Source organism: Microcebus murinus, chromosome 10 (assembly GCF_040939455.1).
Source record: "Microcebus murinus isolate Inina chromosome 10, M.murinus_Inina_mat1.0, whole genome shotgun sequence".
NCBI lineage: Eukaryota > Metazoa > Chordata > Mammalia > Primates > Cheirogaleidae > Microcebus > Microcebus murinus.
In genome coordinates, this window is record NC_134113.1 from 56,993,566 (window position 1) to 57,063,343 (window position 69,778).

The window sequence follows — 69,778 nt, forward strand, 5'->3', positions numbered from 1 at the left end:
ACAAACACTATCCCCACAGGAGCCCTGAGAACAAGGGAGTCAAGATGTTTTCAATCCCTTTTATGAAACAGAAATCTGAGGCTCAGAGAGATGAAGTGACTTGTTCTAGATACTCCAGCTAGGAAAAGACATGTCTGGGACTAGAACCTGAGTTTTCTGATTTCAGTTCAAGTGATCTTTCTCCTGAAGTGGAGAAGAGGCTCTAAGACAGGCAAGTGGAACTGGTTCCTACAAACGAGTGCACAGAAAATCACATACCATACGCATCCACAGAGACTCAGACACACCATCGAACCTGCCTAGGAGAGAAGTGGGAACACAGACCCAAAGAAGTAAAAAAAAAAAAAAAAATCATCCAAGTCATACAATTAATTCCTGGGAATCTTCCCATTTCTGAATCAAATCCTCATTCTTTTTCCACTGCTCACTTCTGAGGCAACCCACAAGGTGGAACTGCAGTGCTGCCACCAACCAAGTTCACCATCTCCTGTGATGTCCCCAGATTGCGGTGGTGCAGGGGTGTCAAAGAACAAATGTGGGACAAAGGTGTGCACCACACACCCTCACTCTTGGCTTATTTATGTATGCTGTATTTGTAATATAAAAACCAAATGAGAGGGAAAACAGGCACTAACATCTACAGGTACCAATTATGCATTAGGAGCTATTAGTACATCCCACTTGAACATCACAGAAAGTCTATGTGGTGGTAGTTATTAGCCCCATTTTAAAGAAAAGACAATTTAGGTTCATAGAGGCTAAAATATGTCCCTGAGGTCACCCATCTGGTAACTGCCCAGCTGTGCTTGCCACAGTCTGGAGTCCAAGGCTCCGTCCATGGCGTTGCCTGCATCTTCCCTGCTCACACTCTCGCCCAGCGACGCCTCAACCCCTCCCCTCCCATACTTTGCTCAGACTGTTCAACCCTCTTCTTCCCTCCCCTCTCTGCTCCTCTCTGCCTTCCAAGCCCACTTCTACTCTTCTCTGAAAGGCCTTTCAGTTGCCCCAGCAACTCATTACAAATCCCTACCACCGTCAAGCTCTGGGCCACCGAAGATCTCACTTCCTGAGCATTTGGCCCTGAATCCGGTTTGGATCCATCAGGACTTGAAGGTAAATGCCGTCATCTCCTTTGCTGTATAGGCAGTGGATGGGCCCAGATCTCACCTCCTCCGGGGAGTTTTCCTTGATTAATACCATGCTGTTACTCTCCTGGTTTCTTTTCTTAAGCTCAGTTGCTACCAGATTCAAGTGCATATTGAGGCAATATCTGGCTTATTTTCATACACTGTGTGTGTTGGTGTTAGCTGGCCCCCAATTGTTCTGTAAGCCTTGTTTTTTTTAACCAAATGGGTCTTTGGAATCTGTAAGCCTTTTGAAAGCAAGACTGAGTCCCCAGTGTTTTGGAGTGCCCTCCCGACCTCTCCCATGGCCCCTTGCACTGGAGGGGTAGCCCCAGCAGTGCCAGATGACAGAGTACCAGTGCACCTGCAACACAGAGACTCACACACACGCCCCAGAACTGACTGCTGGGAGGAGGCTGCCACGGGCTAGCTGTGGGGCATGGGCAGAGGCAGGCGTGGTGATGTTTTGAGAACTTTGAGAGGGATGGGACTGAGCAAAGAGTTGAAGAAAGACATGCCATGACAAGCCACCCACCCCTGCGGGACTCTACCAGGGATGTGGGAGAAGGAAATCCCAGGCAAGCAGGGAAAGCTGATGCGGGGGAGGGGCAAAGGGGAGCCGCAAACAATGGGGAGGCGGGGTGGATGTTGAAAGCCACCAGGCTGCAGAGGAGGGGCCGAGGCTTCTTATGCAGGAGGCAGAGGTGCAGACCGAGGGGCAGCCCTGTTTAGGACAGACAGCAAAGAAGGAGATCCCTAGGCATCACTCACTAGCAATGTTGGAGCAGAGCAGGGGCCAGGAAGGAGGGAGCCAAAGATGAGTGTGGAGGAGAGAGGCACTGGGGTTCCTCTTACTCTGCCGGGGAGTCAGCCAGACCCGGGTTCCACTCCTGACTGCATATTTCCTCCTAGCTATGTGACCCTAGGCAAGTCACTGACGCTCTCTGAGCCTAAATTTTCTCTTCTGTAAAATGGGGGCTCTATCTACCTTCCAGGGAAACCGCAATGTAGTAGATGATAGACGGACAAAGCAAGGGGGAAAGATTTTCTCTCACCTTTGCATTTGAAAGGACCCAGAAGCTATAATCAGGAAAAACATTGGCATAAGTTCCTGCTTTATTAGAAACAGTGAAAAGGCTGGATAGGGAAGTTTAAGTTCTTGAAATGGGACCCGCTTGTGAGACAAAGCCTTAAGGCACCTGTAAACCTGTCATAGGGAAGCTAGGGCCCATCGCATAGAAGAATAGGTGCAGGGCACACCCAAAGGTGCAGAGAGCTAGGACCAGACGTGAGGAGCCTTTACTCTCACTGCAGGATGCCTGCTCAGCAGGGTGGGGACAAACCCCGGTCTGAGCACACTGGGGCGGTCATGGAAGCCAGGCTGCACACTTGGAGTCCCCTGGAAGCCCTTCTAGGTTTGGGATCAGGCCATTTGGAACTGATCCTCCATGCTGGAGAACCTCCCAGCACCCCAAGTTCCCAGCTCAGCCCTGCAACAGAGCATAGATCAACCTGAAGACATCCCGTTTCCTGGCCTGATCGGAAAGCTGATAAAACAGGGCAGCAAGTCCAACAAAATGATGGGAGTTTCACTGAGCTTGCAGAGGGACTGGAACAAATGGCTCATTAACGTGAAGATACCTCCTGGGCCAAAAGGCTGGGTAATTGAGGGTGAGGCGACATTCTCAAAGGACTCTTCCTCAGACCAAGAACTTTCCCAGCCCAGAAACACACACCTAGTCCAAGGTCAGACAGAGTTAGAATTTTATTGAGCCAATGGTTGCTCCTCCTGTTCACCATGTCCTGAGATCAAAATCTCTGTAGGTGAGAAGCTGGTGGAATTGGATTTATATTTCCAGACCGCCCCAACCCGCTGTGGCCTCTCAGAGGAGGAGCAGCTGGCAAACTTTCCCTGGGACTCCCTGCCCTGAGTGCTGTGCCCCCTCTTGCCGGCAACTCCTGTCTGGTTTTGGATGGGCCCGCTTGCTCTCCCTCTGAGGATCCGCCTCGTGGGGGAACAGCACCGACCACGCCAGGGATGGATGCCCCAAGCCCCTGGAAGGACCACAGAGCCCCGCATGTGGTCTCCCCCGCCCACTCCCAGGGACAGTGAGACTCATATGAGACAACGCATTTTGTGCATGGTTTATAGAATGGCTTCTTGTTTTCACTGAGATGAGCTGAAGGTGAGAGGCATTTGCTCCTGTTGGGGTCTCTCATTGTCTCCAATTATAACATTGTCTATACCACAAAATCTCCTCCAGGGTCTCATCGCTCAGGTCCCTAGAGTAACTTCCTCTTGCCCAGAACATCAAGTTGAGGCTTCTCATCTAGACTCCAAGATCCTCCTTTCACTAACTCCTCTCCTCTCTGGCCCTTGTTTCTCATATGGAATCTCTGTTCCAATGTTCCTGGGATTCAGGCACTGGTTCCCTCCCTCTGCCCACTGGTACTCCATGGCTGAGCAGGTATAGTCTTCTGATGAGAAAAGGCAGGGCCATGTCTTCTGGGACAGTCCCAATTCATTCCCAGGAGAAGGACGGGAAAGGTGGCCTCTGGTTGGCCTTGCCCTTGTGCTTTTCCCTGGAGCCAACCTGGATGCCCTTAGAATATCTGACACATGGCATGAGCCAGGGAGAATCGAATCTGCACCATGGTGGTGCCAGGAAACTCGGATTCACTTTGTGATCCTGGCTAGAGCACCTGGCTCTCCAGCACTCTTTCCTTCACTGGCATCTGACCTTATTCTTCCCACGCAACGTAGAGAGTAGAATTTTTTTCTCAGGCTCCACCACGTGAACCCTTAGGACAGCAAGGATGCAAAATGCCTCCCCACACGTATCCCCACCCACCGTCTGCTCCCTCCCTCAATCTTCTGCCAAACGATTAGCCAACCTCTGCTTGAAACTTGATAACTCCCCAGGTGGCCTCTCCCATCTCAGGATCAATAGAAAGGTGCCTTCCATATTGATCCAAATCTGCTGTAGCTCCCACATGTCTATCTGGGTCATCGGCTGGGGACAGCCCCCTTCCCGCGGTCCTATGGAAGCCCTTCAAATCATTGTGGTTAGCTGTCACATTTCCCCCAAAGACTTCTCTCCAGGGCCTTCAGCCATGCCTCATGTGGCCAGGTTTCTGATTTCCCACCATCACTGGCCTCTCTCCTCTGAGTAGGCTGTTTACTAACTTCCTTGGAGCTCAAAGCCCCCAGAGTGGTCTGACTCCAGAAGAGCCTAAACAAGCTCTGCACACCACTCTCTTCCTGGTTCCCATGCTGTCTCCTGCAGCCACCACACCCTCCCTGCTGACTCACGTCTCCCCACTGTCAGCTGAACACTCTAAATCATTTTTATGCCCACTGCTCCCTGTCCGTGTCTTCCCTTCCTTGTCCTGGCACTCTTGGTTTTTGTCTGCAAATATAGGACATTGCAACTGCCTGCTCCCTCTCTCTTTCCCTTCGGGCAGCCCCTCTGCCCACCTTCCCCATTCCCAGCCTGTCCTTCAACAGGTGCCAAGACAGGTGAGACAGGGAGAAATTTCTCAGAGATTGTAGGCGTGTGTATGGGAACACAATGTCTTATCAATGTGGGTTACAATCATTTTCGAATGAATCTCCTATCCAAATTCCATCTGTATTCCTTCAGGGAATGAGAAAGTAGGTCACATCTCTTATGCGACTCCTTTACACAGACTCAGAAATACCACATAGGATAAGGTGATGGCTTGACTTGCTTCATTCTTGAATTTATGCATCATGCACTCATTGAAGATGCCTCTGCCCTGGGCCCCCTTCCCAACTCAGCTTCTCCTGCCTGCCCACTCCCTCCCACTCACACATGGCCACCCTCTCTTGTCTTTCAGTCTCTGAGCAGACTACTCCCCTGTCCAGAGGGCCCTGCCCTGCCCCCCTGCCCACATCTGTCTTCCGCAGCCCTGTCCCACATCCCAGTCTTCCAGAAGCCTGCTGGAATCACACTTCCCTTCCCCAGCACTGGCACCTGCTACAGGACCTACTGCTCCTGGTTTGGGGGGTCTGCCTGTGTCCTCAGGATGGGCCTTGCTTCCACTTTCAGGCTAGGAGGTCCAAAGGCACATACTCTCATTCCTCCTCTCTCTGAACCTTCCCTCCCTGTAATGTGTCATTTGAGTTGTGAGCACCTTAAAATTCAGACACATGTTCATTCAACATTGCTTTCCAGTATGTAGGCCACTGCCTGCCACACAGTAGGAGCTTAATATTGGCCCACTGAACAAATATGTAATTAACTTTTGAATGATTGATCACTTTAAGGATTAATTAAAGATTATGTCTGCAAGGTTCTTCAAGATTGTGTATTATTTGTGCAATTCAAATAAATAAAAATAAATAAACTTTAACTTTCCAAATATGAATAATGTCAGAGGCCTACAGAAATTCAAGAAGAAATAACTCACATCCTGACCAAATAGAAAAATTTATTACAGAAACACCAGAAATGCCAAACCCTTCAAGCTACAACTTTGAACCAGGAAATAAATGATGAAGTCACAAGGGACCCACACTCTGCCCATCGGGTGCCCCAAGAGAATCACGGACTTGGAGGCTATGTGAGGACACAGCAAGCAAGTGAAGGTGACTCCAGATCTTGGAAGCAAAGTCACATTCCCTCTCTCAAGGTCTGGTATTAGCTGATACATTCCCCTTCCTGCCCCCTCCAGCACATCTCAAGCATCTTACATCAAACCCAAAATTAGGAGTGGAAGTTCTCACAAAGTGCTCAGAGACACGGAGGCACAAGGTAGAAGGGGCTTGTGAGGTCTGGGAAAGAGCATTAAACTGCCTTGCAAAAAACAGGCAGCTTCCAGACTGACTCGGGGTTGGAACCCCCTCAAGACCCGAGCCTGATCTTCAGACTCCTTAGGCCCTGGACACGTGGATGGGGCAGAGCTGGGCTGCATGTGCAGCACGTGGGCAGCCCTTAGTAGGGTGGTTCTGGAGCAGCACTCGGGAAGGGTCAGGCTTCCAGAGGATGGAGCTATCAGGGGGACAGGACAGAAGCAGAACTTGCTTGTTTGTTCATCAACTCCTTCATCCGCTGCTAAGAACAGGCTTCCCCTTGGGTAAGGGTGTCCAGTGCCCTCTGAAATAATCTCACCATGGGCTGTTCAAAAAAGGGATAATGCTTCCTGAGACAGATTCAGAATTAGGACAGACATGACTCACAGAAATCTGATGGAGGCAGCAAATCTACACTCTCCCTTAAGGTGAAAGTACGAGGCTGTGGCCCAAGAGGCAGGAGGCGGCCCCTGTGCAGAGGTTCCCCTTACCAGGCTAGCTTGCCTTGCAATCAGCTCCGTGCCCAAATGCTCCCCTGGGCTCCCCTGGGGAATGGGCTGTTGCTGACGGAGCAGCCCAGGTGCAGGAAATGGAGCCTGGGGTTGAGACACCAACTCTCCATTGTGCACCTTGTAGATGCTCCACGGGCTCTTTTTCTAATTCACTAAACCCAGGCTCTCAGGGTGTACCCAGGGACAGACACCCCTGCAGAATCTGAGTGAGAACGTGTCTTAACTTTTTTTGACTGCAAGCCAGTGCCCTCCAAAGAGAGATCTGTTTGGGCTTATCCAGCCCGCTTCCCCACCTAGAGTGGAATTGATTGGCAAACTGCTGAGAGCCATCAGGAAAAGGTACAGGAGAGGGGACAGGGAGGGCGCGTGGGGAAGGGGGCAGGAGAGAGCCGTGGCGCAGGCGGGGCCTCTACTCCCGGATTAGCCTGTGCGACGTGTTGGTAGACGTCTGGACGATCTGCACGCGCGACGACCCGCCGCTTCTGCCGCCGCCGCCGCCGTACTTGCTGCGGCTTCCACCGTAGCTCCCACCGCTGCCGCCCCCGTAACCGCCTCCACTGCCCCCTCGGGAGCCCCCTCCTCCGTAAGCTCCCCCGCCGCCGTAGCCCCCGCTGTAGCCGCCGCCGCCGCCGCTGCCACCGTAACCTCCGGAGCCTCGGCCGCCGCCTGCAGCGCCGCTGACAGTCACCTGGCTGTTCTGCACCGCTGTCGGGGAGAGGGCAGCGGGGTGGGGTCAGGACTGGGCAGCAGCACCCACTTGCCCCCGCCCCGCACCTGCAGCCTCCTACACCCTTGATCATGGGCAGCACCCGGCCTGCCAGCGGTTACATTGGAAATTGTAGTATGTAGTATTCTTCATACTATGAAGACATGCCGGGGTCCTTTAAGCAACACATGTTCATTGTTTATTGAATACACACCCTAAAGAGTTCTAGCCACTGATTATTAGGCACCATAGAAATTAAGATAAGCAGACCTGAAATCATACAAATTTATTTCAATGAATTCTTCCAGGCTTTGTTGCCCCGGACGGGAAGCTGAGATGCCAGGCTTTCAGCTCCCTGCTGGTCACCCCCAAGCGTCCCCACCCCTCTCTCTGCCCAGCACCAACCAGCCCCAGTCCCTGGCCTCTGCTACTTACAGATGCTCACGTGGTTCTGCAGCTCTCCTGACATCCTGTAAAACCAAAGCACCATGTCAGCCAGACCCACAGGAGCCGAAGGAAAGCAGGCAGCAGCCTGAAGACATTGGGAGCAGTGTCCATGTGAAGGGAGACCAGTCCCCGAGCCTTAGGGAAATGTGTGCCCATGGGCAGAGATCAGGGAGCCAGTGATGCCAGAGGGGATTTTTCATGAAGCCTTTTAGCATTGGGGTGACACTTGGCTGGGATGGCTTGGGTTGGGGTTTGGGGACATTCTGCTTGGAGGCAGGAAAATGATAACAATGACTTCTCCCTACCTCACCCACTCACACATCCTTTGCTACTACCTTGAATGTTTCTGCTCACCCTGGGCTACCAATCTGCCCAGAAAAGCTGGGATCATCTTCTCTCCAAATAGCCCCACTGTTCCCTGGCTGCATCCTGGCTGCGCCCCAGAAACACAGCTGCCAGACAGACCCACCTGCACTCCTCGCCCTCCAGCAGCTTGCGGTAGGTGGCGATCTCCACGTCCAGGGACAGCTTGGCTCCCAGCATTGCCTGGTAGTCGCGCAGCAGCCGGGCCAGCTCCTCCTTGGACTGCTGCAGGGCGTCCTCCATGTCCTGCAGCTTCTGCCGCGCGTCCTGGAGGGCCCGCTCTCCTCGCTCCTCTGCATCCGAAATGGCCGAGCGCATCTGGTCGTTCTGCCCCAGACAGAGTCAGAGACCGTGTTGGAGTTGAGTTTCGGGAGCCCAATCGGGCAGGACATGGTGGGAGGCAGGGTGTCTGGTGAGCCCTCTCTGAGCACCCATCCCACCTGCTTCTTCACGTTGCCAATCTCTGCCTGCAGCCTCTGGATTTGGCGGTTGAGCTCAGCAATCTCCATCTTACTGTTCTTCAGGTCGTCTCCATGTCTCCCTGCCGTGATCTGCAGTTCCTGGTACTAAGGGCCAAAGGCAGCATCATGGTCAGCACCTGCTGCCCACCATGAGCCCCTCCAGGAGGGAGCAGGTCTGGGCTGCTCTCCCCTGGAAGGTTCCCAGAGTAAGCCCACCATTTTTATCCCGGTGCCCCCCCCCAGCATACACACTCACACCTATACCAAACCTCCCTCACCTGAGCTGCACACACACGCACACACCCCACACCAAGCCTCCCTCATTCCCACCAGTCTCTGGGCAGGCCCACCCCCCAGCCAGAGAAACCTGCTTCTTGATGCCCTCTTTTCCTCTAAGCCTTCACACTGTCCTTACCCACACTGCGACCCTCTCATTTTTTCCACCCCACCATATTCCCTCCTACCCTTTTCCAGGATGGTTTCCCTAGCAGTCAGGCAGGACCTCATGTCCTCATGTCCTCGTCTTCTTTTCCCTCTCTCTCTCTGTGTCTGCATTGCCCCATCAGTCAGAACTCTACCCACAGGACATGGTTCTGAAGGGCGTGGGGGGAGTGCTAACTCAGGGAACCTCTGCATCCTGACGTTCTCACTGTGACATCTGCCTCGCCCGTCTCACGGCGAAACCCATTCCCTCCCAGGACACCCATGTGCAGGACAGTGGGACAGAGGTCAGCCAGGATTGGAGTTGGCCACAGGTCATCTACAAAGCAGATTATCAAGTGCCAGTTGTCCAGAATTTAGTGACTGAGCTGTGGTCAGCCTTGGTCCCTTCAACCAGAGTCTTCACCATCCAAAAAGGCCCAGGTCAATTTATGGTGAAGAAGTAACCAAAGAGATGCCCAAAGACTTAGCTACAAAGATATGTATCTAATAAGGGAGGGAATAGCCTTACAATGGAGTACCATGCTGTTCAAAATTAGGTAGACTATTTAGAGTCACAGAAAAGCATTCATAAATGATCTGTAAAAAAGTTAAAAAACCATTTTTTAACAAATACCATTATGGGAAAAAAAAAGAATAAAAAACATTCTAATGGTTAGAAGCATGGTTTTGTAGATAGATACCTGAGTTTAGTTAAGTTCCGGCTCTGCCATTTACTAGCTACAAGACCTTAGGGAAATTAGGTGATCTCACACTCTATTATCTATAAACTGACAATAATGAAATTCTTACCATGTTTGGTTGTTATAAGGATTGGATGAAATAATATATATGGCAGTTTGTGCAGTGCCAGGCATGTGTGAATTCTCAATAAATGTTAGCACAAAGAACTGATAGAAAAGACACTAACGTACTAATAGTGATAATGAGATATGGGTAATCGTTACCTGTAATTTCCGGAATTTTTATAACAAATGTGTTTTACTTCAGAAATAAAAGAAAGACAATCCGCTCCAGAAGGATCTGCTTGCTTCCCTGGCACCAAGTCTTGGGGCAGCACGCACCTTGGTCTGGTACAGCGCCTCCGCCTCGTCCTTGCTCTTCTGCGCAATCAGCTCGTACTGGCTGCGCACCGCGTCGATGATGCTGTCCAGGTCCAGAAAGCGGTTGTTGTCCATGGACAGGATGACGTTGGTGTCGCTGATGTGGGTCTGCATCTGGGACAGCTCCTGCGGGGTGTGGAGCACAGGCTGCCTCCTTCCACTCTCCCCTGGGGCCTCAGTCTCCCTCTGCTGCTCCCTCAAGGCTTTCTGAGGAAGCCAGAAGCCTGGGCCAGGTGGGAGTCTTGGAGAAAACGTTCTCTGAACTGTTGTGTGCAGGGAGAGGTGATGGGGAGAGTCTTAACTGCCTCAACTCAAGAGAGCAGCGACCCAGGCTCAGCCTCCAGAGAGAAGGAGGAGCCTGGGCTCAGAGCCCGCGCAGACACCACCTCCCCGCCATGCCTCTTCTGCCCCACTCCTGCCTTGCCTGGCTGGCTGCCGTCTCCAGCTGAGCCCCTGGCAGGCGTGCTTGCTTCTTGAAACCTCATGGGCTCTCAGAGGCAGGAGAAAGGACTCCAGATGTGGAGCCACTCAGGCCACTCAGACTCGCTTTTGAGTCCTGGCTCTACCACTGACTGGCTGGGTAAACCAGCAAGTAATTTAATCTCTCAGTGCCTCAGTTTTCCTATCTGTGGAATGGAGATGTCCATACCATAAGTAAAGCTTCTAACACAGCACCTGGCCAAGAGCAGTTACCCCAAGTTAGACATGAGCCATAGAAGACCCAGGTGGAGGAGTGTGTTATCCCTCACCCCTACAGTCTGTCTCCACTTCTTTTAAGATTCCACACTGTCATCTCCTGCAGAGTTCTCTAATAGTACTGCAACTCCCCAGAATTAATGAAGGTTTCTGGTGGTTTTGTCCCTATCTGTCTTGGTATTAACCTCATTCCCCAGACAGACTGGGAGCCACGCAGCTGTGATGACCTCATCTTCTCCTAACTTGGGGTTCTCCCTCACTCCCATCTCCACTGCCCATACTCGCAAATTCCGAGGACTCAGGCCTCTTAAAGCAGCAGCAGTTCCCAACTTTTTGGCATCAGGGACCGGTTTCATGGTAGACACTTTTTCCACCAATGGGGGTTGTCGGGGTGGCGAGCTCTCCAGCCCGGTCCCTAACAGACCACAGACCAGTATTGGGGGTTGGGGACTGCAGCTCTCGAGGGTGGCTGACTCCAGGCCCACAGAGTCGGAGTGACGGGGGAGATGACTAGTGGGTAACACTAGGTTTCAGACCTCCGCTCTCACAGCCCATGCTGATATGAGATATGAGAAAAGAAAGGGGCTTCACATCAGGGCTGAACTCACTGTCATGTATAAATATTTCAGGAAGTCGATCTCCCCAGCCAGGGTGTCCATCCTGGACTGCAGGTCCACTTTGCTCATGTAAGCAGCATCCACGTCCTGGACAGCAAGCAAAAGCAGTTTGACCTCATTGTCCCGGCGTTGCCTGCCACCAGCTCGATAGGCAGCCCAGGCAAGTGGCAAAGCCTCTCTGGGTTTACTTCCTTGCCTGGGAATGTCATCACCTCACTCAAACAAGGGAGCAGGCCGTTGCTTTCCTGGCGAGGAGGAGGTGTGGCGCCGACCTCCACACCCCAGTCAGTCACACACAGCACCCCGGGTCCTTCCCCAGGTCCCAAGGCCACACATAACTGACACCCTAAAAGCTGTCAGCTAATTTAATTTCACTTCCAGGACCCTGGAGAGGTAAGAACTCAAGGATTCCTAGACAGTGTACCAGTGTCAGTTTCAGACTTACCCTTCAGCACAAGGGCCCTGCATTTGGGCAACGCACCCAGCAAGCTGGCCCCACAGGTGTCTCTGCCCTTGTCACAGAGCGTCCCACAGGGATCGCTCACTCCACCAGCCCCGCTCCACTCCCAGCCCCGCAGCCCCCCTAGGAAACCCTCTTTCTGTCACCTTCTTCAGAACGACAAAGTCATTCTCACTGCTTGTCCTCTTGTTGATTTCATCCTCGTACCTGTGGGGGAGGTAAGGAGCATGAACAGGCTGCAGGGGCTGACCATGGCTCCCTGAGGTTTCTCCCACAGCAGGAAGCTGGACTTCCCCAGACCTTCCCCATCCTGCACTTGCAGAGCCCTGCTCCCGGTGCCGACTGTCCATGCCAGGGCCTGGCGTGCGCACATGAGAGCCACAGCCAGCTTGTGGCTCTTTAGGCAACGGCAGAGACTATAGTCTGGCATGGAAAACTCAGCCACGCAGAATGTCCATCTTTGTTTTGATCTTTTGCCTTTGTAAATGTGTCACACTCCATCATTTTTTTTCAACTGAGAACATAAAGTAACAACCACTTTTACTTTTGCTTTTTTATTTTTTTAGAGTCTTGCTGTGTCACCCCAGCTACAGTGCAATGGTGTCATCGTAGCTCACTGCCATCTCAAACTCCTGGGCTTAGTGATCCTCCTGCCTCAGTCTCCCTCATAGCTGGGACTACAGGTGCACGCCACCACACCTGGCTAATTTCTTTTCTATTTTTTGTAGAGATGGGTTCTTACTCTTGCTCGGTCTGGTCTCAAACTCCTGATCTCGAGCAATCCCCCTGCCTCAGCCTCCCAGAGGGCTAGGAATATAGGTTTGAGCCACTGAACCTGGCCCTAAATGTTTTTAAAGAAAAAAAAAATATCACCTACAATTCTGCCCCCCAGCACCTTCTATGTGGATTTCATTTTCCCTCGTCGACTCACAGACACTTGGCCCTCCACTGACAATACAGCAAGCACATCAAGGTGACATTGACAGTGGCACCTTGTGGGGAAGAAGAGGGAGGGAGAGGTCCCCTGGTGGCCTGCACCACTCGGGAGCAGCTGATGGGCAGTTGCCCACCATCGGGAGTATCAATAGCTAATGCTCATGGAGTGCTCCGTGTATGCAGGCACAGTACTGAGAACTTATGAAGCATCATTTCATCCAAACCAGCAGTTCTCAAAGTGTGGTCCCCAATCCACCAGCATCAGCACCACTTGGAAATGCGTTAGAACTGCAAACACCCTCGCCCCATCCCAGACCTATTGACTCAGAAACTCCAGGGATGGAGCCCAACAATCTGATTTCAACAAGCTGATGAGTGCTAAAGTTTGAGAACCACAGATCTATTCATCACAACAATCCAGCAAGGAAGGTACTTGCAACTTCCACTCTACTCGTGGAAACTAAAGACTTCAAAAGATGGATTTGTAGGCCACATTCAACATGGAGCCCCCTGAAGTTGTGCAGTGCAGAGCCCACAGGGTTCCACACTTTGTGCATAAACACTGAAGCAGAATGTCTCACCCACGTGAGCCACTTCCCTGCCATGCTTCTCCCCACTCTGCCCTGCCTGGAGCCTCACTTGTTCTTGTAGTCTTCCACGACATCCTGCATGCTCCTGACCTCCGTGTTCTGGCGCATCTGCTCCGCGTTGAGAAAATCCACCTGCCTCTGAAGCTCGCTGATGTAATTCTCCAAGATGGGCTCCAGGTTGTTGGACCGAGTTGAGGTGTTCACCTGCTGCAGCAGCTCCCATTTCGTCTGTAGCACCTGATTCTGCTGCTCCAGGAATCGCACCTGAGAGCAAAACACCCCAGTCCACCCCAGGCCATGAGTCAGAGCAGCGCCCCCTTTGAGTTGGGGGATCGGCAGCCCCACAGCACACCCGGACCTCAGGGAGTCAGGATGGTTTCTCCAAGGGTCAGAGGGCTTCCCCTTCTCTGGGACCAGGACACGCAGGACGCAATGTGGTTTCTGATGTTGACCAATAGTTGTAAGGTCAACTTGCCCAAAACTGACAGTAAGCTCACTCTGGTTTTGAAGGTAACTTGCCTCCAACTGAGTGCCTTGTTTCCTTTGGCTACAAAACTCACACCATACAGCTCTCACCCTCCATGCTCAGTTTATTCATGCCAACAGAAGGATGGTGTTTCGGAGCATGTGAAACACTAACAAATCCAAGGCTCCTTTCTCTTTGCAGTTGGAATGAGTCGTGTGATAGAGGAGTGGAGGAAGTGAGAGAAAGGAAGGAACGATTTGGCTAAGAATAGCAAAACGATTCCTCAGCAAGCCTGCCTGGGTGCCCCCAACCTGCAGCCACCACCACCTCTGCTGCCCGCCAGTATGTTTCTCAGGAAAGTGGCCTCATTTGCATGTTTTTATAACACTGAATTTTCAAAGTAAATGTTCTCATTTTCTTGGTAATGCATTCACAACGCCCCAAAGAAAGGACTTTGGTTGTCAGGTGTTTGGGAGATACCCATGTTGCTATTATTAGTCCAGGAAATGGAGGGTGAACATCATCCTGCATTTTCACTGTCTCTTCCCCCAAAACTGTGGATAGAAAGGTTAAATACAGGGTCCAGACCAAGTGCACAGACTGTGACTACCAACTTTCATCTTTCCTCTGCCCGTGTGCACCGTGGCACCTCTGCTCCATGCCCTGATGGAGACGCAGTGCTGCCTCTGTGCTTTGCTCGGGCACATGCTGTGCACACACCCCCCTCCAAACCTGCCTCCCTCCTCCAGGGGCAAGCCCACTGCTTGTTTGGGTAGAACAGAACCTGAAGACACTTCCTACCATGCAGCACTAGAGAGGGCGCCCAGAACCCCCCGGTCCTCAAGACTGTCCATATGAGAGGCCAGCCCTTGTTAACTCCCTGTTAATCTAGGCTGGAAGATGTTCGAGGAGAACACTCTTTCCCATGGTGCATTTTTGCTAGCCTTATCAAAGCAAGATTAAGCAACCACTCTCCCGGCTTGTCGACACAGCTTGTAACACCCCCATGAGAAATTCCTGCCACGTCTATTTTTACTCCGCAGTGGCACTCCCAGGGAGTGGAGAAATCAATCCAGCATTCATTCACAGCCCTGCGCTCAGTGGCAGTGGTGTTGTGGGGACCAAAGAAAAGCATCTTGTGGTCCCACGGGGAGTCTCCACATGAAACAGTGTGGGAACAGCTCCAGGTGCTCGGGGCTCGGCCCGAGTACCCCACCCACAGCACCTCAGGAGCTCAGTGAAGACACTGCGGTTCTCATCAGGCTGGCCCGGCAGCCCAGGCGGAGGCTGGCTTCAGGGAGTGACTTCACCACCCAACAGTCACTGAAAGCCACTGTGTTTCCCCCAAGCTCCTCCTGGGCTGTGTCCCGCCAGCAACATTCAGGGGAAGCTCAGCTAGCACAGACAGAATACGGCATCGTGCCGAGCTAACCTCGCCCACCCTCTGCCTTGGTGCCCCTCCCTCTTGCACAGTGACCTCCCAGTGCCCCCAGCACCCCAGAGCTCCCCAACCCTTTGCCTGGCAAACTCCTCCTCACCCTTTAGACCTCAACTGCATCCCACTGCAGCTCCCCTCTGCAGCCACCCCCGTGCTCTGCCTGTGCAGCAGCTGTGGAGGTTTGCAGCCATTTGGTGGTGGTGTTTGAGCCACGTCCCTCCCGGGCTGCTCTGTGGCCCCAGTGAAGGCAGGCTCACATCTGCTTTCTTCTCTGGGGACACAAGGGGCCCACAGATACACAGTGCCCAGCACAGAGAAGACAATGAATGTCATGGACTCATGAAATGCAAAGGGCTTCAGAATTGCCTGCTAGTGTGGCCTGCCCAGGCCACTCGCTACCCCCGGCTAAGAGGGTTAAAGGTAAGCTGAGCCAGGCCAGGCCAGTGTGTTAGTAAGAAAAGCAGAGCCCTCCTTTCCTTCCTAAGTTCCTGCTCTCTTGTCAGGGCTCTAAAAAAGCTTTTTTTCTCCATTCCCACTCCCTGAGGGTCCAAGTCTGAGACCTGAAGGGTCTCGGTCCAGGTCCAAGTCTGAAGGGCTGTCATTCAAAACATATTCACTGGATAATTATTATGTGCCAAGTGCTATTCTGGGTGTCAGGGATAAACAAAATAGGCAAAATCCCTGCTTTCCAGGAGTCCTGTGCAGAGAGACAACTATAAAAACACGATCGTGTCCAATATGCAGAGCGTGGAATGGCTGTGGGTTGGGGCGTAGTGAAGCTGGCCTGGCAGGTGCTGCTTTAAATAAGATCAGGGAAGGCCTCGCTGACATGGTGGCATCTGAGCAGAAACCTAAAGAAGGGACGGAAGCTGGGCCTCAGTCTGGGGAAGGAGTCCCAAGCAGAGGCGATGGCGAGTGCTGGAGGTGGGCGTGGGTGCTAGAGGCCGGCGAGACACAGTAGTGCGCTGCCGAGCACAGGGAGAGGAGGCAGAGGGGCGCAGGTCACTGCAGACAGTGACAGCTGACACCCTGGGAGCTACTCCGCAGCCTCACTCTGCTCATTGGCCCCTGCGGTTTGAGCTGTTGCACCTAGCGAGGGCAATGTTGCTGGTTCTCACAGATGCAAGCTGGGATTGGCAGCAGCTGTGGGTTGGAGGGCTGGATTACATAGGACCCTATAGGTTTTTCATTTTTATTCCAAATGAGACAAGAAGCCACTGGAGGATGCAAATGAAGGAGTGGCATGACATGTTTTAAAGGATGGCTCTGCTGTGCTGTTGAGAATAGGCTGCCCAGGGTTCAGGGGGAAAGCGGGGAGACCAGTTTGGAAAGCAGGGCCAGAAGGCTCTGCCATAGAAGCCTCTCCCTTCCAGCCAGCAGAGTCCACCCAGCTGAGGAGCTTCTTGTAGTCACCCTGCCCTTGGGAGGACAGGAAGCCAAGGACTCTTGCACCATGGCCTCTGCTTGCTGCCCCATGCCATAAAACTGGACAGTTGCCATGCTCACAGCAGGAGCCATCATCAGATGAGAGTCTCAGCAGCCTGTGGTCCCTTCACGGACCCCCAGTCCTCTCTCCTCCCTGCTCCTGCCTTGGCCTAGCCTTGACTTCCCAGTGGGGACCCCTCACTCCAGTTAACCCTCCCACTGCTGCCTGTTCCTGAGCCATGATGATCTCCAGCCAAATTCCCACCTAGAGTGGTCAGAAGTAGCCCAAGACACTCTGCTCTGTCCAGCTCCGTTTTGGCTGTCCCTGGGCCGCATCACTCTCGCCCCTCCTCCTCCCACCCACACACTTCCCTGTCTGCAGCATTTGCCCACACAGCAGGGGCCAGCCCAGCAGCCTGGCGTGGCCCCTGGCCATAGTGACCCTGCAGCCAGACCACAAGTCAGCTCTGGCCTCAACACTGCACCCCCGCGGGGTCTGAGGGAAAGTCACCAAGTGTGCAGGGGCCTGGGTGCTCCAAAGTGCTTCCCACCTCATCCCTGAAGACAAAGTGCTTTCTGGGGAGCTCCCTGTGGCCACTGTGCCTCCACCTTGGGGTGAAAGGAATGCTGGAGGAAGGTCTTTATTGTGGCTGTTCCACTGGCCGCTGCCTGGTGATTTAGACCCGGTCTGGGGCTTAATCGGGGAGCTGGGGAGAGGGGCTTCCCCGTCTCCATCTGGCCCATTCTTGGCCCTGGATGAGCCAAAAGGAGGAACTCAGATAGAAGCCTACCTGTACGCCACTGCCTGTAGCCCCCAGAGAGACCCACCCAGCAGGACATTCTCCTGGGCTGTGCCACGGCAGCCTCACCTGCTCCTCCGCACCACCTCTGCGTTGTGTCTCCACCTCTCTCCTCTGTTATACCATCTTCTCTGGACATTTGAACCTTTTGAAATTCCCTGAAGCTGTCACACTTCCATGCCTCCTGGTCCTTCTACCTGAAAAGCTTCATTGCCCTGAGAGCGTGTTTGATTCTTCTTCCACCTTCAAAACTGAAGTCAGAGCTGGGGTCCCCAGAGAAGCCCTCCCAGAACCCAGCAAGCAGAGCTTGTGGCGCCCTCCTTTGAGCTCCCACAGCCCAGAGAGCACTACCCCTATGAACACGCTTCCTATATGCTGTTGTAATTCTCTCCCCTACAGGTATGGGGCTCCATGACAGCAGGACCTATGTCCTGGTTACCCCTGTAGCACCTGGCACAGTGTCTGGCATGTAGTAGATGCTTAGTGAATATTTGTGGGCTGGATGGGTGGACTGATGAGTGGGTGGATGGTTGGGTGGGTTGATGGGTGTGTTGGGTGGGTTGATGGGTGGGTGAGTGGATGGGTGGATGTGTGAGTGTGGGGGGGGCGAATGTGGGTGTATGATTGGATGAATGGGCGAGTATGCATGGGAGGGTGGATGGATGAGTACAGGGGTGCAGGGATGCACAGGTTGATAGAAATAATGATGAATGACAATGTGGGTACTATGCCAATGTCTGTTGAGTGTTTTCCTACCCCTTATCTGCTTTCCTGCCACAAAAAAGAAATAAATCCCCCCAAGAAGACAAATTAAAGCCTAAATGAGGTGAATGCTTTCCTAGGGTCCCAGGACATACACCTCTGGAAGTGACTGTCACCACCAGACTGAAACAACACAATGTGATGAGAGGTGGCAGGGGTACAAGGGCCCTCTCAGTCATTTGGTCAGTGACCGAAGACTCTACGTGCCCCTAAGGTACTCACCTTGTCAATGAAGGAGGCAAACTTGTTGTTGAGAACCATGATCTGCTCTCGCTCCTGGGCCTTGATCCTCTGGATTTCAGGGTCCACCTCCAGGTGAAGTGGCTCCAGCAGGCTCTCATTGATAGTCACCTCTTGGATGCCTCCCATAGGACAAGAAGGACCAAAGCCCCCAAGCCCAAAGTTGCTAGCCCCAAATCCAGAACCCCCAAAGCTGCCTCCTCCATAGGCACCACCCCCAAAGCTGCCACCCCCAAAGCCTCTACCCCCTCCAAATCCTCCTCCTGCCCCTCTTCCCTGTTGGAAACCACTGGAACTTCTCCCCACTAGGCTAATGGAGATGCTCTTACTGCCACCCAGATTGTAGAGGCTCCTAGAACCAAACGCCCTTCCATGGCTCCCATATCCACCACCGCCACACCTCCCTCGGGCCTGACACACAGACCCCACAATCCGACTCCCGCCACCAGAGCCTGCAGAGGAGCTAGCGCTACAAACCCGCCTGCTCCTTGAGCTAAATGCAGACCGAGAGCTGAATTGGCGGCTCATGGTTGCTGGAGCATCCAGAGAAGCTGACAAAAGAAAAGGCCCAGCTAGAAGGAGGCAGAGACCAGGCAGGGAAGCAGCTCTGACTCTCTGGAAGAGATCTGGCTCAGTCCCTATATATACACACACTAGCTGGGCTGGGCACCTTCAGAACCCTGGGAGGGGAGTATTAATGTTTAGTTTGCCTGCCAGTAATATCTGTTTAAAACCTCACACCTATGCGTTGCAGAAATTCCATTGCAGACAAACTTCCCCAACTTGATCATTTATCATTCATCTCTTGCATTTAGAGACCAGAGTGCAATCATCTCTCAGAATCTAGTTGCTAGAAACTCCTATACAGTTTCCCCCAAAATCATTAATTGATCTCTTCCTAAGAAATTACACTATCGGGTTGTTTGTTTTGAGGGTGTGCCTGAGAGATCTGGGGCAAATCTAGGGGGTGTCCAGTGACCTCAGGACCACAGCGAGGATGAGGGTGGAGACACCTACCATCGTAGCATTGTCCCGGTGGGGCAAAAGTTTTGTTCTGCCCTTCCCACACCCTGCTTCTGCTCCCTACTGTTATCACCACCATGCACACCCCAAATTTTATCACATGGAAACATCGTGTTGTGGTTACTGAAAGCTAGTGGCACTCAGGGACTGTGCCCAAGGTCACTCATATTGTGAGCTGCTCGATGAGCCTCAGGCTCCTCAACACAGGACAGGAGGCTCTTCTGCACCAAAGGCCTGTGGCTGCAGATTTGCTGAGCATCTCCAGGTACCTAATCCTGTCTTCCAGACCAGGAGACAAACCATCCCAAAATAGCTCTTTTTCTGTTTTATCATTTCCAATATGTCACAGACAACTCTTTTGTAAAATAGAAAAAAATGAATTGCCCATTAAAGGGGATTTTCAAAACAAAGATATATAAAAAAAAAAAAGCCCTAATTTTTTTTATTTTTAGATTCAACAAACACAAAGTTGTTCCACTACTAAAAATAACAATAATAAGTTCCTAAATGGTTACTGTCAAATTCTGTACTTACCATGAACCAGTGACAAAGCGCCGTGGACCAGTGCTGGTCTGTGCCCACACTCTGAGGAGCAGGTCCCAGACAACACACCTGGGGCAAGGCTCAGTCAGTGAGCACCAGTGTCTGCCAACAAAAACAGGTGTTTGCCCTCCAGACCCAAATACCTGTGGCTTTCATTCAAAATGTAATAATAATTCTTTTTAAACTGGAAAAAAAAACACCTAAATGTCCAGTTTCAGAAAAATAGCTAAGTGATGTCTTGCCCACTTGGATAGAATTATTTAGAATCACAGTCATGGAGACCATGTAGCAGAACTGGAAGGCCCTGTGGCACCGTGTTAAAGGAAGGGAGCAGACTTCACCATGCTGTGAACTTATAAAAATTAAGAATGCAGATAGGGCAGGCTTAAAAAGTAACAAAGTGAATTGCTTTATTAGGGGCTGTGGGAGGTTTTTGCCTGTATTTTAAATGTCCTTTCCCTTTGTGTTCATCCAGTAAATATTTTTTCCAAAAATTGGGGCAGAAATCCCAATAGAGGTGGGAAAGGGCAGGTGGTAGGAAGAAACTAGAGAGGTGTCGAGCACAGCTGTGAGCAGGAAGCACCCAGGTCTGCCAGAAGAGGCTCTGAGAGCAGCTTCCACACCTTCTTATCTCAGCCTCTGCTATCTGTGCTTGGGAACTGTTTAGTGGGTTGTCCCGGAGACACTGTGGAACAGAAGAGCCTGAAGTTTATAGCGAGTAGAGCTGGTTTCAGGTACCAGCCCTACCGCCTACTGGCTGTGTGATCTCAGGCAAACCGCCTACCCTAGAGCACCAGATACTTAAGGAATCGTAGTGTCTATTTCTCAAGGAGTCGATGCTATAAGGCATGTGAAAAAAAAAAAATGCTCAGAGCTCTGTAATCACTAAACAAGCAGAAAGATAGCTGTTCACAGATCCTGGTAGGATGGCAAATGCCTTACTTGGCCTGGGATTTTCAGCGCTTAAGCCAGAAGAATCCTGCACAAGTGGGAACATTGGCCACCCTGGTACAAGGCATCTAACCCTAACAGCTGGGGGAACTCTTGCTTGGAGAGGGAAGCCAAGGCTCAGCCCCCAGTGCAAACAGAAGGAGGAACCCGGCAGGGGCAGAGGAAGGAAAGGGACGTGGAGCTGGAGAGTGTGATAAATTTGCCTACATGCAAGGATTCTGGGTCACGTGGAGGTAGAGAAGAGGCAGCAAGAGCGAGGCCGAGGGAAGAGGCAGATGTCCTGCAGAGGAAGTGGGGTGTTACAGAGGGACAGGAGACACAAGCAGGAAGTGGAGTGCTGAAAAGACCTTGGGCTGGGCATCCTGAAACCCAGCCTTGACTCCTGGCTCTGCCCCTTCCCAGCCCAGTGGCTTGGACACAACTCCTTGAGCCTCAGTTTCCTCGCCTCTAAAATAAGGATCATAATGCCAGCTTCACAGGGGAACTATGATGGGTATCAGAGATGAAATATGGGAGAGCACTTCATAAGCTCCAAGGAGCCAGACAAGTGGCCTTCCTCCCCACGCCCCTTCACATGCACCCACCTCTCTCCCACCTGCTGGAATGCACAGAGTTAACCCCTTCGACTCTGCCTCTTCCACCGACTAAACAAATAGGAAGCTCCTTGGTGCTGGGATGAAATATCATGGACCAGGAGCCCCTTCCCTCCCCCAAAGGTACCCATGGAATTGGTGGGCAGAGAGGGCCGATAACAAAAACCTATACAACTGAGTTAAAGTGAAGACTAACACACCGATGTCCTGGAAAACCAAGAGCTTGAGCCCCAGAACGAAGCAGTCCTGGAGTTGAAGCCGAGCTCCACCATGTACCAGTTTTCTGACTGAGCTAATTACTGAGCTCTCTGAATCCTACTCAACTGAGGCTGAAAGTATACAGCACAGCACTTGAAGACAAAAATTTTTTAAATGATCGCTATTGTGATTGGCATCATTTTATGGCTATGGATACAGCATTGAGACCCGTGAGTCCTATGAGAGTGTTTAGAAAGAAAAGCAACTGTAAAAGTCTTCACATAAGCAAAGGCCAGACTCAGGCCAACCTTGAAGGATGTGCCCTGTGCAGGCAGGTGGGTGCTCTGGGGTAGGGGAAGGACCAGGGGACAGCTTGTGTCAAGGCCAAGAGGAAGAAATGGGCGTGGTGAAGGGGCAGAAGAGGGGGGCAACTGTGCAGAGGCCCCCTGCCTGGAGGAAGGAACTGGGAACCAGTGGGAATAGAGCTTGGCTGGATCACTGAGGGTACCAATGAGGCCTTCGAGTGGAGTTTGTTTAGCACTCACTCAAGTTTATATTTACCCTCATGATAAATATGGGAAAGTATTAAATTGTAATAAAATAAAATAAAAGCGAATTCCCAGGCAGCATAGTTTAGAAAGCCTCTGATCTCTGGCCGTGACCAGCTGCCAGCATTCAATGCCAACACCCCAGTCCATCTCCTACCAGCTGGTGGCCCTGGGCAAGCTGCTGTCACCCCCTGGCAGAGCATGGATGGGAGAAAGGATGCCAAGCAAACACTATTAATGAAGCCTTTGATGCAAGAGGACAGCTATTCTCTACTTCCTCAAAACAAGAAAAATGTTGACTTAAAGTGAAGCATGAGAGATTTTCCTTATCCCAAAGGAGATATTTAACCTCAGGTCAATATTAAAGGGTGAATAAGCTTTCTAGGACAAATTGCTATCCCTAAAGGAAACCTCATAACTGGTTGGACAGCATCCAACAGTAGTTTCTAACTGTGCTACACATTGGAACCACCGGGAGAACTTCAAAACCCCTTGTGCCTGGGCCCACCCTTAAGGACTCGGGTTTAATTGGTCTGGTGATGTGGTCTGGACTTTGGAATTTTTAAAAGGTCCCAGGTGGTTTAATGCACAGACACGCTTAAGGACCTGACCTGGAGGAAACAGAAGGACACAAGAAATGGCCTCTTGAGATTCCATTCAGTCCAAGGACAAAATAATAATAATGATCATCACAGTAATAGTTCATCTCTTATCAAATGCTTTCATTGGGCCATGCACTGTGCTAAGTCTACAATGCGGAGGTCTCATTACTTCTAAATACCAGCATCATAATGAAGGTATTCTTATTGCTATCCTCATTTCACACATGGGGAAAACAACACTTGGAGAGAGAAAGTAACTTATCCATTCATCATTTCATCACAAGTGAAAGTGGTGCAATGGGGATTTAAACCCAGGCATTCCCACTCCAGAACCTGCATGTATTGCAGAGGGGATGGGGTGCGTGGAGAGAGATGTGCCCCATTCTCCCTCTCCCCATCTCTCCCCTCCTGCCACCAGTGAGGCTCTCCTTAACAGGAAAATGAGAAGGCCGCTGAAGCCTCTGGCTTGCCCAACCTGTCTCCCAGCTACTGAAACCCAGGGCTGCCAAGAGGGTGACATGGGAGCAACTATCAGCCACGGGGATCACGGTCTTACGCAGAGCAGGAAACAGGGCTCAGAGGACCTGCTGGTGGGACCAGCCCAGGCAGCTGCCGCAAATCTATTCCCCACCTCACCTGCATCTCCCAGGCCCTGGAGGTGGCTATCACAGAGGTGTGGCAGGGTGTGGGGACAAAGCAAGAGAGAGAGGGAGACTCTCACTCTCCTGCCCCCACCCAGGAGGGAGTGGAGGGCTGCAGCCCTGGAGTAGGTATGGGGGATTTGATCTCCCTGAAACTGGGGCTTCTTGACCTGGAGCCAGCAGATAAGAGGTGGTGACAGACACAGACCAGGGAGCGCAGCCTCCTGGGACAGAACAGAAGCTCCAGGCCTTGTCTTCCCTCACTCCCAGACACTCTTCTCCTTGCATCAGAGTGTCGGAGCAGACACGAGAGGGAGAGATCAGCCCCATACCTTCATTTTCCGAGGAGGAAATGGGTACAAGAGAGGGACTTGGTACAGAAGAAGTCAGTGGCACAGCCAGAGCCTAGGCACCCTCCCTCTCAGTCCAAAAAGGAACAGGGAGGCCCGTGAGAAATCCCCAGGTGCCTCCGTGGCCCTGCAGCCTGGGAGAGATGGAGACCCAGGGGCGCTTCGCCTCCAGTCTCCAGCAGCCCTGCACACGGGGTGGGAAGGTGCCCCTGGCACACAGGAACGTCCTCAGGGGTCCTTCTTCTGACTCTAGGGTAGGGCTAGGGCTTGGGGGCAACACCTAAGGCCCTTATACTCCTCCTCAGACCCCAAACCAGCCAGGACCGCACCTTTGCTATCCCTTTGACTAGAATCTCAGGGCCAGTCTGGAAACTAAGGATCGGGCCGTCTCTTTCCTTCTCCGCAAACCTAGCAGGTCCTGTCCGGCCTGGGTATTGTCTGGAAGCCCTTGCAAGGGCAGCTTGTGAGTTCCCATGGCAAAGGTCCACAGATAATATTGTTCCAGGCGTGTTAAGACTCTTCCATCAAACATGCTGGAAGTCACAGCTATTTATACAACCATTTATTTAGAAAGCTGGCAACTTTCTCTCATCTCTGCGGCAAAGGGAGCAGCTGGGCAGGTACGGCCCACAGGAAAACACAGTTGCAGGTTAGACTGGATGGAATTCCAAAGGAAACAGTGTGGTGCCCACAGAGGAATGGGGTTGTCTAAGTAAAGGATGCTTCTGCATGTTGCATCAAAAAGGACAGGACAGACAGAAGGTTCTGGGCTGGTTAGTGGTGGGTGGGGACCAGAATACAAGGGGAATATGAACCCTGTGGCCAATTCCTCATTGATGTCTCATCTTAGCCATGGTGAGAAAGATTAGAGTGCTATACAAACATAGGAATTAGCAACTTTTTATTATTCCCTCCATTTAAAGAATAGGCAGATTTCCGAATCCTTGGCTATATAAATAGTAAGGACCCTTTATTGAGCGTCTACAGTGTGCCAGGAGTTAAACAGATGGCATGATCCCATCTGTACAACTGCATGTTACTGATGCTATTTGGGTGGGGGTGGGGAGGGTGGTCACACCCCTGCACGCAGTCACACAGCACACTTGGGCAGCCTGGTTCCAAAGCCTGAAACTTTCCCATTGTGCTGTATCACTTTTGCTTTATGGGGCAATTCAGGGACGCTTTGGACTTAGCTCCACCCCTTACTAGTTATATGACCGTGGATAAATTCATTAATTTCTCTGTGTCTCAGTTTCCTCATCTGTAAAGTGGAGGTAATAATACTGCCTGCCTTGCAGGGTTGTGAAGATTAGAGAAGTTAATTCATAAAAAGCTCTTAGCAGAGTGCCAGGCAACTAACAAGGGATCATCAATTTTGGTGATTATTGTATTACTCCACAAAGCAAATTTCTATTAACCAAACTGTATTTTCCATCCAGCTTCCCTTAACAAATTAGAAAGTCATTGTGAGCAGCAAAACATAGCCTTGTGATACATTGTAAATCACATGAAAGATGCAGAAAAGCATTTCTTTAATCATCTATTTAAAGGAACATGGTAATTTCTTGACAGGTTTGAGACAGATCAAAATTATTTCTTCTGTCATTAAGTGAAAAGCAAATCACTCTGAGCTGCATTCACCACCTAGGAGTATGTGGGCTTGCTTTTTTCTTCTTCTTTATTTAGAGAACTTATGCATCTTATAACTGAAATTTTACACCCTTTGGCCAACATCTCCCCATTTCTCCTACTCCCCAGCCCCTGGAAAACACCCTTCTCTCTGTTTCTATGAGTCTGACTGTTCCAGATTCCACATGTAAGTGAGATCCTATAGTATTACTTTTTCTGTGTCTGGCTTCTTTCACTTAGCATAATGTCTTCTAGGTTCATCCATGATGTTGAAAATGACAGGATTTCCTTCATTGTATGGCTGAATAATACTCCATTGTGAGTGTATATGTGTGTGTGTGTATATATATATATACATATATATATATATATATATATGCCACATTTTCCATTCATCCATTGATCAATCAGGTCAATTGTGGATAAAGTTATGAGTTCTATCCAAGTACTCCTTGCTGCAACGAACATGGGAATGCAGATATCTGTTTGAGATACTAACTTAATTTCCTTTGGATATATACTCAGAAGTGGAATTGCTGGATCGTAGAATAGTTCTGTTGTTGATTTTCTGAGGAAACTCCATACTGTTTTGCGCAAGGGCTGTACTGTACCAGTTTACATTTCCACCAACAGTGTGCCAGGTGCTCGACATCACTAGTCAGCAGAGAAATGCAATGAGAACCGCAGTGAGATACCACCTCACACCTGCAGGATGGCTATTATCAAAAAGTTAAAAGACAAAAAGTATTGGCAGGGGTGTGGAGAAAAGGGAACCGTGGTAGAGTGGATTTGTTTTTTCCAGGTGAGGCCACGGCCCCTCTGAGTGCAGGCTGCAGTGGACAGAGCCTGGGTTCCCTTTCTCTGAATTATTCCAGGCAAGCTTTTCACTCTAGAGCTAGAACATTCTGTGTTGAAGCTGCAGTTGTATGTTCTAGTTTTTATATAGCACGGAGCACTTGGTGATCTTGAAGCTGTACATCTACTTAGCTGAAAGTTTCTGTGATTACCATAAGGTGTGTTCTCTCTCTCTCTCTTTATCTGACATCTTTTGTCCGTCCTTTATGCTAGTGAGGACAACACTTCATAAGGAAGGTTCTCCTGCATGTACTCCCTTGCATGTTTGTCCACCTTTTATCTTGCTGCCCCCACTTGCATGCTGGTAGTTAGCCGGGGCTCCCTGCCCTGCACTGAACCTGAGTTCTATCCAAGTACTCCTGGATCTGCCTGGAGTCTGTGCTCGAGTCCAGGTAGGAAAAGGGGTGGGGGCCATTTGAAATTCTTTGTAGACTCTCATGACTCTTAATAATTGAAGGCTCTGCCCCACATCATATCAAACATGTTAACAGCACCCTCAATATATATAATTTTTTGACTATAAAATATTTGAATTTTTATAATTGCTTTTGGAAATATTTAACTACCAGCAACTCATCTGATTATAATTAGCTGTGCTCCCTGGACCATTTCAGACATATTTGAAATTACTAGAAAAGCAAGGAAATCTAACCTACAACTTTTTTCAAATATAATAAAATTTTTATGAATTCAAAATCTTATCAGTTAGGCAAGTTGATGTATATCATCCATAGTGTCCTTTGGATGAAAAGGCCTTGCCCCCACCCAGCCTGGGAACTCCCATACTTGCTCCCCAGTGTCTCCCTGCCAGCTCAGGCCAGAGCTCTGTAATGTGAAATGGACCTTGAGTGACCCACTGGCTACAAAGATAGACACAATGGGATGGAAGCCAGAATGAAAATTCTACAATGATGTCTGCTATTTAAGATATAGAACAGAGAATTCCTTTCTTGGGGCCAAAAAGAGACATACCAGTCATGGGAAAAGGAAGAACCAGCAGGAAGTAGGGACCAGGGGAGTCCCTGTCTGCAAGAGTGGGGCCAGGGCTGGCTGAGGCTCTCCGCAAGGAAATGGGACATCAACTGGGCTCCACCCCCGGCGGGGCAGAGGCGGTAACATGGCCTAGCTCCTGGGCACTGCCTCCTGACCTGGCCTTGTAGGGGTAGGTAGTTTTTCAGGCCGATCACCCTTCTCAGCAACTTTTGGGCTGCGATGCCGGCCACCAGCCATCTGGGAAGGGGGACTCCGGGTTGCAGGTCAGAAGCAGTGGAGGAAAAGGAAACAGAGGCGTGGGAAAGTGGAGCTGGGAGTGCGGGTGGGAGGATGGGTTTAGGGCCCCGGACACCTCTGGCGCGCGACTCACAGTTTGTGGTGGGACCACGGGCTCTGGGAGGAGCTTTGTGAGACATAGACAGAGCTGCAGCCGCAGCCAAGCCCGCTGACGCTGACGCTGAGGGCGCATGAACCCCCGCCCCCAACTAGGGGAGCCCTAGCGGCTGGCGCCACCACTGCCTGGCCCAGCTCCTCCTCCTCCTCCCAGGGTGCAGCCGCTGCCACCGCTGGTGGTGGTGTGGAACATCTGTGCAGAGAGGATTTGGGGTCAGGGAGCCTCTTGGGGCATCCGCCCGGCACGCCAGCCTCTCCCCCAGTCCCGGAGTGGCCCCAAGTGCCCACTGGTCTTTCCCGGTAACACTGCGCTGAGACACCACAAAGGGTGGGGAGGACAGGCTTCTAGGAGGCGGGGAGGTGGCTTCTCTGGGACCACCGTCCAGCAGCCCTTCCCAGCCTGCCGATAGGGTGACCTCGCCCCAGCGCTTGCCCATGGTTTGAGAAACTTCATTCCCAGGCGTCCAGGGAAGGAACCGGACCCTCACCGATGCTGACGGAACTCTCGCATTCGCCAGACATCCTGCTGGGGACGACCAGGCGGTGCGCTCAGATCCCCCTTTCCCTAAGCGCTGTCTTTAGGTCAACAGCAGTGAAAGCCTTGGTCCCCCCACCCCCTCTTCCCTCCACTCTTTCTAGATTGATGTTTAGACAAAGGAATAGGCCAGACAGGTGCTCAAAACATCATGAAATAGACTTGTCTTTCTATCAGGTAAGGTTGGAGCTAAAGTGCTACCTTTCCACGAACATTCTCCCAAAGAATGACAGACCAGGATCATGCCTGGGCCTGCCTGCCTCTCACTGCCTCCTCAGGTTATCTTTATTGAGTAAATATTATTTGAACCCACACGGGCCAGCACGCTGTCCTCATGTGCCAGCGTACAGGAACCCACTCTTCAAAAGCCTGCAATGACAGCAGTATTAAAGAAATGAGCTAGAAATAACATTTATGTCTATGACTCCTCTTCTTTGCAGACAAATATTTTACAGCTAAAACACAGGGTGTGAAGGCGGGGAAATCTAACCCAGGCAAGTATCTGATAGTGTTAATATTGCACAGGAAACACAGCTATCTTGGTGTGACAGCATCTCCCTGCCCTTAATAGGAGGCAGCTGTGCCTGCCAAGGGCCACCATCACCGCCAACAGCATACACACCCACACCTGGCAGCAGGCTCAGGCAGGAAAGCCCCCAGGCTTCTGGGCCTCCTGGGGACCAGCTGTACTTTCACCTGCATTCCTCACCCTCCAGAAGGGTCTTGCAGGTGGTGATCTGAGTGTCCAGGGCTAGCTTGATGTTCATCAGCTCTTGATAGTTGTGCAGCAGCCATGTCAGCTCCTCCTTGGCCTGCTGCAGTGCAGCCTTGAGGTCCTGAAGCTTGGCGTTGGCATCCTAGAGGGCCACCGCCCTGCGCTGCTCTGCATCAGCGATGGCTGGCTGCAGGTTGGCATTCTGGGTGTAGGGGAGCCAGAAGACCAATTTAGATTCAAGTGCCATTCGCTGAGGACCTGCCCTGTGTGCTTAGTGCTTGCCCCTGCCTTACCTGATGTTGGGCAAGTGAGGAAGCTACAACCCTCAGATTGGTTAGCTACACAGTTGGTCACTAGAGAAGCCTGGACTTGGATCTAGTCCCTAGCGGGCCAAGAAGTGGGATTAGCAACACCTGGTCTCAAGGGCCTAGCCCAGCTCAAGAGGAGTCAGACTCTTCCTATATGTCTCTCCTTTTCCACGGTAAATAACTGAGCATTGGGGGGAGGGGAGGAAGGCAACATACATAACCCAAACATTTGTACCCCCATAATATGCTGAAATAAAAAAAAATAATAATAATAACTTCGCAATTTTGTTTCAACTAATACTTAAAAAAAATAAAAAAATAAAAAAAATAATAATAACTGAGCATCTTCTGAAAATTTCCCTCCTCCAGGAAGTCTTCCTGAATTGTCAGAGAAAACTTCTCTCTGCCCAACCCATCTAGATGTAGGCTTCCTTGACTACTCTGCCAATTCAGTCTTCACACAATCGACTCTTTTCTCTCTCTAATCATGTCTGTACCCAGTATTTCTATCCCATGTCAGCTGTGCCACAGCCTCATAAGGATACGTGCTAGTACTTAATAGTATGTGACATTTGTGGAGTGTCTCCAACTTGTTAAAGCCCTTTCGCTTATCTGACCCGACAGACAAATGGGCAAACACATGGCACACAGACACACACCCTCTTGTGACTCACAGACAAAATACTTTCATACAACCTGTGACCCCAAATGAAGATGACAAAAGCATTAAGCGTGAACTAGGTTTGAAGATTGATGCAGTCAGAAGGTAGATGCCATCCTAACCTACTTTCTGCCAAGAGGCATTAAAATTAGAGCAGGGATGAAAGGTCAGGCATGAGGGGTGCTCCTGCACAGTGTTCAGAGAATTCAGGCTGGAGTTTCCAGCCCTCATGTCCCCTAGGACTTCCTCCCCTCCAAGAGATACAACAGTGACCGATATCCATTTGGTCATCTCTCCAAACAGTCATCCAGTCACTCGGCAATGATTCGTCAAGCTCCTGGTTTACTGGGCACCAGGCTCCCCAATAGAACACAGTGATGGACTAACACAGTCGGTGGCCTGGAGGAGCCCACGGTTCTGTTGAAGGAGGTGCTAAGAAGGTAAATGACTCCTTAGAGCACGCTGGGGTCAGTGTTACTGAGAGCAGCTCAAACAAAGCACTATGGGCATGAGAGGAAGAAAGGCTATAGAAGGCAGCATGGAGGAGGTAGTTTTGAATGGGGTATTGAGGGATGAATAGGAGTGGACCCAGGGTGTGGACGATATGAGAAAGGCAGCCCTGGTAGAGGAGAAATTTCAGATGTGCTGGAATGTTGGTAAGGGATCCCACGTATTTTCAGAATATGGCACCTGAAGGAGGAGGAAGAGAGAGGATGAAAAAGAAGCTGAAGGTGTAGGCTGAAACTGGCTATGACGGTCTCCCTGTGCTGTGCTGTGCAGTTGGATGTGGCTCTGTGGTCAGTGCTTACTGCACATCGGGACCACTGGGCAGCTTTGAATAACCCAGATCCCCAAGCCCCACTTCTGGCCTCCTGAGTCAGAATCTCAGGGAGTGTGGCCCAGGCGCCTGTATTTTTTTAAAGCTCTGATTTGCTTTAATTCTGATGGATTAATTCCTATAGTGTAAGGAACTTTATTAAAGGAGGAGAATTCCACATTTTTGTGAAAGGCTAGGGGGACAGCAAGAGAGACCCCCTTGTCTCCAAACCAGACACAGAGTTTTGTCTAGTCCTGGGCCAGGCCCGCAGTCAGCCTTCGGATGCAGGAGCAGAGGCTGATGATTGGAAAGCTCCACCAGGGGGCCGGAAAGGGGGCAGGGAGCCTCAAAACACATCATTAAGAAAATGGAAAGGCAAACCACGGACTGAGGCAAAACACTCACAGTACAAATGTCTGATGGGTCTCAGAAGGATTATGATGCGCCAAAACAGCCAGACAGAAAAGTATACACTCTGTATGATTCATTTGTATAAGACTCTAAAAGAGGCAAAACTGACCTATAGTGACAAGAAGCTAGCCCCAGCCTGCGGCTGGAAGTTGGCCGTGATTGATTGCAAAGGGGCATGGAGAGCATTTTGGAAGATGTTCTATATTTTTATCATGGTCGTAGTCACACAGGGATATACCTTTGTTAGAACTCATGGAACTGTACTGTGAAAATGGGTGCATTGTTATTGTGTGCAAATCATACCTCAATAAAGTTGATTTTAAAAGAGGACAGGAAGAAGGGAGTATTCATGTTTCTGACAGTGAGCTCTGAGCTGTTCTTTATAATAGCTATTCCAATGAACTTTGCTACATTTGTGCGTCCCTATATATACCAGACCACAAGTTATATCCATCTCTGTGACCACCACCCCCATGGTAAAATGGGTGCTCGATGAAGTTTGAATAGATGTATGAATGAAATGGGAGTGGGCAAACACCCAGGAATGGTATATAGCATGAGCAGAACAGGGAATCAAAGAAGGAACCCAGGGGAACGTCAATTTTTAAATATTTTTTATTTTATTTTTAACTGTAGAATATCACAATCATTCTAAAAATAATATAGCAGACACCTGTTATAATATATAATATATAATTTTATATATATAATTATATAATATATAATATAGTATACACCACCAAGAGTAACCAGATTTACATCTCTTTTAATATTTTAAATGCTATAAAACCCCCAATTTGATATCCATATGAAAAAATGCATCAGCCACAAAATGTGACTGTAGATCTGAATGTGAAATGTAAAACAGTAAAACTTCTAAAGCAGGCGTCCTCAAACTAGGGCCCACAGGCCACGTGCAGGTATTTTTGACCATTTGTTTTTTTACTTCAAAATAGGATATGTGCAGTGTGCATAGGAATTTGTTCATAGTTTTTTTAAAACTATAGTCCGGCCCTCCAATGGTCTGAGGGACAGTGAACTGGCCCCGTGTTCAAAAAGTTTGAGGACCCATGTTATAAAGGATCCAGAGAGGCCGGGCGCGGTGGCTCACGCCTGTAATCCTAGCACTCTGGGAGGCCGAGGCAGGCGGATTGCTCGAGGTCAGGAGTTCAAAACCAGCCTGAGCAAGAGCGAGACGCCATCTCTACTATAAATAGAAAGAAATTAATTGGCCAACTAATATATATGGAAAAAATTAGCCGGGCATGGTGGCACATGCCTGTAGTCCCAGCTACTTTGGAGGCTGAGGCAGGAGGATCGCTTGAGCCCAGGAGTTTGAGGTTGGTGTGAGCTAGGCTGACGCCACGGCACTCACTCTAGGCTGTGCGACAAAGCGAGACTCTGTCTCAAAAAAAAAAAAAAAAAGGATCCAGAGAAAGTCTCCATGGCTGTAGAATGTAGAGCAGAGTTCTTGAACAGGACACAGAACACCTCACACACACTCACACATACACACGCACATGCACACACAAAATTATGAATTTAAAGAAGTGAAAATAAATAATTCTGCTGATCAAACAGTTTCATTAAAAGAGTGAAAAGGCAACACACAGGGTGGGAGAAGATATTCGTAATTCATAATTCAACAAAATACAGACAACTCCACAATAGAAACACAGGCAAAAGACAGGCATGAAAAAGGAGGTCCCAATGTCAATAACCATGAAAAGGAGCTCAGCATCATTAATCACTAAGGCACAAGCAAATGAAACCACAAAGACATGTAACAGCACCCACTCCAGAAAAGCTGAAATACGGAAGGAAGAAAATACCAGTGTTGGCAAGAACATGGAGCAACCAGACCCGCCCTGCACTCCCGGAGCTGCTTTGGGAGGTGTCCGGAGTGTCTACTAAAGCTGGACATCTGCACACTCCATGTGACAGCAAAGCCACTACTAGGTACACACGAAGACATGGAGTGCATACATGACTCCCCTAGGGACATGTGTGGGATGTTCACAGCAGCTGTGTTCCTAACAGCCAAAAGCTGGAATATACGCCAATGCCCCTCAGTAGCAGAACAGGGAAATAAACTGGGGTTCAGCCACACAGTGAAACACTGCTAAGAATGAATGAGCTACAACTGCTTGCAACAATATTGCTACATCTCACTACCTCTGTGTTGAGCAAAGAGGCCAGACACAAACTGTGTGATTCCATCTATAGAAAGTACAAAACATGTAAAACTAACCTATGCTGTTAGAAGCTGGAATATGGATTTCCTGGAATGGGGGTTGAGAAGTGATGATTCAAAGGGAGCTCAGGGCGGAACTTTTGGAGTGATGGGAATGTCCGTTCCTTGCTCTGGGTGCTGGTTACTTGGGTGGGTTCAGCTTGGGAAAATTCACCAAGCGGGACACTTGAGGTCTGTGCTCTTTTCTGTATGCTTATTGTAGCTTCATAAAAGGTCTTTAAAGTGTCGCAGAACTCCAGCGTCTGATGTGTGGGCAGAGGAAGAGAAGATAGCAAAAGAAACCGAGAAGACGGGGCAAGAGAGGCAGAGGGAAAACAAGGAGTAAAGGGGTAGACAATGGTGCCAGAGGCTTCAAAGGATTAGGAAAATGACCAAAACTAAGCCACCATGTGGACATTGAGGAAGCCTCTGGGGACCTTAGTGGGTGGGCAGAGCAGACCCCAGTGGCAGAGGGCAGGGTGAATGGAACGTGGGCATCCAACTTGTCTTCTCGCTCCTCCCTAAGAGAAGTGAAAAGAATCACAGGAGCAGGGACCTGACATCATCTGCCCCAGATCAAACAGGTCAACAGCCCCCCCAAGGATCTACGGTGAGGGTCAGCCAACGTGGCCCGGGGGAGGGGCTGCGCAGCATCTGGAAGGGGGTGGGAAGGCCACAGCCCTTGGATCCCCAAGTCTCATCGCTGCTGCACATCTGAGCCAGGCTTGAGAGGGAAGGTGACTGGCAGGCAGGGAAAGGTGGGAGCATTCCGTGGGCCAAGCGGGTACAGAGACTAAGAAACCCTGAACCCCCTTTTCGGGGGCCGGGGGCAGCAAGGATGGCCCAGCTGGGGACAAGGGTTCTGAGGGTCCAGCAGTGCGTTGCAAGGGACTGGAGGCCAGGACCCAGCTGGGACGGTGCAGCTTTGTGGCCCCAGTGTAGGGCTGGAGCTGCGGGGTGAGTGGGAAGCAAACAGGCTGCGGACCTCGGAGCCAAGGGGCCTCCGAGCTTAGCCGGTGAGCTGGGGCAGCAGTGTTGGAGCAAGTCAGCAAAGTGGGAGGCCAGATGAGATGTCAGAAACCAGGCCAGAGAGCTGGGGCTCCAGGAGCGGGGCCAGGGCTGGTCCCGTCTCCACCCTGCCAGGCTCTGCAGTCCCCATCCTGCCTCACCCCTCTGCTTACCTATGCCTCGTGATGCCCTCTGTCCCCAACAGGTTGCTCTCTGAGGACATGGCTTCTACTCTCCCCTTCTCCTTTTCCTCCCCTGCCCCTTATTCCACCAACCATGCAGAGTGACAGTCAATAAAACTCATCAATGAGAATGCAGTGAAACATGCAGCAGTTTATTAGAGAAGAGTAAGTGGAGACCTTGCAGAGGGAGAGAGTGAGGGCACACCTCAAACTGGGAGCAGAGAGGCTGTTATCCGACACTGTACCTTCCCACAGAGGCTCGGCACCCACAAGCGGGGAAGGCACTCTGCCGGGAGCCTGGGGTGGCTGGGGCTGGGGCATGAGGACACAGCGATGCAGAGAACTAAGCAGGAGGGACTGGGCTAGATGGCGGGGTCATGTGGGGGGGGGGAGGGGAGAGGCGTCAGCTCAGAATTTGGCGTAGGTGCGCTGGCTGCTGGTGCTGCTGGTCTGGATGATTCTGGCTGAGGAAGAGGAGGCACTGCTGGCTCCCAAGCTCTGGACCACAGGGACTTTGCTGGTGGTCTGGACACTCTGACGCGTGCTCTGACCTCCACGACTGGAGCCACTGGAGCCGCTGCCTCTGCCACGGCTGGCAGCCCCAGAGCCAATGGTGCTGGTGTTGTGAACCACAGCTGCAAGGAGACGACCTGTCACCCTTCTGCCCACGGGGTGTTGGAAAGTGATGGAGGGATAGAGACAGAGATGCAGAGAGGGTGGAGGGACTCGGGGCTGAGGGATGGGCAGGGAGAGGTGCAGGGGTGTTAGAAGGTGAGGTGGCCACAGGAGGTGGTGGGCCAGCCAGCTTAGCTACAGTAGTCAGACATAAGGAACGGCTGTGCATGCATTTTCTCTTTCCCAGCTCCAGAGGTGGGACTGTGGGAATCAGCAACACCTTCATTTTATAGAGATCTATTTCTTATCTAAGAGAAAGCTTGGACCCTGCCACTCCATTCTGAGGTCAGTAGCTGTGCAATCCCACTAGCAATGACATTAACCCAACCTCAAAGGAAAAAGTACGCAAGATACTCACAGATGCACACAGAGCTTTGACACTCTCCAGACATCCTGTTGTAGAAAGAGAAAGAAGAAACGCAAGTTATAGAAACTCTGAGCTCTTTACCACTCCAAATGTACCGTTAAGAAACACCTCAAAGATTATCTAGTCCAATCCTCTCTTTTTGAAAATGAGGAACATAAGGTTCAAATAGCGGATAACCTATCCAAGGTCACACAGTGAATGCAGGTAAACCCCAATAGTTGCCCAGAAATAAGTAGGACTCCTAATCCAGTGCTCTTTCCATGGCACTTTCTACTGACTATGCAGACTGCACAAATGTGAACTGCAGCATCCTGGCTGAAGTCAGACCTTGGGAGGAACTTCCTAAGCTATGGTGGAAAGAGAAGATAGGGAACCAGGGGAGAGTGGTAACACTGAGGGTGGGATGGATTTCATGATGCCTCAGCGGGAGAAGACCGGGAATTAATGAGATGCGCCGTTTGATCCCATGGCCTCAGCTGCTCTGAAACACGTGACACCAATGGCAGAGTGTGCTCTCAGTGTGCCACGGGAAGGGGCCGGCAGGAGCAGGGTTGATCAAAACCAGAAACATGCATAACTGGTGTTTGTCCCTGGGGTCCACCGCATGCTTGTTTCAGGAAAAGCATTTACCTGCCTGGATGTGTGGAAATTTAACACAGGTTTGCATCCCTGAGCCTTAAAGGAGCTGGAGAAGGAGGGAGTGCTAAGCAGTGAGGGAAGTTTAACAAACATTTGTGAGGCCCTCCTTTGTTCCCTGCTAGGCTGTGGGGACACCAGGGATATGACAGGGAAGGCAGGGGCCAGTGCAGCTAGGCGGGAGATCACTGGCTGTGACCAGGCACACAAGATCCTGATGACCCTGCTTCTCAGAGTGGCTTCCCCACCACAGCCAAGGTCCCCCACCCACCTGCACTCCTCGCCCTCCAGCAGCTTGCGGTAGGTGGCGATCTCCACGTCCAGGGCCAGCTTCACGCTCATCAGCTCCTGGTAGTCGCGCAGCAGCCGGGCCAGGTCATCCTTGGCCTGCTGCAGGGCCTCCCTGAGCTCCGCCAGCTTGGCCCGGGCATCCTTTAACGCCGATTCGCCCCTCTTCTCGGCATCCGTGATGGCCATTTGCAGGTTACCGTTCTGGGGGAAGAAGAGGGAAAGGAAGTGTGCTGGATCTCTGGACTCTCCTGGGTGTACGGCGGTGAGCACAGACTGGCATCTGTCTGTGCCTCCCCAGCCCTCCCCAACCCCGTGAGGCTGGAGACGAGCATCCCATTTGGGAAGTGACTTTGAGGGAGGTTTCAAGTGGCCTCGGTTTGGGGGAGAAGAACCCAGGTCTGATGCAAGTGGCAGTGAGTGGTGAGGTCAGAGGAGCCACCCTCGACTTCTCCCCTAACACCTGCCCTCTGTCCTTCACACTGGGGGCTAGGAAACAGCAATGAACAAGACACACCCGGAGCCCAGCGCCCTCCCAGGTGACAGGGAGAACAGGAGAGCAGGCATGTGAAACGCCTAAGGCCGTGACGTGACGTGGAAAGCACAGGGCTCCAGGGAACCTGGAAGGGACGCTGGGGCAGGGAGGGCCGGGGCTTGGCAGAAGGAGGAGTTTTATAGTCAAAGAGATGTTCGGCCCATTGTTGGAGGAAAAGTGGGAGTTTGAGAGGCTGCTGCGGAGATGGGAACGAACATTCTGGTTGCCACAGTGGGAGTGTTGAAAAGGTTTGAGAACTAGTAGGTAGCTCAGTGCAACAAGCACAGCCAGAATGAAAGGATCCCCCCAGACCCTCCAGGTTGTCACCCAGAGACCTGGGTGGCCGTCCCCAGTGGAGGATGGGTGTGCACTAAGACCCTCTTATGATTGTGTGGGTAAAGGGCTAGGACACGACAGGGGTAGGCCCTGACCTCTTGACAGCCCCTCCAACTTTGCCATCAAAATGCCAGGCAGCAAGCCTAAGAGTTGGGGGCAGCATTCCGCAGAGCGTGGCCCACCCCAGGGATGCTGAGCCTGTCCTGCTCCTCCGCCGAGGGGTACCTGCTTCCCGACGCTCTCGATCTCGGCCCGCAGCCTCTGGATAGTCCTGTTGAGCTCGGCGATCTCACTCTTGGTGCTCCTTAGGTCGTCGCTGTGCTTGCCGGCCGTGGTCTGCAGCTCCCCGAGCTGAGAGGTGGGAGAAAGAAGAAACTGTCAGCCAGGAACATCTGAGGGGGCTCAAAAAAGAAAATATGGGTTCTGGCCCTTTCAAGATGATCTTTGGTATATGTTCAAAATTGGGGTGCTGCTCAATAACTTGCTGTGGAAGGAAAACACTTGAGATCAGTTGGAGAGGTTTTTCCAATCCAAAAACTAGGAAAGGCTGCTGCTTGTCTTACCAGGTTTGCTTTGCTTACCAACCTGCTCAGCTGCTGCTGATGAAGATGAGGAGGAGGATGGAGGTGGTGGTGGTGATCAGGCCTCCACTTTTGGCCAAGGACACAAGCAGGGGCCAAAGCCCAGCCTGCCCTCTCCTAGCCAAGCCGTGGCACACATTGCCGCAGCTGCTCAAGGGCACTTTGTCTAACTAGCACAAAGGCACTCTGTGGGCTGGCTCTGGCCCTGTGGCAACAGCTATGATTTGTCAAGCTCTTTTCTTTAGTTTTATTTTATCTTTAATTGACTCATAATAATTGTACATGTTCACGGGGTACAGCGTGATGTTTCCATAGATGTGCAGATTGTGTAGCGATCAAATCAGGGTCATTGGCTTTCCCATCACCTCCATGCCAAGCTCTAACTGATCACCTGAGCACTTGGTCACATTTATCTAGCCTGGAGGTTCTGGGGAGTCTTGTTTCTGTGAGCCAGTTTTCAGAGGGTCCCTGGCTGTCCTTGAGGACAGCACAGGGGTTTGGGACCTGGGTGGCTAACCTGGGCAGGAATGAAGGACCCAAGAGAAAGCTGGTTCCTCCAGGGGGCCTGAGTCACCCACCTTGGTCTGGTACAGTGCCTCGGCCTCGGCCTTGCTCCTCTGGGCGATGTCCTCGTACTGGGCCTTGACCTCGGCGATGATGCTGTCCAGGTCCAGGTGCCGATTGTTGTCCATGGACAGGATGACGGACGTGTCATTGGCTTCCGACAGGAGCTGGTTGTATTCCTGCAGACGCAAAGCCAATCCTGCTCACATCCAATGGGCAGGCCCCACCACAAGCGCCCAAAGCTAGCTTTTCAGTAATGCCACTAAAAATGTGATGGCCAAGGTGCAGGCAAAAGTCCCAGCCAGCAGGCTAACGAAGGAAGAGGCGTTTGTCCTGATCCTACTGCAGAGGCATCCAGGCACCTTGGATGGGGGAGGAGCCTTGGAGAATGTTACCCATAGGTGCTGGCACAGATGGGGACACAGATGTGGGGGTCACAGAAAAGGGGGAAAGAACAAGAGAGGGGAGTTAGGATATTTGATAGATGGATAGTTTCAGAGGTCTCAGAATCCGAGTAGACAGTGTGGTAATCGGTGTGAGGAACAAAGCTGAGAATGAGAAGAATTAGGCTTGAGAAGATCGGTCACATCCTAAGCACGTGATGGGAGGAAGCGGGGCCTTACAGCCTCAAAGAGGGGCCTCAGGAAGTTGATCTCGTCCATCAGACTCTGCACTTTGACCTCCAGGTCCACTTTGGTCATGTAGGAAGTGTCCACTTCCTAGGGAGGGAGAACACCAGACCAGCAATTAGCACATCCTCATTTGTTCAAAATACATACTTGTCAACAATTACAGTTGTTATGAAGGGAAATGGAAGCCATTGTTACCCTGGTTATTAGACTACTTAGGGTAAGAGTGACTGGAAAATGGGAATCAGGAATTAAAGAGAGTTCTCGTGTATGAGGGTATCCCAGAGAGCTCAAAGCAACTTGGCATGTTGAGCCCCTATAGTCTGAGGAAGCAGGTTGGTCACAGGGGAAAAAAAGATAGCAGGATTTCTGCCTAGAAAGATAAGGCACCCGGTGACAGGGACCTGCAAGGGCTCATGTGTGCCCCTGTCCACAGCCTGGAGCAGGTTCTGCCAGGAGCTATCTCAGGCCCAGGAGACTAACCATGTCTCACTCTCTCCCCATCACTCCTCACTCCCATCACCCAGGCCCCTCCAGCACCAGTCTAATGACAAGGGAAGCAGAGTGTGACATTTGAGAAGAGACCAGGCTGGCAGCGCTAAACCAGTCCTCAGAAGTCCCCCAAGCACAATGAGAAGTTGGCCTTCCCCCTGCTGAGCACAGTCCAACCTGGCCTTGACCACCCCCAGCCCCAGCCCCAGCCCCAGCCCCAGCCCCCACCCAGCCCCAGTCCTTGCCCACCTTCTTAAGAAGCACGAAGTCATTCTCAGCCGCCGTGCGCTTGTTCACCTCTTCCTCATACCTGCAGGAGGAACAACTGCTCAGCCACAGCGGTGCTGGGTGAGGGCCCTGGCCGGCCCCAGCGCTGCCCTCTGCTCCAGGCTGAGGATCCCAGCGGTCAACAGAGCAGAAATCTCTCCCAGGCAGAGAGACCCAGTGAGCCCCGAGTCCTCCCGGCCCTACCCAGCACTAGCACAGACGTTCAGGATGTGGGTGACGGTCAAGAGGCAGTCTCATGCTGTCCTCTGATTTGCCCCCACACCCCTGCCGCCCCCACACTGAGGCGTCCCCACCCCCAGCTCCAGGCTGCCTCTGTGTTCCTCAGTCAGGGCCTCTCTCTCCGGCCCCTCCCACAGCCCAGGCCCTGACGGGGGCCATCTCTGCTGCTGCCACTGCCGCAGGCTGAGGAGTCTGCTACCAGACAGCAGGTCACATGTGCCCATAGACTGCCCCAGCACCTAGCACAGGGCCAGGCACAGAGCAGGCACTCGATACACTTTGTTTTATTTCCACTGTAGTTAATATAATTTAATAGTGATGAAATAATTCTTATTAATAATCTATTTGGTTGCTGAAGCTTTCATTAATATTAATTAATAATAACATATCACACTTGCCAGGCACTATTTGAAATGCTCAGCATATATTAAATTATTTAACTCTCACAGCAAACCTCTGAGGTAGATACAATTGTTGTCATCCCCGTTTTACAAATAAGGAAACTGAGGCACAGAATGGTTAAATAAATTGCCCATGATTGTGCAGCTGGCAAGTGACATAGGCAAGCCTGTACCGAGCAGCCTGGCTCTGGAGCTGGCGCTCACACGCAGCGGTGCACAGCAGCTGCTCCAGCGAGCCCCTGTGCTCCTTCCTCGCTCACTGCCCCGGCTCCCTGCCCACGGCCCACAAGGCCAGACGGCCTCACAGCCTTGGCACCTAAGCCTCCGGCAGCACCTCTCACCTCCTCCTGTACTCCTCCATGAGCGCCTGCATGGTGCCCAGCTCCCCGTCCAGCCGGCCCCGCTCCGTCAGCAGCCTGTCCACGTGGGCCTGCAGGCAGCCGACGTAGGACTCAAACAAGGGCTGCAGGTCGTCGGCGCTGGCGTTGGACGTGGCCGTCTGCTGCTGCAGGAGGCACCACTTGGTCTCCAGCACCTTGTTCTGCTGCTCCAGGAACCGCACCTGTCATCAACCAGGGAGGAGAGGTCGTGGCCTGCCCAGCTCTGGCTCAGGAGCAGGCCTGCCCCCAAACTCAGGCCCCCTCACCTGGGGGGCCCCAGGGGTTCTCAGGGCCACGGCCCCTCCCCCACCGCGGCACTCACTTTGTCGATGAAGGAAGCAAACTTGTTGTTGAGGGTCTTGATCTGCTCCTTCTCCTGGGCCTTCACTTCCCCGATCTGGGGGTCGATCCCCACGTTCAGGGGCTGCAGGAGGCTCTGGTTGACGGTCACCGCCTGGATGCCGAGGGGAAAGCTCCCCGAACTCCCAAGGCCCCTAGCTCCACCAGGTGCTCCTCCAAAGCTGCCCGGTCTCCCCCCAACGCTGAAGGAGCCTCCTCCAAAGCCACTTCTCGTGCCTCTTCCTCCAGCCCCACACAGGCTGCCCCCGAAGGCACCAGAACACCCCCGTGTCGCTCCCCCGGCCTGGGTGGCACCTCCGGCCACACTCAGCGAGATCTTCTTGCTGCCCCCAAGGCTGTACAGGCTCCTGCTGCCAAAGGTGCCCCCCATCATGGCACAGGCCAAGGAGGCGCTGCCTGCCCCGGAGCGAGAGGCAGCCTGGGACCTGGTGGGGCCGCTGCGGCTCTGGCCAGACACCACGATGGCAGAGCGGCCACTGGAGTCCTGGGTGGCCTGGGAGGCCCTGCTGGACTTCTGGCTCATCATTTTCTGTGGATGCAGGAAGACGTCCTGGTTCAGAAAGCCTCGGAGGAGAGAGCACCTTCTGACACAGGGAGAGAGGTGGCCCCTTTTATAGGCCCAGTGCATTGGTTCATTAATTTGATGATTTCCTGAGCTCAATTTCCTAGCCAAAATAGGTCAATCCCTCAAATCCCAAAAACACCTTAGCCCTAATCCTGCAATCACCAGTTGCTTTGATTTCTCCGACATTAGACTTGTTTTTCCCTCACCAGATCCAAGGCAGAAAAATACTTAGGCTCCCCTTTGAGGGATGGGCTGCTTCCTACTGGGACCCAACCCCAAACTTCATGGCATCTGCTATAATTAGGTGATTTTCCACGCTCTTCCCATCTCCAGTCACCTGGGTCATTGGCTTCTGTCAGTCAGATCCCAGCTCTTAAGAAATAAGAAGCTCACAGAAGACTCTGTCTTGGGTAATTATGTAGAGTGTGGTCCACCTGAGAAAAAGCCCCATCAACTCTCCTGGGAACCACAACTGTGGTGGGACTTCATGGTGCTGGAGTCACCAGTGTATAAGGTAAAGCTTTTGCTCCTTCTCCAGAGCAAATAACCCTCCTGGCCTCTGGACAATGCCCAGCCGGCTAGGACAGGACTCTCCACCCTGCATATGGGGCTTTACCCACAACCACCTCAGGCCTGGGTGGTTCAGAGTGACGTCTAACCCCCATCCAGAGCACCAAATGAATGTCCTGCACAGTCTAGGGCTCTCACCAAAAACTTACAGCCCTCATGCTGGGCTGAGTGGACACATGGACTTTTGCAGAGGAAAACAAAAGGAGAAGGGGAAGCTAAGATGTTCCACTAATGCTCATGTTTCCACCTCTGCATCTGCCTCCTTGTTCCAAGCTCAGCACAGGGCCCTGAGCTTGGACGCTCTGGACAAGGAATGGAAAAACAGACATATCAATTACAATCTCCAGGAACATTCTTTTGGGACCTGTTTCTCTCTCCTGCCAGGGTCATTTGTCATGCCCGACTTGATTGAGTGCATTAGAAAAGCAGCTGACTCTTCATTATTCACGTAATTGGTGGGACAAGAGGTTTCAGCGGCATGGAACAGACACTCAGCCTGGCTTGGGACCATCCCCACACACGCTCACCAGTCCTCAGCCTCTGGGTGCCAGGTCTCCAGCACCCAAGCCCTGCTGCCAGCCTGGACCCTTCTGCTGTTGGCAATCTGGCAACAACCCTCTGGTGGGTACCAGAGGGGGAAAAGGCAGAGAACAAAGAGCAAGTGGGGGGCCTGTTTGACCCCCACACCATAGTACAGGTAAGAGCAGGAAAACCACACAGATAATAAAGCCATGGGGGAGCCCTCTGTGCCCCCATCTCCTGGGACCATGGCAGGGACACAGTGTGGCATCTCACTGACCATGTCTTAGGCTAGATGTTCGGGAGAACTTTCTACTGAGGAAGCAGACTCAGAGGGAGTGCTAAGGAGGGCTTTGCAATCTCACGCTCTACAGATTTAATGAAAAATCAAAGACTATGGGTTGACAGCAACCAGACCCTCTGGCAGGGGTCTAACTTTGAGCGTCCAGATGTGAGAAGCAGTTCAGAATCAGATGCCATCAGAAAGCATGACTGTCTGCACATAGCTGCAGATGTGAGGAGTCTTGAGGAGATGTGGAACCATGACATGTTCATGAAATCACAAAAACTTTAGTGTGCCTTTAGCACAGGATTTGAGAAAAGGATGTGGGTGATACGGCTGGAGAGGTCAGTAAGGTTGGGGCCACGAGGAACCTGGTCTTCATGCCCGGAGTTTGGACTTTACCAACAGGCACTGGGAAGCCACTGAAGGATTTTGAGAGAGGAATGGCACCCTCAGATCTGTGTTTTAGGAAGAACACTTGGATCCAGGCTGTAAAATGGCTTAGAGAAAGGCTCTTTGAACTTTATTGGCAAAGAGGTATTTAAATCCAGAAGAACTTAGAAAAGGGGATGTTATCTATTCCCCAGGCTACCTGCTAGTCGTAGCACCTTCTCAAACTTCGCAGCATGTTGGAAAGATATTGATGCCCGATCTCATGTTTAGAGATTCTGATTTCATTGGTCTGGAGTTCAGCCTGGGCATCAGAAACTCTGAAAGCTCCACAGATGATTCTTGTGTGTGTCCAAGTTGGAAGCCAGAATGTTCAGGATTAGAAGACGTGTAATTGCTTTTGGTGGGCAGTGGGGGTGGTGGGGAGGGACTAAAGAAAGGAAATGGACACAGCTATGGTTCGTCCACTCATTGCCAAACCCAAGGTGAATGCCTTCTAATACCCAGATGCAGCTTGGGTGTGAGGGAGAATCAGGAGACCCAGCCCTTGTGCTCAAAGGCTTTTAATTCAACAGGTGAAGCAAGACAGACACATCAGAGCAGCACGGAGTCCCATGTGACAAACAGTGGTCAGACAGCAAGAGAAGGGGGCCAGGCGCAGTGAGGGTTACAGGGGTTAGGAAAGCCCCCATTGGGCAGGAGAGACCCAAACAGTTGCCCTTACTGGATGGATGTGGGGCAGTAGTGTAGGAGGGAGAAGTTTGTGTTCTTCCTCCTTCTACAAGGCAAACAGCACCCGAACAAGCAACTACCTTGGAAAAGATGACTTTAAATGAGGCTGATCAGGGCCACACCTAATTTCTATGTGCCTTTCTGCACGTTAGATAAAGGTGCCACCTCCCCCCAAGAAGCAGCAGCACCAGAAGTGAAGAACTAGGCCAACAGAGGGTGGGGCAAATCTCTGTTTCCGCTCACCCCTCAGGTGGAATCTCTGCAGTAAAACTGCACAGATATGTGCCACGGCCTGGTGGGAATTAATCAGGACACTTGAGAAGTGCCATCACTTGTTGCAGGAAGTTTATCATAACCAGGTAGACTGTGCCTTCGAATGACGTACCAGCCACAGGGATGTGGCCCTGAGTTTGCAATGCAGACTGCTACTCAGTCGTGCTATGGCATTTCCCAAGGACAAGGGGATGCTGCGTTGTTATAAAGATTCCGGCCCATATCCTTTCACCCCCAATGCCTGTTGAGTATTGGATGCGGGAGGAAGGTGGGGAAGAAGGTGCAGAAAGGTGAGCTGCAGCCCCTTCATAGAGAGCTCCCTGTCTGGTGAGAGCAGCAGGAGGCACAGCCACAAGGCACGCCACTGAGAGACAGCCACAGAGACCCTGGGTTTGCTTCGGGAGCGTCAGAGTGTGGGCTCAATATAAATGTGTAGAGTTATGCACCCCTCCCGCCATGAGACCTCAGGGACCAGCAAGGCCTTACTAGGGACACATTACGACTGAGTGACTGTCTCATTTTCAAAAGGGGGCACTTACATGGTAGACCAGAAGATGCTGTAGATGTAGGGAACAGGGTCCCAGCAAGGTGCCGGCGGGGTTGCTCATGAGAAGACGGAGCAGCACCCGGAGGGGACATAGCAAATCAGACACATCTGTGTCCAGCTGAGCCCCAGCTCTGAGCTGGATAGTGTTTTTTCCAAGCCAAACTATGTCCAGCTTTATTACAGATACTTTTCATAAATAAGCATGACATTTCAGGCAGGCCAGGGACAGATGATAGTTAGTGTCAGAACCCCCGAAGGGATGTCCATCCTCAGCCCTCACTCATTCACATTATTTAGTATCTACTCTCAGCCCAGAATGCCCAGGCTCTGGGATCACAAAGACAAAGAAGAGCTGTGCCTGCCCCCACAGAGGTCACAGTAGTGAGGGTGAGATTCGTGTCAGTGCACAAGTGTGAGGCACACTGCTGAGTGCAGGGCCGGGTGGTGACAGGGACAGGGCTATGCAGCTCTGCTGTGGGGCAGGGGAGTGCAGACAGGGAAACTGATCAGCGTGGGCTTCACAGAGCAGGATGTGTCAAAGCCGAACGAAGGTGGGAAAAAGCATTCCCGCCAAAGGGAAGCACATGCAAAGGACACAAGGCTCGGGAGAGCTCAAAGCTTTTAAGCAATTGTAAGCAGTTCCCTCTAGCTGGAGCAGGCAGGGCAGAAGGAAGTGTGTTGTTTGGAGATAAAGTTGGAGGGTTAGGCAGGGCCCCGTCTGGAAGGCCTTAGTCACATGAAGATGTCAGGTTGTGACCTCAGGAAGTAGGAAGCATTAAAGAGCCTGATGGGGGAACAGCATGGTAAGGCTTGTGTTTGAAATGTAACCTAGTGTCCTCAAAGTCCTCCAACCCTCCGGGGTCTCTGTCCTGTTAACACTCAGCCAAAGTCCCAGGCCCTATCCCAGTCCTGCAGGGAGTCTGGCGCCACCCTCCGTTCCCCATGCCCATGGATCCCCGAGCCAGACACTCACTCCCCTGTCAGTCTGCACCACAGCTGCTTCCCGCCTGTGGCTTCCAGACCCCAAGACCATCATCCCAGCTCAGCCCACTCTGGCTCACAGTGGGCCCCACCCTCTTCCTCCCCGCCCTTCCTCTTTTCTTCCTGGTGCAGCTCTGGCCTCTCTCTCCTGGAGCCCCTTTGAAAATTCAAAATCCCTCTAATGTAGGCAGGATAATGAACGCCCCCAGTTTGTTTTACCCTCTCCAGACCTCATGGGGGGAGAAGCGAAGGAGAGGGTCTCACCTTTCAAAAGTTAAGAAGCCCATCAATGTATTCTTCAGAACAAAGAGCCATACCAGCGCACACCTATTAGAACAGCTGGAATAGAAAGACTGCCAGCACCAAGCTCTCTCGAGGATGCAATACGACTAGAACCTGCACATTGCCGACGAGAATGCAAATGGCTCAACCACTCCTAAAAACAGCTTGGCAATTTTTTATAAAATTATACACACTTATACCACATAACCAGAAATCCCACCCTAGGTATTTACCCTAGAGAAGTGAAAACTTATGTTCATATGCCAACTGTCCTTGAATACTGATAGCAGCTCCATTTATAACTAAAAACTGGCAGCATCCCAATGTCCTTCAAGAGGTGAAGAGATAAACAAGCCATAGTGCAGTGCATAGATACAATGGAATACTCTTAACAATAAAAAATGAGCATGCTGTTGATACACACAACAACTCAGGTAAATCTCAAAGGTATTATGCTGAGTAAAGAAAGTCAATCTCGAAAAGTTACCTACCGTAACTTTTGACTTATTTATACCACATTCTCAAAAAGACAAAACTATAATGTTAGAAAACAGATCCATGGTTGCCAGAGGTTAGGTGTGCGAGAAGTATATGACTATAAAAGAATTGCACTAGGGAGTTTGGGGAAAGTGATGAAACTGTATCCCAATGTGGTAGTGGTTACATAAATCTTTACATGCATAATTGTATTAAAATTTATAGAACTATGTATCCAAAAAGCCCATTTTTAATTTATGATGATAATTTTAAAAATGTAGACAAGGGACAGAGGGACATGTTAAACAATATCACAAGGTGGGGAGGAGAGAACACTAACTTAGTAGGATACTAACTCCACAAGACCAGGTTTCTTTTTTTTTTTTTTGAGACAGAGTCTCACTCTGTTGCTGGGCTATAGTGCTGTGGCCTCAGCCTAGCTCACAGCAACCTCAAACTCCTGGGCTCAAGCGATCCTACTGCCTCAGCCTCCAGAGTAGCTGGGACTACAGACGTGTGTCACCATGCCCGGCTAATTTTTTTTTAGATATATATATATATATTAGTTGTCCAGCTAATTTCTTTCTATTTTTAGTAGAGACAGGGTCTCACTCTTGCTCAGGCTGGTCTCGAACTCCTGAGCTCAAACAATCCGCCCACCTTAGCCTCCCAGAGTGCTAGGATTACAGGCGTGAGCCACCACGCCTGGACAAGACCAGATTTCTTCAACAAATAAATTACAAGGAATGAAAAAGAGAGATGGGAATCCACACATATCAACCAATTGCAATGTATGAATATTATTTAGACCATGATGCAAACAAGGGATTTTAGTGTAAACATTCATAAGATGTTAAGGGAAATGCAAAATATTTGACAAGATATTTGATCATATTAAACAATTAATGTTTATCCTGTTAAGAATGATAATGTTATTACAGTTATATTATTTAAAGAGCCTTAAGAGCCTTTATCTTTTACAGAATTACAAAAATACTTACAAAATTATTGATGCATGAAGTGACATGACCCCGGGATTAGCTTCAACATAATCTGGAAAGGTTGGAGGAGTAGAGATGAAACAAGATCACAAGTTACTTGTTGAGGTGGGTGATGGGTATAGAGGTGTTCATTATACTCTTCTTTCTACTTTTATGTGTGTTGTACATTTTCCAGAATAAGAAAGGTTTTTACAAGCCACCTCCCCTGAGATTAATCACGACACCTTTCTTCCCTATGATAAACAAACAGTTTTTGCTTTATATAGCAATTTTTCTTTCCAGTACACCGAAGTGAGTACATCTTTGCCTGTAGGTCAAATGTGTAAGTGGCCTGAACCTAGTAAGAGTAACAAGTAAGCTTGATGGTAGGATCAGAATCTAAAAATAATTTGATATTTAGAGCATGAACCTGAACTAATAAGAAAGATTTAACAGAGATTAATGTAAAACCCTACACGTGTATTCAAACAAAACAGCTGTACAGTTCACCATGAGGAGACACGGTTTCACAACAGCTTGTATAAAATGGCACCAGCTAGGGGTGAGTCAGCAGCGGAAAGTAACTGCCAAGATCACCTGCAAAGTTGGAGGATGCGCAAAGAGAAGCACTGTGCCCACCCCTTTCCTGAACCAGTCAGGCTCCACCTGGAGGGGTGTGTCCTGGGCACCAAGAGGACGTCTACAGGAGAGCACCCACGATGGCTCAGGGCACCCCAAAGCTTAGAGGAATGGACGTGTTCCACATGGAGAAGGAATCTGATAAAGGGGAAAACTGTCCCTAAACTTTTGTAGACTGTCTTGCACTAGGGGATGTTGATCCCTATAGGCACAGAGGAAAATCCTCAGACCAATGAGCGGAGTTTACAAGCTAAGACTCAGCTTAACGTCCTCTGGGAGAGGAAGAAGTGTTACCCACGCAGCAAGTGGGCTGCCATTGTGGACTGTGTTTTAGAGAGGACACAGGTATGTAAATGGGGGCTCCTCTTTTGGCTTCTGAAGTCATTTCTAGCCCTGAGAGTCTGATTCCTCAGAAATCAATTAACAGTGGTAACTCTAGAAATGAGGATGGTAATGTCTCCCACCTTGTTCTGGGAGCTGTGCCAAGCTCTAGCATGCATTGTGCTATTTAATCAGCCCATCAGTCAAAAAGTGCTTTCTGAGTGCACATTTTCTGTCCAGTATTGTGTGACACAAAAACTATATGACACTTTCCTTAAAGAATTTATAATGATAGACTTGCTAATCAAAATTTGCATACATGTACTACAATATCAATATAAACATCTTTTGTTTTATAAAGTGCTTTTTACATATATTACTTTGTGTATTCTTTAGCACATCCCTGGGAGGAAGATATTTTTATTATCACTTTAATGAGTAACAAGAGATAATATTTTAAATCACTCTTTTCCTTTTGGAGTGCCCAGTTTCTAATGTTGCTCAACATGAACCTAGCCTCAATCAACAGAAGACTAGATTTTTAATTTTCTTTGTTTCTATATCCCTCTCATCCCAATAAGGGAGTTAACTTAAAAATAATAATCCATGTTAAAATAGGAAGTAAATATTATTATCATCAATGGCAAATATACTCCAGCAGTAGAGATAGAAAGGAAAACATGCCAATGTAGATAAGTTTTATTGTCCATAAAGACTTGAGAGAGAAACAAATGTCTTTGGTCTTGGTTTTATGGGGAACATAACAAAATGGGCAAAGTCTAGGACTATTTTATAGTTGGTCTTTGAACCAAATGTTTACTGGATCTTAGACAGGAAGTCTTAAGCCCAAATGCAAATAATCAGAACTGAAGCAGGGACGGGGGAAAGTTGAGTTTGGAGAGAGTGATGGTAATGTCAGCCTCCTAAAATAGAGGAGACCCCACAGGCACCTGAACTGGATTTCAGCACCACGGACAAGGCACTGTTCCATGGGTGGGGTATAGGCCTACAGGCCTCTGAACCAAGTCAGCCTTTGCCATCAAAGACCAGAACCACACCACACACACACACACACACACACACACACACACACACACACACTGTCGTGAAGAAACAAAACTACATATGTGTTATTAACATAGCATGGAAGTTTCAAGCATGGATTCTGGAGCCCAACTACCCATGTTCAAACCCTGGCTCTACCACTTGTTAACTGACCTGTGGCATGAGGTGACCTTTACCTCTCTATAGCTCCTTTGCCACATCTGTAAAAGGAGTATAATCATATCTACCTCACACGATATTTGTGAACATTGGATGAGTTATATGTGAAGTTCTCAGAATAATTCCTGGGCAGGTAGTGATTACTAAATAAATCTTTGCTTTATTTATTGGTTTTCCATAACCTTGAGATCTCAGAGATATGGAGTATTGTAGGCAAGATCTTGCTGGGGAGAGGGGCAGCTGCCCTTGAATCTTAAGGACGGAAGGTACATGAGCAGCTTTGGCCCACCCTGGCCCAAAGACCCCAAGGGGAGAGAGGTGAGAAAGGCCCTGAAGTGACCCAGCTGGGCACTTTGGCTACAGGTGGCTGTCACTGAGCCACCTGGAGTGCTTGACAAGGACTACTGAGGCCTCTAAGAGAAATGTGCCCACCTCGAGACGTGGTCTGCCCTGGGGTGCATCGAGAAAGAGTAAAGCACATGGTGGCCACCAGGCAGACTGCAGAGTCTGACCCACGTCTCTCAACTCAAAGGCTCCCTCAAGGCCCCATTCTCTTCTCACCTGTCCCTCACTCCACACACAACTGCTAATATAACTTTCTGTAAACTTTCTGTGTCACCCTGGGATTCAGAAAGCACCATGGGTCTCTCTTGTTCTACAAAACTTAGAACCAAAATGCAGCATAACATATTGTAGTTTAATGGAGAAAAGAAAACAGAGTTGAGAGGGGGAGAGGCAGGGTTCCTCTACAAGGAAACAACAGGTGATGAGCTCAGGGCCAAACCCTTAACCTGACAATGTCTTTCTGAGTCCCTTCTTGGCTTGGCTTTGAATCTCCAAGGGGATGAGATTATGGTGTCACCAACCCTGATGAGAGGGGAACTATTACAGAGGTGTGGCTAGGGGTAGGGGGAGTTTCTGCAGCCATCTCTCAGGTCCCAAGCTCAGTATTGGACACCAGGGCACTGGCCGCTGCTGGTGGTGGTCTGCATGACCCTGGCTGAGGAGGACAAGGATAAACTGCTGAGCCCAGGACTCCAATCCATGGAGATTCTTGTGCTTCTGGACTGGATGCCCTTCCCAATAGTCTTAGACTTGCTGTCCCCTTGGATGCCCTGGCCACCTCTGTTGACCCAGCCACCATTGCTGCTGCTGTTGCCCACGGTACCAGTCTTCTTGCTGCTAGAAGTGTGGTTGACCACAGCTGCAAAGAGAATGGGATGCTCAGTCACACCCTGTCTAAAGGCCCAGTGCATGCAATCCCTGTCTGAAGAATGGGTGGTAGAAGAAAACCAAAAAGAGGAGAGATGACCCTCCCCTGGGAGTTCCCTGTTGGGGAAGGACATACACTGGACAGGCCACCAGATAAATTCTACCCAAACATGTCTTATGGGACTCTCCCTTATACCCCTGCATTTGTGTCACTCTGGGGACAAGGCTGTAGAAAAGGCAACTTGTGGGTAGCAAGCTGATGCAAAGCCATGAGGAGTCATCTACAATAACAGAAAAGGGGGTACACGAGATACTCACAGATGCAGACTGGGCTCTGGCACTCCCCTGACATCCTGTTCAGGAACATGAAATAAATATCATGAAAATCCCATAGTGAAACTATCCAAGTGGTAGACATGAGAAGGGGGCTTCCCTGAGATTCTAGGATGGGGATGCAGAGAACAGAAATATAATCATCTCTGGACACTTGGCTTTGCCATCACCTAGGCCTTGGTTACCTCACAGGCAAAACTGGGATAACATACTTCTTTGTCAGTTTGTGTGGTGAGTCAGTCAAGCCATGTAAAGGGCCTGGCACAGTGCCCAGGCCATGAGTGACATGGCTCTTATCTGCATCATCCTTTCTGGGCCTGTGGACACCATCCACGTGCAGGTGCTTTTTCTAGACCACTGCACAGACTCCAACATTAACAATGACAACATTAACAAGGAAGGGAAGGCAAAGAAGAGTGACCATTTCAGAAGGGGAAACTCCAGTATGGAGTGTAGAGGCAGCAGGCCCCTAGGACCACCTAGTACCCATCTTTGCATTCTCTACCACATCAGGACTGGCCGACATTTGCCTTTGCCCTGCATGCCTATTAGGAGACTCTCAGCATCCTGCTCTAGCATGTGTAACATTGCTACCCATGAGCCCAAGGGGAGAGTCCTGGGCAGTCCAGTTCAGTTCACCAAGCATTTTGCTGAGACCCTCCTTTGTCCTCTGCCATTGTGTTAGAGTCTGGGTATACCAAAGGGAAGCAAACGCATGGGGCAAAAATCACTGTAACACAGTAGAGATAACCAAAGACCATACAATCCTGTGAAACTTCCTTCTCAAGTTGGGTTTCTTGCCTTGACCAGAGCGCCCACCCACCTACACTCCTCGCCCTCCAGCATCTTCTGATAGGTGGCAATCTCCACATCCAGTGCCAGTTTGGTGTTCATCAGCTCCTGGTAGTCACGCAGGAGTTGGGCCAGGGCCTCCTTGGCATGCTGCAGGGCCTCTCTGAGCTCCGCCAACTTGGCCTGGGCATCCTTGAGGGTCAGCTCCCCCCGCTGCTCAGCATCAGAAATTTCCACCTGCAGGTTGGCATTCTGAAGAAGAGGGAAAAGATGTGCTCTGAGCCTCCGGACCCACCTGAGCATATAGCAGGTGAGCACAGGTCTCCATCGGTCTCCTTAATGAAAATCTCTAAACCATGTACTGTGTGGCTGGCTGTGCTAATTTCTTCTGCCCATAGCATTCATAGCCATGTAACTAAACCATTACAATGGTTTTTGAGCCCTTACCCAGAGATAGTGGTCACCTGCTTCCCAGCCTCTTGGGGAGGGATAATCTATGGTCTGAGACCTCAGAAACTTAGCCCCACATAGTTCATGAACTCTTGAGGGCCATGCCCACAGGATTGAGAGAAGATCATTCCCCCTTTAAGATGATGGATGGAGTGAAGGTAACAGAAGCCCTCGCTCTGTGCGGTATCACTTGGGAAGCCCCGTTGCTGAAGGTCTCAGTCAGGAGCCTGAGAGGCTGCCCCACCTGCTAGGTCCAGGTGCCTCACCAGCATCCCAGGATGCCACTGCCATCAGAGCCATAATCCCAGGCTTTGGGAGTGGCCCTCACCTGCTTGTTGATGCTCTCGATCTCGGCCCGCAGCCTCGGGATCATCCTGTTGAGCTCAGCCATCTCACTCTTGGTGCTCCTCAGGTCATCCCCGTGTCTGCCGGCCGTGGTCTGCAGCTCCCCGAGCTGGAGTCAGGTTGGGGGTGGACAAAGACAAAGAGAGCAGGATTTTTTTCAATCAAAAAAAATGCTAGCGTCACATGACGTCCACCAGGCATTTAGAGTGGAAAGAATCACTTAACTGAAACCTATGGCTGCCCTTAAAGACATCAGGGAGTAGAACAAAAAGAACTACAAGGACTCTGCAAGTTATGGGAATTTGTGAAAGAAATTTCAGTTAGTTTCCTAATGAATAACATATGTATTCTCTGGGAGGGTGCCAGGAAGGCTGGAGGTGAAGGGCCAGAAGCCCCAGGGAAGGCTCTCGGGGCCCGGGCTGATGCAGTGATCCGTATTTACCTTGGTCTGGTACAGAGCCTGAGCCTCAGCCTTGCTCTTCTGGGCGATCTCCTCGTACTGGGCCTTGACCTCAGCGATGATGCTGTCCAGGTCCAAGTGCCGGTTATTGTCCATGGACAGCACCACAGACGTATCGCTGGATTCCGACAGGACCTGGTTATACTCCTACAAGCACACAGGGGCACATCACTGGGCAGTTGTCACCATCTCTCTAGGACGCCCTGAATATATCATCCATTGGCTCAGGAATGTCATGAGATTGAGAAAACTAAATCTCAGTGAAGAGAATGGAAGGTAACAAGACAGTGACCCACAGAAACCGGGCAGCAGGAAGCTGTCAAGCAGGTAATAAAGGGTTATCCGTAACTCGCCTCTTGGCCCCTCTTCATAGAGTCCCCCGGATGCCATAGGCATGGGGATGCTAAAGGTGTGAACGGCAGGTGCTGTGCCCTGAGCATTGGGGAGGAAAACAGAGGACGAAGGTGAGCCACAGTGGGCAAGGGAGGTAAAATAGGAAAAATGAGGAAAGAATACGGATAAAGATGGGAAAGACCTTGCAAGTGTTCACCTGCAAACAGATTCAAAAAGGAAGCAGAATCCAAGAACCAAACATGATTTGACACCCCACGTGTGGCTTCCACCCTAGAGCAAAGGACAAAGGTCCTCACTGCTTCATAGAGGGCTCTCAGGAAGTTGATCTCACTAGTCAGACTCTCCATTTTGACTTCCAGGTCCATTTTGGTCATGTAGCACGTATCCACATTCTGAAAATAACAAGCAAGCGGTCAGCTCTACTCACTTCAATGTTACTCACATTTCATAGTATCAACAGCATGTTTACATAGTGACAGAAGCGAAAATCACTTAAACCAGACATCACACTTGCAGTACAGAGAGAGATTTGACAACTGAGCTCAGTATTAGAAAAGGCGTGTTATTATCAAATTCCACAACTTGGGTGATTATAATGGTAGTTTTCAATAGCTCAGCAGTGAACTGGTGTAATGAAGGCTCACAGCAGTTTGCAACTGGTAAGCCAAACACATGTGGGAGGTATTTCAGCTCCAGGAAGAAGACCCTCAGAGTAGAAGTTCAGTGCTGAGGCAGGCACTATTCTAGGTTCTGGCCATCAGCAACAGAACACTTGGAAAACCAGTTCTGGAGAAAGTGCTGTCCAGCCTGGCACCCCTGAGAAGGTACCACCATTCCCCAATTCTTGGCTCCGTCTCCTCCCTGCATAGCTCCATTGCGCTGCCCACCTTCTTCAGAACCATGAAGTCATTCTCAGCTTCTGCGTGCTTGTTAATTTCATCCTCATACCTGCAAGAAAGGAGAGAGATCATGCCCAAGGAGCAGCTGAGCCAAGGGTATGTGCACAAGTGCACAGAGAAAGCTGTTTATCCCGGGAGGTGGTGGCTAACCTGGAGCAGGGCTGCAGTGAATGTTCCCTGGATAAGACCAGGGTAAGGTCAGAGGGTGGCATGCACTATTAGAATGGTAGAGCCTTTAAGAGCACAATGGTACCCCCATTTCCAATACTCCAGGATACTGGAAATAGGAGGAGAAAAAACACATAATGGAATTGGCATGTAGTCCCTGAGTAGCACATTCATACGGGGCTGTCTGGATTCTCCACTGCTGGGGTATCACACAAGTCCCTGTGAGCCAAGGCTCACTCCCAAAGCCATCTTCCCCTTCAATCTGCCCCCTAAGACTCCCATCTGTGTCCTGGGTCTGTATCCTGCTCCCCACATCAGACCAGAAGCAGGGTTCTTTCCTACCTTGGCCTCCCCTTGAAGCTCTCTCACCACCGGGGACAAACACATTTTCTAACTGGTCCTCACCCTTGGCTACACATTGGAATCACCTGGGATTCTATAGCAGCTGCTAATGCCTGGCTCCTATGCCCAGAAATCCTGATTTAATGGATCACGAGTACAGCGTGGACATTTAGAATTTTTAAAGCTCCCGGAGTGATTCTAGTAAACAGCAAAGTATGAGATCCATTGCTGTTAAATGGTGGAGTGCCTGAACATCTACCTCTGTCTGCTGGGGAGCACTTTAGATGCCCACCTCGGAGACGTATGCCTCATCCTCCTTGGCACCACACAAAATATCAACAGAGAAGATCCTCCTTTCATCAGAGGGCCTCCTGACACCCCACCCTGGGGCCAACAGACAGAGGCCTTGGGAACATGCGTTGACTCTCCAGCTAGAAAACCCACACACCGATCTGCAACACGATCTCTGGGACCCCTGTGCCCCACCCGTCACTCACCTCCTCCTGTACTCCTCCATGAGCGCCTGCATGGTGCCCAGCTCCCCGTCCAGCCGGCCCCGCTCCGTCAGCAGCCTGTCCACGTGGGCCTGCAGGCAGCCGACGTAGGACTCAAACAAGGGCTGCAGGCCGTCGGCGCTGGTGTTGGACGTGGCCGTCTGCTGCTGCAGGAGGCACCACTTGGTCTCCAGCACCTTGTTCTGCTGCTCCAGGAACCGCACCTGTCATCAACCAGGGAGGAGAGGTCGTGGCCTGCCCAGCTCTGGCTCAGGAGCAGGCCTGCCCCCAAACCCAGGCCCCCTCACCTGGGGGGCCCCAGGGGTTCTCAGGGCCACGGCCCCTCCCCCACCGCGGCACTCACTTTGTCGATGAAGGAAGCAAACTTGTTGTTGAGGGTCTTGATCTGCTCCTTCTCCTGGGCCTTCACTTCCCCGATCTGGGGGTCGATCCCCACGTTCAGGGGCTGCAGGAGGCTCTGGTTGACGGTCACCTCCTGGATGCTGAGGGGAAAGCTCCCCGAACTCCCAAGGCCCCTAGCTCCACCAGGTGCTCCTCCAAAGCTGCCCAGTCTCCCCCCAACGCTGAAGGAGCCTCCTCCAAAGCCACTTCTCGTGCCTCTTCCTCCAGCCCCACACAGGCTGCCCCCGAAGGCACCAGAACACCCTCGTGTCGCACCCCCGGCCTGGGTGGCACCTCCGGCCACACTCAGCGAGATCTTCTTGCTGCCCCCAAGGCTGTACAGGCTCCTGCTGCCAAAGGTGCCCCCCATCATGGCACAGGCCAAGGAGGCACTGCCTGCCCCGGAGTGAGAGGCAGCCTGGGACCTGATGGGGCCGCTGTGGCTCTGGCCAGACACCACGATGGCAGAGCGGCCACTGGAGTCCTGGGTGGCCTGGGAGGCCCTGCTGGATTTCTGGCTCATCATTTTCTGTGGGTGCAGGAAGATGTCCTGGTTCAGAAAGCCTCGGAGGAGAGAGCACCTTCTGACACAGGGAGAGAGGTGGCCCCTTTTATAGGTCCAATGCATTGGTCCATTAATTTGATGATCACCTAGGTTTCATCCTCTGGCTGAAACTAATCCCCACACCAGTTTCCTTCACTGTAATCCTGGAGTCTCCGTTTCAGGTCTTTCCTGTAATTAGCCTGTACAGACTGTGTACAGGAGCAAACTCAGGCCCTCCCCTGACAAATGAGCTTGGTTCCAGCCAGGCATAGCCGGGCCCCAGCACCCTGAACACTGGCTTTTCAGAAGGCAGCAGGTTCAATTAGGTGACTATGTGGCTTTTTCAATCCCCCAAAACCCTGGGCATCCACTCCTGTCATTCTGCTCTGCGCCTCCCAGAACCAGTGGGGCTCATCCAGGGATCAGAGAAGACTGTGGGAGGATCCATCGGGAAATCGGGTTCCTCCTAATTGTCACACCACCAAGTCACATAAAAAGTGTCTCCAGGGAACTCCCCAGAGAGCCTTACATGGTCTGTCCCTGAGTCTTCAATGAGACCAACACTTCTGCTGCTATTCTAGCCAGGGATGAGGGATTAGCCCAGAATGTCCCAGACGGCCCTAGGTGGGAACGAGTGGACTAGATACTTGAGGACACTCATCTGAGATTGGGTGACCAAGAAAGCCCCTAACATCCCCTCTGTCTCCCTGTGACTCCCTGAGTGGTTTTGTCGTTCCTGTTCTCTCACCTCACACCCCACACCCAGTCTCTTTCCCTTTCAAACATGTCCCTTCAGTCTCCTTGTCGGCCCCTGTGGATCCTGCCGCCTGCATTCCCTACCTGCCTGCCCCCTGCAGTGAGGGCTGCAGCCCTGCCCACCTGACAACAGGGGCCATGAGAGCAGAGCCACATCTGTCTGTTTCACCAGGGCTCTCTATTGCCTGGCACTGTACCTGGTGGGCTCCCAGATTTTGTAGGATCAATGACTGTACAGTTTCTCCTGCTCCTGGCATTGTCCCTCTGTGCGGATGGCTGTGTGTCCCACCTCCATTGTCACACTGGAGAAAAGCCTTATCCCTCCAGACACCCCTACCCCAATCAGCCCCTACTCCAAACCCAGGACGGAGCCCTACACATGAGCTCAGGATGGAGTTTCGAAAGAGAGACTAACTAAATTGGCTGCCACTAGTAGGGATGCCTTCCCTCTCTGCACCACGCCCATCTTACGTGTACAGGAAACGTAGCCAGATCATCCAATTGGTGGGAGAGGAGACCTGACTGGTTGGAGGAACTTGAGCCTCACCTCACACCCGCAGACTTTCCTAGCCCCTGTAAGCCCCCTAACGTCACAGCTTGGGTGCTCATCTTGGCAGCCTGATGCCCTTGCAGGCCTCAGGGAGAGGCTACAGATTATCCCTAAAATATACCAAATAGAGGTGATTTCATTAAGAATTCTACCCTGGAGGTAATAGCAATAGTCACCCTGGCTATAAGGAGGGTGGATCAGAATCTAGAGGTTTCTGGTGAGCACGGGCCGAGGGAAAAGACAGACTGCAGTAGGTGGGGGGGGGGGTGCGGGGGGGGGGGCCTTCCCTGGGGGGGGGGGCTTTCCCTGCAGAGACAGGAGGGCTGGCACTCCTGGTTGGGTGGTTGGAGCTGCATCCCCTCTGGAAGGGAGAGTGGGGTTCACTGCCATCTGTCCCTGTGCAGAGGGATAAACAACTTGATGACTTGAGAACTTTCTAGTTATAGGTAATTAAAATAAATAAAGAGCAGGCTCAGGAGGTGCTACAGGTTCCAGAGTTCTTCCTGCCTCCAGTAGATGCTTACACTGGGCTTAGTACAGACACGTCTGTTCACACGTCAACATCTACATGAACGTAACGCTGTGCTTGGCTCTATAGACGGCAACATGGGAGTAGCTCATGAGATGGCAGGTGAGCTCTCAGAGATTTGGGGGAAGGGCCTCATTGCGAGGCACATAAGACAGCATGGGAACTAACGTTTAAGCAAAGGCAGTTCTATTCCATTTATTGAATACTTTTTGGTTACATAACAAGAAGTTTGGAGAAAGAAGGAGGTGTATGCTTTACACCCAGGAAGTAAACAGCCTGACACCCTCCCCAAGCGTATGAGACAAGCACAGATAGGACCAGAAACAACCACGTGTCTATGGCAGTTACAGGAGGGAGGTTAGGCAAGGAAGGCTTCCCAGAGGCGGCATCTTGAAGATCTGGAGGAGAGGACAGAGAGCATCCCACGTGGGGATAAACAGCCTTGCAGGAACCAATCTGTGCAGCAGACATTACAACTTAATTTGCAGCTGGGTCATCCACAGCTGCTGAAGCCAACAGAGCGGAGTGTGTGACATGCACAGGTGCAGGGTGTGTCCCAGCCTGACTGACCCGCTAAGTGGGGAGAAATTGTGCCGGTCATGACAGCCTGACAAACCGCAGTGGGTCATGAGGTTGGACGTGGCTCACTTCTCCCCAAAGATCCACCCAGAGTCTCGGGCCACTCCTTGCTCCCACACACCCCTACATCACTGCCGACACAACCTTATGCAAATACCATCCTCAACATGCCACTCTCCTACCCAGAAAATGACTGGGCTGCCTGTTCTAACAGAACAAGCTCTTCTCTTGACCTGTAACACCTTCTTCCTTCTTCTCTTCCTCCTGACTTCTCCACTGTAATGTTAAGACCCTGTCATTCCATCCAAGCCAATCTTCTTACTATTATTTGGTAGGAAGCTGAACAAAAGGAGGAGAGTTTCTTCCACCCCTGGGGTTCTGGAACACCATGCTGCTCCTCACCCTCCCTCACCATTGCCCTTGGTGAGTCCCATCTGAGAGGGTGACCCTTGATCTCTTGATCTTCTCAATTCCAGTCACCTCCTTCACTCCACCGCAGCCACCCACCACTCCAGGGCCACACCCTGGGCCATCGCAAGAACTGATCCCTCCTGGAAGCTTAAACCCCAGAGCCCTGTTCTCCAGCCATAACCTCCACCTTCCGGTTCTCTCCCACCTGCCTCCCACCACATCTGCTCCTCACTCTTGTAAACACTCTCATTGCCTTGACCCCTTCACGTGTTCCCAGTCTCTTAGATCTCTCCTGGCCTCTTTTCCTACCCTTCCTGACTTAAACATTATTCATTCAGCCATCCACTCAACAAATATTTTCTGAGCATCTACTATGTGCCAGGCATGGACCAGGTGGAGAGGAGTGGTGGATAAAAATGATGCTGTCTTGTCCCTCATAGAACAAACAGGCCAGTAACCATCTGGGCAGCCTTCTCACCAGCATCCTCACGTCCCTATGCCCTATCCTTCAACCGTCAGCCTAACAAAGTCCCATCTATAGGTCACAGCCACCATTCCTTCCCCCACCAGCCACAGAGGCTGGGCACCGCTGAGGGACGTCACATAGGCATTTCATCTGAGGCACCAAAGTCATGCCCTACACCCTCAGCTGGGTGCTCGATCTCTCCCTTGTCCTGTCAACTTCCCATTCATTTCCCAAACTTCCCACTCCACTGGCTCGCTCTCAGTCCCCAACCCCTTATGTGGCTTCCCACTTCACCAAGAACACTGAAGCCAGCAGAGATCTCCCGCAGCATCCCTTGTAGGTCTTTCCTCCCACCTGCCTCCATCCTACCTTATTTTCTTTCTTCTTGTACAGGATACCAGATGTGCCTCCTGCATTGCCTTCTCTCAGCCTCTCCTCTCATGCCCAACTCTTTCCCACCCCTAATGTCCCTCTCATGACCCTTTCTACTACCCCTTCTACTATGACACCTTCTACTATCGTCCTATGTCTCTTCCCCTTCTCAACTAAATATCTCAAAAGGGTAACCCACATTGACCCTGTTCACCTCCTCATCTCTGATCAACTCCTAAACCCACAAAATCCATCTCTGTACCAAATTCCAGCATCATGAGCACCCCACTCCTGAGAGTGACTTCCTAAAAGCCAACCCAGAGCCTTCAGTGCTTATATCCCCAGACCTCCCCGATGTGGCTGAAACACGGAATAAGCATCACCACCGCGTATAAACTGGTGCTTTCAGTATCGTCATTGCAGCAGCTTTGTCAACAGAAAGGAGCCCAAACTCTGTAAAATAATTCAAAGGGGGTTATTCTGAGCCCACTATGTGCAACCAGAGAGCCATACCCAAGACGCCTTGAGCAAGTGGTCTCACAGTAGCTAGGTTATGGTTTGGTTTTGTACATTTCAGAGAAACAGGAATTCATGTAAAGTCATAAATCAAGACATGGAAGGTGTACATTTGGTTTGGCTCAGAAAGGCAGGACATCTCGAAGTGGGGCATTACAGGTTATAGGTGGGTTTAAGGATTCTTTGATTTGTGATTGATTAAAGAAATGAAGTTTTGTCTAAAGGCCTGGAATGTTTTTAGATAAGGAAGTCTTAATCAGAGATAAGCCACCAATATATACTGAACATTTATAAAGACTCACATGATCTGTTAAGTAAACTGATGATCTACAGGTGTGGTTTAAGCGTTGTCTTGCATAGCCTTAGGCCTGTAAATGAGCTACAAAGGATGTCTCCAAGAGAAGAGTGGGGGGGCATGACTGACCTCCCTTCTCACAGCCAGCAACTCAACTTAGGATATTTGTGGGGTCTCCTTGGCCAACAGGGGGTCCACTCAGTCAGCTGGGGGCTTAAGATTTTATTTTAGTTCACAACTTGCACATATTTTTTTAATTCCTACTGAAAGGACAGTCTTACTAATGGGCTAACAAGAAAAATAAATTTCTAACTGGCAGCTTTTTAGAGTGGTATGAATTCTGCTCCTAAGGTTAGTAACATAATATCTCTCCTACAGAGGTGTTCACCTAGCAATTAAAAGAAGTCAAATTAACGAAGAAAGTGTAAATCCTCATTAACATGGCCAGAGCTGGTCAATTCACATTCCAAAAGTGAAAGGAGAGAGGGAAGGAAAGGGCAAACAATCTGATCAGCTGTCATTTTAGACTCATTACCTACAGACAAAGTGTTTTGAGTTTGTTTAAACAGACTTGAGGGTTCCTGGGCAGACAGCAGGGGCAGGGGCTTCCCCCACCTCTTCAAGGAGAGAGGTATCAGATGTCTCCCACTATCAAGAAGAAAGAGGGGCCGGGCGTGGTGGCTCACGCCTGTAATCCTAGCACTTTGGGAGGCCGAGGCGGGCGGATTGCTCAAGGTCAGCAGTTCGAAACCAGCCTGAGCGAGACCCCATCTCTACCAAAAATAGAAATAAATTAATTGACCAACTAAAAATATATATACAAAAAATTAGCCGGGCATGGTGGCGCATGACTGTAGTCCCAGCTACTCGGGAGGCTGAGGCAGTAGGATTCCTTGAGCCCAGGAGATTGAGGTTGCTGTGAGCCAGGCTGACTCCCTGGCACTCACTCTAGCCTGGGCAACAAAGTGAGACTCTGTCTCAAAAAAAAAAAAAGAAGAAGAAAGAGGAAACCAGTTCCTGTTATCAACCTGTTACATGAGAGACCGACAAGGATGAACTCAGCAGTTTCTCGGCTGTCTTCTGCTAACTGTACTACAATCAGTCTTCCCCTAGCCCTCCTCAGCCTGCCCAAAAAACAGCTACAGTCATTTGGCCTCAGGGCCAGCTTGTCTCTTATTTCCGGTCCTGTGCCCTCCTTTTCTTCGGAGAAGGAGTCATAAACCTCGTGCGTGCTGCTCTTTGTCCTAAATTCTATCTGAGGATTCTTTCTCGCCCGTGTACAGACTTCACCCCTAACACCCACATTCCTTAAAAAGCCACAAGTCCACATAAATAGGTTCCCAGTTTTTATTCTGGTGTAACTTGGCAACTTTCTTTTGGATGAACAGGTCCAGTGTGTTGGGCATATGGACACAGTGCTCCTGGCTGAAGCTCTGAGGTTCTTTAGCTCTTTAGAGTGTACATGGGCCACTGGAGAGAAGGTCTAGAGAAGTTGTGGTGTCATTCCTGCTTTGTTCTAGAAAGGCAGCACCAGTCCTGCCTCGAGCCACATAGAGGCAGGCCACCTGTAGGAACTGGGGACCGAGGGGATCCAACAACAAACTGGGGCTAGTTCCCCTTTTCTCCAGATCTCAGGGCTGAGGACAGTGACAGACTGAAACCTCCAGGCTGCCATGTCAGTTGTGCAGGTTGTGTAGCACATAAGCGTTCAAGGCCAAGACTCTGAAAGGGATCTCAAATCTAGCCCACCCTGTGGTCACCAAGCCGTGTGCTCTGGCATGGACTGTGTCCACACAGAAGGACACAAGCACCTTGTACTCTACCCAAAGTGCCACCTTTTGCCAAGACATGTGCCCATGGGGCTGTGTCTGCACAGAATGGATACCTATTTCTAATTACTAAAAAGACCAGAGAGGCCAAGAAGACCTCAAAACACCAGTTGGATATCATGACCTTCTCTTCATTTGCATCTCACTGGCCTTTGGGTCCACTGGGTCGTGTTATAGTGACACCACACAAGTCAAATCCTGGCTCCCACCTCCTACTTTCGTGACTTGGGGTAAGCTGTTTAACTCACTGTGCTTTGGCTTCCATCTATAAGATGAAGATAATAATAGTATCTACTTCACAGATTTGTTGTGAGGTTTAATTTTTCTAGAACAGGTCCTGATACGTAACAAGCACATAGTACATATTAGCTCTTAGCTGATAGTGTGATCCTTATGTACAATAACAAAATCATCTCTGGATCATTATATAAGGCTGGTGGCGGCCCCGCTCCCTTCCCTGGATCAAAAAGAAAAGACTCATGAGACCAGACCCTCCAAGGACAAAACTGCCAGGCCCCGCTGAGAGGATCCACACCCAGATGTCCACCTAGATAAGAATGTTTTGGCTCCTGGATTCCACAAATACCTCCAGCCCCTCCTAAAATCCCCAGCTCTTCCCGCCAAAAGTCCCTAGCCAGGCCCAAAGGATATAAAAGGCCTCAGCCCCTACAAACTGCGGCGATTTCCGGGGCCCCCGCTCTTGGGGCCCCAGAACCTCGTCCCCAAGTGTATAATAAAGCCACATGGTTTGGCCCCCCTACTCTTTCTCTTTCTGTGTCTCTTTTCTTTTCGCCACCACCGAAAAACCTTACACATTAACCGAATGACACACCCTCTTATCAGTAGGGTCTTTGTTCTCTGAAGTTTGCATGGGGGTGTTGTTGTCGCTGTTGTTGTGTAGCGCTTCTCTGTTTCAAGAAGGCAGGAGTGTGGGTGCGAGCACAGGGGTGTGTGTGTCTGGGTGAGTGATGGGTGAGGCAGGGAGTACAGTAAGAAGACTCAGGGACATGAGCCACGTGTGCAGAGGGAAACTGGGCAACTGATTCAGCCCTATAGTAAAAGCCATACCTAATTCTAACTGAACAGCAATGATTATGCAAAGTTGAAAAGGACAATTAGAAATGCCTCAAGTCTTAGGTTTTCTCTGCACTTCTATTACAAGGTATTATTGCAGGCCAGCTAAGACCCTGCACCCTTCATCTTAATTACCAGTCTCTCAGGGCAAAATATGCAAGAAATAAATTTATGGGCATTCAAACATGGACTATTTGGCCTTGACTGTGAGTAACCCCAGCTTTAATAAGGCAGAACATCTGGCTTGTAAGTAGTCTTACCAGTGGGAGTGAGGAGGGAGCTCTAATACATGCATTTGCTAATTGCTGTCCCCTGTAGCCAGTACAAGTGGATTGGGAAGGTCAGGCAGAACCGCCCGAAGGCAGGGAGGATGGTTAGGACTTTGTCTCTGTTGGCCAGGGATGCACTAACAGGGGTCATTATTTCAGTGAGCTGAGTGGGGTCCTCAGAAATTCAGCCAGTGGGAGAGAGAATGTCCAGAGTAGACAAAGACGGCAGAAGGGGGCTGGGAAAACTGACCTAATTAGCACAGCAATCCCTACCCAGCCCTAGCTGGGCTTTTCTGGATGGCCCAAGCAAAGGTTTGCTGCTAATCAGACAACAGTGAGCTGGGAAGCCCACCCCCTCCAAATTCCCTGCAGAATTTTCTCCCAAATTCTTTTGAGTATGCAATAGGCTGCCCACTGACCCTGGCCCTTTACCTCCAAAGTCTTCAAGGATCCCAGGGTCTTCTCCATGCTCTCAGGGCACTAGCTCTTACCAGAAACAAGGTAAACTCCCCATCCAAATTCCAGTCAAGCAACCAGCTGGCCGGCCCCCTCTGAGCTGTTGAAATGCAGATTTGTATGCAGGAAGTTTGTTGGAGAGAGTAAATGTGTGAGGGGGTGAATGAAGCAGAATTGGGGTTAGGGAACAGGCTAAAGTGTTTTGGGGTTGGATTGGCCACAACAAAGGTTTTAGGCAATCCCATGGAGAGCTGGACTTGCCCTTGGGAAGGGTTCATAGCCTGGGGCAAGGCAGCTTATTGCCTTGAGAGGTACTCTGCTGTGAGCAGTCAGGAGCCAACACACACAGTAGCTGGGGAAGTGGGCGCTGGTTTCCAAAAGGGTGGGGGCCTACCACCCATCCACTACGTGCCCCTAATCCTTAGCGGCCTGGTCCTGCTTCTGTTTCTCTCTTAGCCTCATCCCACTCTGTCAACCCATCTGCAGACATGATTTTGGAGGTGGCTCCTCCACACAACTTGACCCCACTTCCCTGCCATCCTGTTCACCTCCCTGGTCTCCTCTGTTGGGCTAGGATCTGTCCTTGTTACCCTAACCCAGCTATTCTCAGCATCCCCACAGGGCACTAACTCTGGCCCAACTGTGAATGTACCTGGGATTCTGGACTACCAAGTGGGTCAGGTGCTGTTGAAGTCCTTGCCTCAAATAAGCAAGAAGAAAGGGACAGCCTTTGCATCCCAGTGCAGAACCACAGAATGGGACTAGGATAGATGGGACTGGCCACTGGTGACTTGGCAGGAGCTGCGGTGGTGCAAGGATCCAGCTCCCCAGAGGAAGAGGGCACACCAACACCAGCATCTCTGGCAAGAAGGAAAGCAAGATAAGGTGGAGACTGAAAGCTCAGGTTGTAGAGAACAGTCATTAGGCCCCCTCAAGGGACTTTTCCTCAGTCCTATCAACCCTCAGCATATGTCACTCGTGTAAAACCCTCGTCATCCAAGTCACCCTCCCCTAGCAGGTTCTAGTTCTTCTTTGTCTCTTTAGGGGGATCCAGATCTAAAGACCATCCAGGCATAGTTTAGATAATTCAATCTACCCTGGACAGCCTCTGCTGAGGTTGGGGGTAGGAAGGATCTTTAATTAATTATCCCTTTCTGCTCAAATGCTGACAGAGCCTTTGACCTCAGACCTTGATTACACAGTAGGTAGCCAATAAGGGTGTGTCATTCTTTCATCTGGTTATGATATCATGGCAAGAGTTAAATATAATATTTCTCTCATGGAAATCTGCATTTATAACACATTGTTAATAATACATTTTACAAACAAATAGCTAGCTTTTTATCTATAAAGAATATGTACAGGCCGGGTGTGATGGCTCATGCCTGTAATCCTAGCATTCTGGGAAGCCAAAGCAGGAAGATCATTTGAGCTCAGGAGTTCAAGACCAGCCTGAGCAAGAGTGAGACCCTGTCTCTACTAAAAATAGAAAAAAATCAGCTGGACAACTAAAAATATATAGAAAAAATTAGCCAGGCATGGTGGTGCATGCCTGTAGTCCCAGCTACATGGGAGGCTGAGGTGGAAGGATTGCTTGAGCCCAGGAGTTTGAGATTGCTGTGAGCTAGGCTGACACCATGGCACTCTAGCCCAGGCAACAAAGAGAGACTCTGTCTCAAAAAAAAAAAAAAAGAATATGTATGGATCACAAAGAAAAACAAAATGACCGCCCAAAGAAAACATGAACTAAATAAATGAAGAAGCTAGGCATGGTAGCTCATACCTATAATCCCAGCACTTTGAGAGGCCAAGGCAGGAGAATCACTTGAGGCCAGGAGTTTGAGACTAGCCTGGACAACTTAGACCCCATCTCTACAAGAAATTTAAAGATTAGCTGGATGTCATGATGTACTGTAGTGTAGCTACTTGTTTTGATCAGGGTAGCTTTATACTTTGAGACTTCCTGACTCAGTTAAACAATGTTCACACAATTAAGCAATGCCTAATGCGATGCCCAAAGCAGTACCTGCCAGTTCCCTGTGTCAACTTCTAGGAAGTTATCTTAAAGAATGAATAGATAGGACTTGTGTTCAGAGTCATGCATGTTCATTGCAGCAACGTTACTATGGCAGGAAAAATAGAAATAATATACATCAAGATACTCTTTTAGACATTGGCCTAGGCAAAGAATTATGAAGAAGACCTCAAAGGCAATCACAGCAACAAAAAAATAAACAAATGGGACCTGATCAAACTAAAAAGCTTCTGCACAGCCAAAGAAAGTGTCATGATAGCAAACAGACAACCTACAGAACGGGAGAAAATTTTTGCATGCTACACATCCGATAAGGGGCTGATAACTAGAATCTATTTAGAACTCAGGAAAATCAGCAAGAAAAAATCAAACAACCCTATCAAAAAGTGGGCTAAGGACATGAACAGAAACTTTTCAAAAGAAGACAGAATAATGGCCAACAAACATATGACAAGATGCTCAACATCTCTAATCATCAAGGAAATGCAAATCAAAACCATAATGAGATATCACTTACATCCAGTGAGAATGGCCTTTATCAAAAAGTCCGAAAACAATAAATGTTGGCGTGGATGGGGAGAGATAGGAACACTCCTACACTGCTGGTGGGACTGCAAACTAGGACAACCTCTGTGGAAAGCAATATGGAGATACCTTAAAGAGATGCAAGTGCATCTACCATTTGATCCAGCAGTCCCATTACTGGGCATCTACTCCAAAGAACAAAAGACATTCTATAAAAAAGACATCTGCACTCAAATGTTTATAGCAGCACAATTCACAATTGTAAAGATGTGGAAACAACCCAAGTGCCCATAAATACATGAGTGGATTAATAAAATGTGGTATATGTATACCATGGAGCACTACTCAGCTTTAAAAAACAATGGTGATATAGCACCTCTTGTATTTTCCTGGCTAGAGCTGGAACCCATTCTACTAAGTGAAGTATCCCAAGAATGGAAAAATAAGCACCACATGTACTCATCAGCAAATTGGTTTCATTGATCAACACCTAAATGTGCATATAGGAATAACATTTATTGGGGATCGGGCAGATGGGAGGGCGGAGGAGGGGATGGGTATATACGTACATAACGAGTGTGATGCGCACCATCTGGGGGATGAACACACTTGAAGCTCTGACTCAAGGAGGAAGAAGGGCAAGGGCAATATTCCTAACCTTAACATTTGTACCCCCATAATATGCTGAAATATAAATAAATGAAAATAAATTAAAGAAACTATATTTGCTACATCCATAAAATGAAATATTATATAGTCATTAGGAATGGTGACATTGGCCCTGGTGATGGGTAGCAGGGCGTGGTGCCCATAGGTCAGTCACCCGCACAGGAGGGGAGCGCGGACCTGGAGGCAGTGGGGCTGGGGCGCGCAGGCGCAGACACCGCGGGGCCCCAGATTGGTCGGAGGCCGCCACTGCCCAGCGAGCCCGGGATTGATACTGCGGCGGAAGTGACAGAAGCCCCGGAGGAAGACAGCTTCCCACGGTCCCTGTTTTCCATATCTGAAGCTGAGGACCTATCAAGGACGTTGTCACGGATGCTGAGTTTCAGCTACCGCAGAGACATTTCATGGACAAACACTACCAGGAGCTTGAAGACACGGAAGATAATAAACTCACCTGCACGCCAATTTTTAATGACTGCCTTTCTTTGATAGAAAAATATATTGAAGAACAACTGCCAAATCCAACACGGCGGCTTTCACAACAACGTTGGAGCAACGTAAAGCTGGTGTGGCCAGGGACAGAGGCAACATGCTGCCACATTTACGGATTTTCTGGCATTTAAAGAGATGTTTCTGGACTACAGAGCAGAAAGGGAAGGCCGAGGACTGGATTGAAGCAGTGGTTTGGTGGTGACTTGGTTGTGCAAAACATCTTCAATGCCCGGAACGATCTGCAGCACTAGCTCCTGCCCCCAGGTGTGGACAGCCCAGGCCTCATAGGCTGAGAGAGGTGTCTGTTTGTAATGACAAGAGAATACATCTTGGAAGGATGGACTCTGCAGCTCTTCATTAATGTTAAGTATTTATGGATCAAAAAGATAATTACCCGACTCTTCAGGAATCTGTGCTTTTCCTGAAATATATTCTTGTATTCAGTAACCCCACTGCTCCTACCAAAGTAGACCCCTCTCTCCAGCACAGCTGAGAGTCAGACTACTCTGGGGCAAGACTGTGTCAACCATTCCACCTGGAAGACCCCCTCCCCCAGTGCTAAGTGTCCTAAGTCTTTCACTACCTCCACCATCCCTCCCACAGGAGTTCAAAAGAGTGTCCTAGATCCTCACTGTAAACTCTCAGCTCTGTCTTGCCTTGGAGTGTGACATATCCCATCTTCCATCCAGGATAGAGGAAAGGGAGTCCCTCACTCCTTACTCATCTCTATTCGTTCTTTGAGTTGACCACCAAACTTTCACTGGGTTCTCCACCCACTATGCAGGCCACTGAGATAACACCTGGGACCAAGCTCTCAACACAGATGGAGCAGATGGAAAAAGGACTGGAGATGCTGTCCCCAAACCCTGCTGCTCCAGTCTGATGAGAAGTTGGGTTGAACCAGGACAGTCAACCTCGAGCTCCCAGAGTGTTTTCCTGGAGGTTGGTGATGTTTCTTGCAACACCTCTAAAAGGCCAGTAAGAGAAGCAATTCAGAACTGCCTGCCCCTGCTCAGAGTACCCAGAGGGGTAAGGAT

At 50.4% G+C, this 69,778-nt stretch overlaps 3 protein-coding genes across 3 annotated transcripts; all 3 read right to left on the minus strand.

Annotated features, from left to right (window-relative positions):
• Nucleotides 1-5,559: 5,559 nt before the first annotated feature.
• Nucleotides 5,560-19,015, minus strand: KRT77 (keratin 77). Its single transcript, XM_076006808.1, has 9 exons — nucleotides 18,386-19,015; nucleotides 13,322-13,536; nucleotides 11,893-11,953; nucleotides 11,278-11,373; nucleotides 9,935-10,099; nucleotides 8,409-8,534; nucleotides 8,075-8,295; nucleotides 7,594-7,628; nucleotides 5,560-7,157 (listed from the first exon to the last, which is right to left on the minus strand). Exons 1-9 carry the CDS (start codon nucleotides 18,929-18,931, stop codon nucleotides 6,862-6,864), a joined length of 1,761 nt encoding a protein of 586 aa, XP_075862923.1. The 5' UTR covers nucleotides 18,932-19,015; the 3' UTR covers nucleotides 5,560-6,861.
• A 15,708-nt stretch (nucleotides 19,016-34,723) lies between these two features.
• On the minus strand, nucleotides 34,724-41,866 carry LOC105871481 (keratin, type II cytoskeletal 3-like). Its single transcript, XM_012764839.2, has 9 exons — nucleotides 41,306-41,866; nucleotides 40,945-41,165; nucleotides 39,945-40,005; nucleotides 39,198-39,293; nucleotides 38,589-38,753; nucleotides 37,655-37,780; nucleotides 36,542-36,762; nucleotides 35,626-35,660; nucleotides 34,724-35,227 (listed from the first exon to the last, which is right to left on the minus strand). The coding sequence occupies exons 1-9, from the start codon at nucleotides 41,864-41,866 to the stop codon at nucleotides 35,001-35,003; spliced, it is 1,713 nt and encodes a 570-aa protein (XP_012620293.2). The 3' UTR covers nucleotides 34,724-35,000.
• A 6,900-nt stretch (nucleotides 41,867-48,766) lies between these two features.
• LOC105871485 (keratin, type II cytoskeletal 3-like) lies at nucleotides 48,767-59,868 on the minus strand. The gene is made up of 11 exons (XM_012764849.3): nucleotides 59,843-59,868; nucleotides 56,340-56,958; nucleotides 55,979-56,199; nucleotides 54,960-55,020; nucleotides 54,369-54,464; nucleotides 53,701-53,865; nucleotides 53,242-53,367; nucleotides 52,495-52,715; nucleotides 51,657-51,691; nucleotides 51,085-51,330; nucleotides 48,767-48,783 (listed from the first exon to the last, which is right to left on the minus strand). The coding sequence occupies exons 1-11, from the start codon at nucleotides 59,866-59,868 to the stop codon at nucleotides 48,767-48,769; spliced, it is 1,833 nt and encodes a 610-aa protein (XP_012620303.3).
• Between the last annotated feature and the right edge of the window lie 9,910 nt (nucleotides 59,869-69,778).

Bases quoted from the DNA above. Each gene is read 5' to 3' on its own strand.
- LOC105871485 (XM_012764849.3), bottom strand. From the start codon at position 59,868: ATGGCCCAGGGTGTGGCCCTGGAGTG. The intron at 56,200-56,339 runs GTGAGTGCCGCG...GGTTGATGACAG, and splicing joins TTGCTTCCTTCATCGACAAA to GTGCGGTTCCTGGAGCAGCA. The intron at 55,021-55,978 runs GTGAGTGACGGG...CCTTTCTTGCAG, and splicing joins ATGGAGGAGTACAGGAGGAG to GTATGAGGATGAAATTAACA.
- KRT77 (XM_076006808.1), bottom strand. From the start codon at position 18,931: ATGAGCCGCCAATTCAGCTCTCGGTCTGCATTTAGCTCAAGGAGCAGG. The intron at 13,537-18,385 runs GTGAGTACCTTA...TTTTGCTCTCAG, and splicing joins TTGCCTCCTTCATTGACAAG to GTGCGATTCCTGGAGCAGCA. The intron at 8,296-8,408 runs GTGGGATGGGTG...TGTCTGGGGCAG, and splicing joins TTGGCAACGTGAAGAAGCAG to AACGACCAGATGCGCTCGGC.
- LOC105871481 (XM_012764839.2), bottom strand. From the start codon at position 41,866: ATGAGCCAGAAGTCCAGCAGGGCCTCCCAGGCCACCCAGGACTCCAGT. The intron at 37,781-38,588 runs GTGGGTGACTCA...CCCACCTCTCAG, and splicing joins AGGCACTGTACCAGACCAAG to CTCGGGGAGCTGCAGACCAC. The intron at 35,228-35,625 runs GTGAGTATCTTG...GTCTCCTTGCAG, and splicing joins TCAAAGCTCTGTGTGCATCT to CTGTGGTTCACAACACCAGC.